The 68,542-nt window shown below is 38.4% G+C and overlaps 2 protein-coding genes across 3 annotated transcripts; one reads left to right on the forward strand and one right to left on the reverse strand.

Moving 5' to 3' along the window:
- Window positions 1-27,612: 27,612 nt before the first annotated feature.
- LOC108676913 (maltase-glucoamylase) lies at window positions 27,613-39,984 on the reverse strand. Its single transcript, XM_018165069.2, has 15 exons — window positions 39,720-39,984; window positions 38,601-38,757; window positions 36,889-37,833; window positions 36,105-36,330; window positions 35,578-35,776; window positions 34,427-34,632; window positions 33,306-33,434; window positions 32,492-32,561; window positions 31,934-32,075; window positions 31,612-31,730; window positions 31,141-31,264; window positions 30,343-30,475; window positions 29,943-30,024; window positions 29,366-29,574; window positions 27,613-28,404 (listed from the first exon to the last, which is right to left on the reverse strand). The coding sequence occupies exons 1-15, from the start codon at window positions 39,850-39,852 to the stop codon at window positions 28,276-28,278; spliced, it is 3,003 nt and encodes a 1,000-aa protein (XP_018020558.1). The 5' UTR covers window positions 39,853-39,984; the 3' UTR covers window positions 27,613-28,275.
- A 5,194-nt stretch (window positions 39,985-45,178) lies between these two features.
- LOC108676914 (vitelline membrane outer layer protein 1 homolog) lies at window positions 45,179-53,518 on the forward strand. Of its 2 annotated transcripts, XM_018165071.2 has the most exons (7): window positions 45,179-45,261; window positions 45,843-46,006; window positions 47,326-47,449; window positions 49,041-49,198; window positions 51,511-51,594; window positions 52,644-52,765; window positions 52,932-53,518. In XM_018165071.2, the coding sequence occupies exons 1-6, from the start codon at window positions 45,216-45,218 to the stop codon at window positions 52,752-52,754; spliced, it is 687 nt and encodes a 228-aa protein (XP_018020560.1). In that variant the 5' UTR covers window positions 45,179-45,215; the 3' UTR covers window positions 52,755-52,765; window positions 52,932-53,518. The 2 variants fall into 2 exon arrangements, with proteins under 2 accessions (XP_018020560.1, XP_018020559.1); XM_018165070.2 differs by lacking the exon at window positions 52,932-53,518 and having other exon boundaries at window positions 52,644-52,902.
- Window positions 53,519-68,542: the final 15,024 nt, after the last annotated feature.

The following is a 68,542-nucleotide window of genomic DNA, read 5'->3' on the forward strand; positions in this document are numbered from 1 at the left end:
CCAGGTTGCTAAGTCTGGAGTGACACACACACGCACACACCCAAACATTAGGGTGTCTGAGGGAAGAAGGTGCACTCGGTGTGCGTTTTAAATTGCACAGACCTAGACACTTCGTGTTTGGCTCAGGCTTATTTTTGTATCTCGAAGACAAAAACGACAAATGAAATTCTAACTGGAAAGATGGAACATTATACCGCTTTCATGGGAAAACTTGGAGTCCGTCCTTTTTGAGCATTCTTATTCTTATCAGAAGGATATTTTCAGAACGAAAGACGATTTTCTCAAATTTGTGCATTTATTTTTCCAAGTGAAATTTATCGTATCTTCAATCGTATTGCGTTCGAGGTGCCAAGTCGTTCATGCTTGAGTTTTTTTAGAATTTATTGAAGTATGTTCAATGCAAAATTCTCCTCCAAGCTTTTCAAGAACTATTCGTAAAATATATAAAAATATTCGTACTACTATATTTGAAATTGATGTGAACCTCCAAACTTTACTATCTTCCCGTTTGGACTTTGCATGCTAATAAACGTTCCACTATTCAGTCTAATTGTGTTGTGCACTGTACGTTATCTCCGCAGCATGAGGTTACGTTTCCACGTTCTTTGGAAGGGCTTTTCCTGCCCCCGACATACTGGTTCTTCCCCACGCCGTTTTTTCCCGCATGAGAGCCCTGGGGGAAGCGGGTAATTCGCAGCCACTGACCCACTGACTGATAGAGCGGCCAGGCCAGCAAAAAGAGGATGCGGGACCGGCCGGAGCCTGCACTCTGCACAGTTCCTGCTCTGTACCTGCACTGTGCCTGCTCTATGTCTGCTCCTAGCCCGCTATATGTGCCTACTCTGTGCCTGCTCTGTTTGCTCCTTGCCTGCTATGTGCCTGCTCTGTACCTGCACTGTGCCTGCTCTATGTCTGCTCCTAGCCCGCTATGTGCCTACTCTGTGCCTGCTCTGTTTGCTCCTTGCCTGCTATGTGCCTGCTCTGTGTCTGCTCTTCTCTGTCTGCTCCTTGCCTGCTATGTGCCTACTCTGTGCCTGCTCTGTGTCTGCTTCTGGCTCGTTATGTCCCTACTCTGTGTCTGCACTATGTCTGCTCTTTGCCTGCTCGGTGTCTGCCATATGTCAGCCCTGTGCCAGCTCTGTGTCTGCTCTGTATCTGCTCTGTCGATCCTCGTGTTGTGGATGCTGAGGACTGTAATAAAGATAATGGATGATAAGGTTAGAATCATATCATGATTGATTTAGAGAGAATAGTGTCAATAAATTCTGTTCACGGAATACTATGGTTTGCTTGCGTCTTGAAATAAAATTCAAATGAATGAATGGTGAAGATAATAAAATTACTAATGACCTAAAAACCTAAAAGTGCTTATTGCACCATTTGTTTTCTTTCATAGAATGAATTAGTTGGCGAACATGATGGCGTTTAGGAAGAAATTTTAATTATTGTCAGGTCTAAGCTACGTAAGAAATGAAGAACTAGGAAATTTAGTCCTTATATTGATGAAAGAAAAAGCTATAGGAAGTAAGCTCTTAGTAAGTGGGGTCCGGTTAAAATATTCTTATCTTCAGATAGAAGAATATTATAGCTGAAATTTACATAATATTTTTTATTAATGTTCGCTGTTGCATAGCTACACGATTGAAGAAAACGGGTTCTTGAAGATTATGAGCAGTTAGAAAACAGGTCGTAGATCTCTGCCGAGCTTACGGCTGAGTTTTGCTAGCGGCTTCTTCAACAGCACTGACAAATGAACTAAGCTGGAAGCTCTCTCTGTACACATCATGCGCAGAAAATTATTAAATGGCCGCTGCTTTACCCCCTCAGGAATTGCGTAAAAAACTGAATTGCCGCTATACACTCCGGGTCTCTATGAAGGAAGAAAAACATGAAAATTATAGCTGTTGGGGACTTGGATGTTAGCTGTTGCGGGGATATTGCGGATGATTATGTGTGAACCGTAATAATGCAGGATGCTGTTGCATTTTCTTACGATATAATTTTTTCAGTCTATCAGAAAAATTATTGCATTGTTTGGAATCAGATTGAAGCTTGAAGAGGTTACTCTTGCGATGCAAATGCCAAGGTTTAAACAAATTTGCGAGTAGAAAACATTCCCGTGAAGATAAATACTGTGGAACGAAAGCGCTGAGCTCGTCATTTTGATCCCCTGGAGTAATCTAGGTATTGGTTTTAATTTCAGGAAACCATTAAACCGACTCGAGTTCAGTGGAAAAAAGAAATGGCGAGCAACGGTGCTGTGGAAATGTGTTGAAATGATAAATTTCCGAAGTTGAGTTTTTCAACTGAAAAAGGCTGCCTAAATGAGACACGGGATTGCCAATTTGTGCATCCCTAATGACACTTTGCCGATTACACTTTAGGGAATACTTCTGGGCACGTTTTAGCACCAACTCGGCGGTATATTTTAATACATACCAAGCGTTGATGTATTATTAGATTCCAAGCGGCGATATTTTAATACATACCAAGCGGTGATGTATTATTAGATTATTCCAAGCGGCAATATTTTAATACATACCAAGCGGTGATGTATTATTAGATTATTCCAAGCGGCAATATTTTAATACATACCAAGATTGATAAATTAGGTAATTTGTATTATATTACTAAACGGGAACTAAATGGTGCTTTAAAAATGTTGAAAATTCTTAAATCTTTAATGAGAATATTCATGTTGAGCCGAGAGAATAATCTCATCACATAAATTCATTTGCGTATAGTTGATTTCTGAGATAAAGCTGCTGGAAAAGAGCACTCCAGGTAATGAAGGCTGATGCATTTTGATAATCGTATGTTGGATTGTGAAGCTACAATTTCCACTAGCTTTTGTTCTACAATTTTGAGATACGAGTATGATAACGTTTTTTAAATGCGAAAGTTTAACTCACAGAAATTAATTAATTAATGATTTAATATTTAGTATTCCTTCTTAAAGTGGAGTTTGACAAAAAAAAATATATATACACTCAGCGCGATGTTTTCAAAAGTTTTAATATATGTGGTTACTTGAAAAAGGTGCATGCAACATTATAATTCCCAAGAACAAATGAAAGGTAAAAAAACGACACATGCATTTTGAGGTTGTGTGGTCGTGCGCGGCATTCACGAATCAAAAAACGTCGGTCGTATTCCCGAAGCCCGTCCATCTGGAGATTGTTGCTCAAGGTCTTGAATTTTGGCAGGTTCTATCATCAGTCAAGCGTTGTTATGTACGGTGTCCTTTTGTGTAGTATTTATTACATATAAGATTATAGGGAACTAAATGTTTAAGTCATGCATGTTTTGAAATTACTCGATTACATTAAAAACCACATCCTCATGTTCCTGAGGATCACAAGGATCACAAAGTAGAATTTTGTTCTCTTTTTGCAAGGAAGTAGATAGGTGGGCTCATCAGATTCCTCCCTAACTATGTATATTCAAAATTTATCAATCAAGCTTCCATTAGTATTCAATTAAAAATTCAGTGTCACTGGACCACCCTTTCGATTAAAAATAATTCCGAGCATTTTTTAAGACTTTATCCTGGTCTGCATTTGTGTCAGTGTCGGTGCACATTTATCCTGGCCCCGACACATGCAGGCTTGCGATGTTATCCTCTCGAATATGAACCTCCGCAGCGCAGCGAATCGTTAATAATTCTGCAGCGGTGCTTCGATGTCTTTTTTTAGCCCTCGGGCTCGAATAAGACGTCAGTCATGATCTTCCAGGTGAAGACTGAATCTTGACGCTGATTTTCACGGCTTGATTAATGACTTTGCCCGAGCGCGCTCTTCCATCAGTAAGATTCAATTTATCGGAATAGTTGATTCTCCCTCAAGCAGCAAAATTCGTTCCATCTTCGTCACTTTTTAATCTTTTCTCCGCAATGGTCTTTTTCTTAACTCCAGCTTTAATATATGCTAACGACTTTCTCTTAAGACGACGTTCAGCATCCCGCAAGTTTAGACTCCGTACGTATTATTAAATGAAAATTTGACGAAATATTTATATGTTGTCGTTCGCTGCGATTGAGCTTTGTGGGCATCCATGACAATACATCTTGGGACGCTGTAAGTGGTGACAGTTTTTCTAGTTGATGATTTTATATTCTAATAAACTCAGAGGGAAAATTTCAGAATTCGACCGTGATCCTTTTTCCATCAAATGGGCGAGCGTCTGATCAGCCAAGAGGATTCAGATTAAAGAAAAATGGCTTGGTTCTAAGAATAAATCATTTATCTGTGAAAATAAATAAAATTTATCTTTTTTTTCTAATTTCCTGTCGAATTATTGAGCATTTATGTCTGAAATACTTAATTCAATTTTTTAAAATAAAAATTTGTTAACTAGCTTGTATATGCGAAGAGATACATTAATGTTTTAGAGAAACCCCAGTTGATTGCGCGAGCTTGTTGTCTCCCTGCTGCGATCGTCTTGCATTCACAGCTTAACTCACCATATCCAGAATTATTGTTAACAAAACTGAACAGTAATACACACGAGGTGTCGAAGCAACAGCTCGCTGCGGGTAGCCATTGCAAATAATTTGTCGAGCTGTGTCTGAAGTTAGATACTGTCGTGCCGATTCCGATTGCTGGAGGCATCTTAGCAGTTGTATTCAACAGTTCAGTAAACACATCTCATGTGTCAACATTTGCGTTTGTCGGTTACAGCCTACGGCGCTCTGCTGAGGCTAGGCGCCCACGCGGGATGATCTTGCATTTTCGTAACCTTTATTGAAAGGAGATGAGAGTGGTCGCTCTACTGGAGGGAAATGTGAGTGGTCGCTCTACTGGGGGGAAATGTGAGTGGTCGCTTTACTGGAGGGAAATGTGAGTGGTCGCTTTACTGGAGGGAAATGTGAGTGGCCGCTTTACTGGAGGAAAATTTGAGTGGTCGCTTTACTGAAATGAAATGTGAGTGGTTGCTTTATTGGAGGAAAATGTCAGTGGTCGCTTAATTTGATCAATACCCCGAAAGAATGAACAATCGCTTTTGGTTTCTAAATTTTCTTGCTTGTACAGCTCCTTTTGAACTATTACGATCAAATAGCTTCAATTTTGCAAGACTGTTATTTTGGATGTCGTTAACTCGTGGGAATTCTGCCAAATTGCTATCAAGATGCGGTCAACAGCAACAAATTTTTTTAGTTTAATTCGACTTCAGAGCATCAAATGGTTCAGTTTTCTGTCACTTTTGTATATTTTTAGTTTCCTAAATAATTTGGCTACTAAATCGTATTATATTACTATTAAAGTTACCAATACCGATAATAAGTATAATAACATTTCGGGGCGTAAAATTAAAAATGAGGCAAAATAATTCATTTACAATTCTATCAATTTAACAGCATTACTTGTGCCACTACCTTATTTGAATGTATGTTGTGTTTTAGATATTTATCTTTTACTGCTTGGAAAAACGTCTTGAAATTAGTATTTTCTGCCGGAGGAATTTTTGTATCCTGTAATTTATCTCCAGGCCAAGGACTCGTGATCGTAAAGTTACAAAAATATCATAAGAACAGAACTCTTCCATGAATAATGATCTCTAGGTCCTCAATTAGAAAGCTTATATGCTAATGTAGATATAATTTTCGTGCAGCTTAAGCGTTCAAATTTCTCACCTTTGTTATTGCATTAAACTCTTTTTAACTTCAGGCATGATTCCGGTGAAACTTTTAGTCGTAAATCCTCCTATTACTTCAACGGTTATTATTCCCCAATAAATTTTGCTATCGTGACCTCCGCTTGGCGATTATTTCGTGTCTAAACTAACGTTGATGACGACCCTGGATTGTGATGTTGTCGTGGTTAGTATATTTCTGAAGCTCAACATAAACATAATTTATGCTAATGTCGCTGTAAACATAATTTACATTATGTTGTTATGCTGTAAACTTAATTTAAATTTTGTTGTTATGCTGTAAACCTAATTTATGCTGTCATAATTTACGCTATTGATCATGTTTTCTAGCTTTGATTTGTTTAATATTCCATTGAATAAATAATATTCTATATTATTTCTAGAATATTAATTCCTTTGTCAAACATTTTCCTGTGCAAAGAAGTGATTTTATAAGTTTCTCTGAGAATTTGCACTGTCTAATATCGCTATAAGTTCGGCAGCAAAAGATATGGCAAACAATTTCTTTAATTGCTTCTCTTGCAAGGATAACAAAAATGCGACTTCGTTCCGGAACGCCTTTGTCTTTTTTCACTTTGAACAAAACCACGGATAAAAACCCGAGCAATGCCATCCTTATTCCTAATTTGGTGTTGATTTCAGTTCCGACATTAGCAAAATTGTCTGACGCTTGTACAGAAGGATTTCGCTACCGTGCAGTTTTGTCATGGTTCATAATCATGTCCTGACTCATTACGTGCATAGTCAGCATTCCTACCAGTCCTCACCTCTGCTATGGCCGCAGGAGCGACAAACTGACAAGTTGTGTGAGTCTCAACCGAAGTGACGCGCCCTTGAATGAAAAGAGACTGAGAAATATATTTGATTCAAAAATGTCCATGGTTTAAAGAAAATTGTTCGCATGGTTGCTTATAAGTGAAGGCCGCACTGAAACGACGTAATTTTTCGCCACTGAAACAGAAGTTCTTTCCGCCTCGCTCACACTTTATTCTCATACTAAACGTCAAAAGTTTGATGTTTGTGGAAAAACATTAGTTTTCCATAAATAGGGATTCACTAACTATAGGTTACAATAGGCTTCACCAACAAAAATATTAGTTTCCATCATAACTTTAAATGCATGTGTCACCTTCCATCAGATGATAGGAAGATAAATATTTTTCTTAATATGCGGGAAATACGAGATCACAAAAACAAGTGTCAACCAAACGTTCTAGTTTGTACTGGGACTTAATAATTGAGCCTGTCGATGTGCTCGAGATACGCCGGTCCTCCGTACTCTGTATTTTATTACACGAGACGGCAACCTGTCAAACATACTACAGAATGCAGTGCATTCCAATGATGTCATTTATTCACAGAGTAACTAGCTTAATGGCGCATCATTGGCGACTTGTAGAACTGGTTTGTGCGATTCGCTTCGCTTTATTTTTGTCATTGACAATATTTCGTTGAGCAAGATTTGGCTGCATTTTATAACTAGAAAATTCTTCGCTAGATTTGCCTGCAAAAAATTCGAGTTCTCATGTGAATGGTCAGTAGAGAGCAGGGTTGGCAATGATTAAATCAAAATGATTAAATCATGTGATTAAATCACTTGATTTTTTTATAAAAAAATCATGATTTTTTTGATTTTTTCGATTTTTTTATAGGACATAAAACTAGTGGATCTATTGATAGTGCTGTGCACTGTGCTATCAGCTACCTATCTGTTATGAGACTCTTCAATGTTTAGAAGATCTGCATTCCTGAAGTATTTTTGTATATTGAAGCCAGTTAAATGGTCAATATTTAGCTTATTACCTTGCTCCATACAAACTTTACAAAGCTAATGAATAGACTTGCCAATAATTGTTTACCCAAAAATCCTAAGTGGTAAACACAACCTTGGCCTGTTGGCCATTATTGAAGGCAATAAGTGCCATTTTTAGCCATCCATTATGATCAATATACTGCTATTGTTAGTAGGCTAATTGCAACATAAAAAATAACACATCAAAAAGACAAAAAAGTTGAAAAAATCAAAAAAATCAAATAAATCAAAAAAATCATGAAAAAATCAAAAAAATCATTGATTTTTGATTTTTTTGATTTTTTTAAAAAAATCAAAAAAATCGCCAACCCTGGTAGAGAGCCATTTTGTATTGTGCGTAGAGATTTTTTAGGGGGGTTTTTACTCCCAATTTCTCTATTTTTTACATTACGTGTAATCTAGTGATCATTACATTTTTATAGCACTCTGTAACGATAGATATCGAATCATAGGTTGAGCAATTCTGTAATTTCAAGCCTAATATAATTACTCTTAGAAGGAATTGTATTAGATGTATTTCTCATAGTATTAAAGACAAGGTCAGCTTCCAGTTAAACGCCACCGCTTGGCTTTTTATTCACATCTTCATTGATTTGTCAGAAGAAATAGCGGAGGCCTCGACAATCTTCCGACACTTGACCATGCGTGTCTTCGGACGATTCCTCTAAAAAAATAAGCTGAAATGACCAAGTTGAATCCTGTCCAGCTGCAATGAGTGCCATTAATCATGAGTTAATGGTACGTAGCTCGCAGTGATGCTTCAGCTGATTAAGGATGACCTTGAAAGCGATGTCCAGCCGTGCGCAGATAGATGGCCTGCGCTTGACTTCACTGAGATCGATTTTTAGGTTTTGCGTTAATCCTACTTTCCTGGAACCTGGCAACGCTAGTTCCGCTGATGCTCATTTTCTGCCCAAAATATTGTTCAATGCGAAATGCAAAGAAACCAAAGAAGTCATTGTAAAGACACAAAGTTGTTAACCGTCCTTATTTTAAGTTCAAAAATAACAAGTATTTATTGCGGATCGAATGATATGTGACATTTGTCATTCGCTGCTCGCGCTCCTCAAGATGACTTCAATTCGAGTTCTGAAGTTTCAAGTATTCTCCTGGAAATATTTGATATAATTGCATTCTGATCACACGTCTAGATTAATTTGCTTGTAGCTGTGCATCGATGATCATCGACAATTTTATTTTCACAGCAACGATTCTTAATTCAATTTACAAACTATTTACGACAATTTTTTATTCTCCCTAATTCCTGGCTATCGTCGAGGCTGAAGTCATTCTCTCGTTGGGCGTTCGCACGGATCTTTGGGTGCGCGTTGGTGGCGCTTTCTGATTTTGTACCCGCGGCTGTCGCTGTCTGATGAAGATGCACGACCCAAGACACTCGTCTTCCTTCTGCGTCAAGGGCACCAGCCTCACGGCTACAAGCTGCAGCAGCAGCAGCAGTAGTAGCAGCAACAGCAGTAGCAAGATGAGCAGCAACAGGATTGCAAACATGCCGAATATATCGCAACATGGCAGCAGCAATACCCACAATAGGTATCAAAACCCTCGTATGTGAGAGGAACGAAACGCAATAGCAGTTGTAGCAAAAGCCAAAACGTCCGAGGCAGCGTCAGTAACGAGTGGAATCAAAGGCAGATGACAGTCGTTGATCTTGAACTTACCTGGCCATGCAGGAATCTGCTGCAAGTTTGGCCAGGCTCTTGACGTTGACCCTCGCTCACCCCAACTGGAGTGCCGTGCGACCTAAGCGTCCCTTTGGATAGATCTCATGATATTTCTTCTTTTCCTATATTTAATGTTGACTGTCATCATACGTCTTTGTCACAAATTATGAGCACTGGCATGGTCGTATCACAAAAAATTAATGATGCTGATGGAGGAGGAAATGTTCAGCGATGGAAGATGACGAGATGTTGATGGGGAATGCTTGACGTTTAGCAACTAAAATACTCATGATAAACCACTTGAACTAATGAATCTTTGTTTAAAAATACGGAAAAGAAATTGTTCTTTGTATACTTGATTTGATGACTTTGTTTCTTTGGCTTCTCTGGTCTCAACGTGAGGACTTCTTTTGCAGTAGCGTGTAATTAATGAAGCTGCTGCAGCATCAGCTTTCTTGCAGCAAGGGAGTTTTTTTCCCTGTGTTTTCATGGCTCTCTTGATAGAGCCTCTGAGCACCTGCTTGTCTTTATAAGCCGATTATCTTAACAAGGCAGCGTTGCTCTCGACTAGCAGCTCCTGATCTTTCTAATCCAGTATCAGGAAGAAGATTGCTTCAGGTCCCTGCCTTGTGTATCAGGCACTTGTGTACCTTTTTATAGTATGTACATTTGCTCATCTAAAGAACCTAATTTATTTTTAGAGGATTAATGCTCGGAGTTTTAAATCAGATGGAAAGAAAGCATAAAACATGCATGCTTCATGTGCTTAAAATTGTAGTCGATTCCAATATAGCCTTAATTAACCGAGCGTGTTGTTTTCACAGACAATTTCACAAGAAGAAATCGTTTCTCATTAAATTTGTTATACGGTAAATTATTTTGTTCAGACCTGTTGATATTGCTGAGAAGATCCATTACATGTTGTGAAGTTCTTTACTTTGCTTCACAATTCCTGTTTCAGGATTGATCTCCGATAATTTTTCCAAAAACCATTTCGATGAGGTCATTAAACGTCCATCTGTCTGGAGTTTAAGTTGTTGCTCTAAAGATGTAACTAATTGTTGCTTCTCGAATGTATTTACGAACTTGAGGTGTGCAATGATTGGTGTCAATGATAAAGATACTGAATTTAACAGCAAAATTGCTTGAGCATTTTTCATGTACTTAATTTATTCTATCAAAGATCGTCAAAATTTGAAAATTTGAAAAGTTGTTTCGAATTAAAAGCAAGTAATTTTTTACCTTAGTATAAGAGCCATTTTCTGGTCGCACCCAACAGAGGTAAAACTTGAGCAAAATGTTGAATTAGGAAAAGTAAATTGAGAGAAACAATTAGCGGGCAAATAACTCCATTTGCGGGCTACTCTCCGCAACATCCATCAGCATTTTATCAAATGAGCGGATTAGATTGCAACTCTTTAGAACAACATTTAATAAAATTAGCGGATTAGATCGCTACTCTTTAGAACAACATTTTATTAAGTTGGCGGATTAGATAGCTACTCTTTAGAACAACATTTTATTAAGTTGGCGGATTAGATAGCTACTCTTTAGAACAACATTTATTAAGTTAGCGGATTAGATCGCTACTCTCCAAAACATTGCGTCGGTGGAATTTTGCACGTTCAGTGTCAACGACTGGCCTAAATCGTGCATGTCATCTTCGTCACGATTGCTTCCGTTAGACAAGTCGATCGTCTCAATTACCTTGCCGAGAAGGCAGAAGAATTTCTCTGCAGTTGATGAAGAACCTGGGAAAAATGGGAAAAAGTGGTAGCAAATCGTCCGGGCGACTCAACTTGGATGTTTCTTTAGTTCGTCCCGTATATTTGGCGTTCTTTTTCAAAGCTAGATTCATCGCACTTCTTTCTCTCGCGCGTCTTGACCTACGAACGCCTTAGCATGTTGGAAAATCTTGGACTACTGGCGACTCAACTTTTCACCATATACATTGGAAAAAGTCATGTCTTTTTTCATCATCAAAAAAGTCACTGAAATGGCAAAAAGCATCGACTTTTTCCCTAAGTCATGGCACCTGTGTCATTCATTTCATAACAACCGTCAGTTCTTCCTTGAGGATAATTCCTAAAAACAAGTCGAGAATAATTTTTTATCAACGCATTATTTGGCATTGAATAATCGATCACTTTATGTGAAGACTGAAGCACTTTGGTTCGATATTACCCACACAATAAAGCTCAATGTTCAGGCTGAACACAGAACAGTTCATTAGACTCGGTGGTTTACTACACTGATTGATAACTGAACGTCTAACTTAACAACAGACTAAACTCGAATGGAACGCTTACCGTGTAATGCAGTTGGGTAGTTCGCAATATGCGCGTCTGTCTATTATATGAGCGGACATATCAACGAAGAAAGCAATATTTCAGCGATATTCCTGTGGCTGATCACGACGTCAAAGATCTCTCTAAGTAGTTGCCTAACAGCCTCCATTGTTCAATTCCTAAGGTCTGTAATAACTCAAATCACAAGGCCCGTATTAACTTAAGTCAGTCACAAGGCTCGTATTAACTCAAGTCACAAGGCCCGTATTAACTCAATTCATAAGGCCCGTATTAACTCAATTCATAAGGCCCGTATTAACTCAATTCATAAGGCCAGTATTGACTTAAGAGTATTTCATAAGGCGGTGATCCGTTGCTCCAGCTCCTCGACTTTATTTCCTAGCGGCTGCGTTTACGATCCCGTCGCTATCGCGCTTCACAGGCCGCACGGCTTGTGCAATGTCGTTCTTTATCTCTATTTGCACGACCCCGCTTTGATCCTTCGAATAAGTGGCGTTGGATCACGGGTTGCATAACAAGAGAAAATCACCTGATCCTTTATTCATACTCTCATCTGTTTCCTTCAACTAGTCAAGTTTCATCATGGAAGGCAAACTCGTTAATATTAATAATAATATTTTGCTTTGCCTGACCTAAACACTTCATTATCGGCTTCTCGTCAACATGTTGTGACGGTCGTGTTGTCTCCTTCTCTGGAGTGTTTGGAATTAATTTGAATTTTCGGCCATATCTACGTTTGTATCAAGTTTTCGGCCATATCTACGTTTGTATCAAGTACGTTTGTATCTACGTACATTGTATCAAGTTTTGAGGTAAAGTAATACTAGTTGTTACTGCGTTGAATAGGCTAAATCCGGCCTGTCGCCGATTTTTGATTTGGCAGACAGCTTGCTGGTATTTCTAACCTCAACTCAAGGGATGTTGATGCAGTAATTCTAATATTTAATTAAAAAATGCTCATCGATCTCTTCATAATTTTTTTGCGTAGGCATCGGCTCAACACGTGCGTCAGGCTCATGCATACGTCAAACGTACATCAATCATGCTCTCTGGCCACAGAGATCACCCTAAACGCAACATACCTGGCCTCAACGCAACATACCTGGCCTCAACGCAGTATACCTGGCCTCAACGCAAACATACCTGGCCTCAACGCAACATACCTGGCCTCAACGCAGTATACCTGGCCTCAACGCAACATACCTGGCCTCAACGCAACATACTTGGCCTCAACGCAACATACCTGGCCTCAACGCAACATACCTGGCCTCAACGCAACATACCTGGCCTCAACGCAACATACCTGGCCTCAACGCAACATACCTGGCCTCAACGCAACATACCTGGCCTCAACGCAGCATACCTGGCCCCAACGCAGCATACCTGGCCTCAACGCAACATACCTGGCCTCAACGCAACATACCTGGCCTCAACGCAGCATACCTGGCCTCAACACAGCATACCTGCATCATCATCAACATCTCGCAGGTCACGTAGCTCGGCTACATCGTCACGCCCCTCCCTCTGAACTCAAGTCAATCGTAACGAGAATTTTTGCCGCTTCTCTTGCACTGGCGCGCTTTGTTTGCAGAATTTCGATGACTTGCGTGTAAACCGACACACGTACGCCTCTGTGCTTCGGTGACTCCGCTGCGCACGGTTTCGGGCCGTGATGTGTCGTGTGAAAATTATGAAAGTTGTGTAATTGTTCTGCTCAATTCACGAGGTTTCTTTCTAAAAAACCTGTCGCATTGGATACAGGCAAGTAAAATTGACGAGAACCAAGACCAGAGAAATCGTGTCATTAAGCAAATTATTGTACTTGATGCAGTATTTTAGTGGATTTGTAACTGTTGCTTGCTCATGCAAACGATGATTGCTAATAGTCAGAGTTGAATACATTCATTGAATTTGTTCGTCACACAGTTAAATACCAGGTCCATGCACTGTGATACTATTATATGGTTGCCATTCGAGTGACAAGAAATTTCTTCTAAGTGAATCCTAGACAATATTTTACACATTGCACCCTTTTGTCTGATATTTTTCTAGGCTGGTATATTTGTTCGAATATGACGTCTAACATGTATTGTAACTCGTTAAGCTTTGTTATTTTGGTATTATCAGTAGTCCTTACTAAAGTCAATAACAAAATTTTTCATTCAATCCCATAACTCCAATAAGCCAACTTACTAAAAGGTACGATTTTCCCCACCCCATTTCTAGTGGTCTATGATGAATGCTAAACTTTCATATTATGAAGCCTTTCCTAACAATATAGTCCTGACGACGATTAACCACGTCTTTGCAAAACTATTTTCTCTCGTTGGCCATTGAATCACATTTTTGCTCATTATCTAAAGTGGCGAGAGCCGATGCAAGATTCGTTGTGTTCTGGATGTGACCCGTTACCTCAATGGCCCAATTCCAATTATCTTGCACCCAAGGGACGTGTTCGCATGTTAGCTCTACAACGCAAATGAAATCGAATCCTCGTACCTTCCCGTTCGACCATTTCCGCTCCATTTCAGTCGGGCGCTATTTACTTTAATTGGGCGTTTTCAGCTCTCGCAATTCCTCATTCTACTCAACTGAAAATCTTGGGTTCTTTATTATGGAACTCAAACAACTTTTTTGCCGTGCAGTTTTTCATGTGGATAAATTGATCGCTTTATTACTTAACGTGCTTGGAAACCGTAAAGGAAATAATCTACTGCGTTTCAGTGTCTTGTATTCTGATGCTTACCCGAATTTTAATGAAAAAAACACACAAAATTGTTCACGATTGCTACTGCCTTGAGTGTTCAGCGGGAAATCGGATTCTCTTACAGATTTATCCAGAGGCTCTGAAATCCAATGAATTATCGGTAATTCTGAAATTCCCAGCTGACTTCATTGCGCGCGTTAGAGACCTGCTAACTAAATTTGTTGCTCTGCTGTGATTGTGTCGCCGATTTCGATTTGATTTAAGTTGGTGTGAAGCTTACATTGCAGTTAGTCTCCTCGTTGAATGAAATGTCAGCTTTGTGATTGTATCCTAAATATTTTGAATAGTTTTAAAATAGGATGTAATTCAACATTAAAAGCTATTTCATGTTGATATGTATCTTCCTTGTGCTTAAATATCGGACTTTTATTTTGTAATTTCCCCGCTGCTATAGTCCCAAGCAGGCGAGTATTATCATTTATTAACTCGACGTTAATCTTTCCTTAAGAGGATCCTATTGTCGCAGAGAGAATGCAGATGCGGGCCTGCCTTTTGTCCTCGTGTCAAGGCCAATTTTTTCTTGATTGTGGTCTTAAAATAAGGAATTTAAAAGCAAAGAAAACGCCAAGAAAATTCACCATATCGATTTTGATGGTGAATCGATCGATTTTTTCAAAATCGATATGGTGAATTTTCTTGGCGTTTTCTTTGCTTTTAAATTCCTTGTGAACTTGCGATATAAGCAGACTAATGATATAAGTACTTATATATGGTCTTAAAATTTGTCGCAATTTTTTCTTCATTGCGTTCCAAAATTTTTTTCCAATAAAAAGTTTTAAGGAATTGCAAGGATCCCATCGTCGAACACTGCATCGGTATTAATGCAAGTAAATTTCTTTAAACTTGTATCATAAAATTTAAATTAAAACTCGTTACTTTCCCCACAATTTTTACGTCATTCTGTTCCTTAGCTCATGTCCGACTTTAAAATAATTCACAATTATTCCATTTCACTCTCAATGAAATTCCTGACGATTGAGTGTTATCACTAAATTCCTCTTGACTGGCTGGCTCACTCATTCACATCCGCGGCCATAAAATAATCCTGCACGTGGGTATAATATTTCTCACGGCCGTGTGGTGCGGGCAGGCGTCTGTGCTCCTAAGGATGGGTCAAGGTTCCGACTTGCAAATTGATAAGAAGACGACACGAGACGTGAGACTAGTCACTGCGTGCCGGACTAGCACGAGACTACCTGCCGTGGATGACTGGAGTGGCGCTACGCGAGACTACTTGCCGTGGATGACTGGAGTGGCGCAGCGGAAGTGATTAAATAGGGACTTTAGAGAGAGATATATTTTATCTATATATAGAGAGAGACGTTGTTATCATCTCATATCTTTTAAAGTTGGGTGAATCGGAGTGATCTACTCCACCAAATTTACGTTACGTTCAGGTTCAAGATACCGGTATTCATTACTTATCGTTTTGTCAGGTAGGCTGCCGAGTGGCATTTGATTTGGCACGTGAATAAGGTTCTCTTTTTTGGAAGCGTTACGGCAAAGAAAATACAAAGAGAGGGTTGTAATGAAACACTGATACATTTCATATTAAATTGAGAAATTCAAGTTCACATCCTACTTTAACAAATATCTCTAGTGTGAAAAAGGGTGAGCTGAACATAATCAAAGTCCGAAATCTAACAGTTAAATCATCATCATCATCTAAACTCATCTAATTTTACCGGGGAAAAGCGTGTGATCCGTTGCAGTTCCGTTGAGCTGTACGACTGTTGAAAACGACCGTAAACTTGCGCACATATTTACGGCTGTACGTTCCGCGACCCTACCGCGGCTGTCACCGTGCGTTGCAGCCGTTTTTCAAGTGGCCGTACTGCAGCTGTATCGCGCTTCTCTCTTCACAGTTGCTCTTTCTTCATGGCCGTATTTCTCGCGCTATAGGGATGTCTCGCGGCCGGTCTAACCGTGGAGTTTATGATGACCGTACTTTGGAATAGTAGTGCTCGTCTTCATAGCCGATGAAAATACCCCAACTCCGTTGTCGTATTGCCGTCGAGGTGACTGTGACCGTACCACTTCTTCTTGATGGAAATCGTGACCGTATCGTACTGATGATCTTGGTGTGGAGCTCGAAACTTAGATCTTCTGATGACGTGCGATATAATTGTTGTACAAATCGTGGCTCTCACGCATTAATTGTCTCACGGCTGAGTCGCAGCCGTAGTGTTGATGTTGATTTTCTTGACGTGCTCACCGGACTCGTAGCTGCCTCGATAGTCTAGGTTTCTCGCGAGTCGCGACCGTCAATGTTCGAAAACGACAAACCGCCGGCCTCACGGCCGCGGCCATTGTGTCCGCTGACTGCAGACCGTACGTGCGTGACGGCCACCTCCGTATAACCAACCACTGGCGCGAAATCTGCGGTCCTTATATAGGCTAGAGTCGCGCACACTTAAGCCTACCCTCGAAGTAACGCCACATTCCTATAATGGAATTTCCCTCGCCAACGTTCGATGCTTCCCACGGTCTCGCAATAACGGCCCGCATTCCTAGCATTCTTAACATCTACGCATAATACATGTTCAATATTACCTATGTTCAATATTACCTACTTTATTCAAGTAGTGATTCAGCGCGGCGTGCTATTGGACAACAGACTTCGCTGTGTACGCTCTTTCCAGACCTTAATTGGCCATCTAATATGCAAGTGTCAACTGTCAAACCTATGACAGTGTTTGTCTGTGCCTTTCTTGCTGTTTGGCTATGCTTTTCGTGGTGGGTACACGTCAGTTTTCGACGAGTTATTACGCATAACGATTTTATGATGTGTTGTTTTTTTTCACAATATTTGTCATCATGACGCGTTTCTGGGCTAACTACACATGTCAATGCCTCCCTGACTTAACCCTGAGACACCTGCTTTGATGAGTGATAACGTACGATGTGAGCGAGGTTTACGTTCATGTCAGGCTTAGTGTTATCTTGAGACGGACATTGTTTGGCTCTTGCACGCATCAAATCATCTGCTTTGGTGTGTAGACGATACATTTGTCTTGTCCTCAGGATCGACCAGCGGAGGCGAGTCCCTCAAGAAGGATCCTAATGATCCTAACGATGACTGGTGCGCCGTCTGCTGGGATGGTGGAGATCTCATCTGCTGTGACAACTGCCCAAAGGTAACACCCACAAATGAGTCTTGTACATCTCGATAAACTTGAAAGTTTATAGAATTTTTCATTAATCAAGCAGTCTTTATTGGTAACAATCTTATTCATCAAGGTTCTATTCAATGCAGAGCCTGCGATTTTTCTCTCAGATTGACCTCATTCGCTGAAAATCAAAGATGTTGAAATTCTGATTGTTGGTATATGCCGTGAAAAGTCAAGGATTTTCGCTAATCTTGTATCTCTCGGGAGTCGCATTTCGAGATAGTTGTTGTATGCCTCAGTGAGCAATTCCTGTTGTCTCATTCTCCCCTTGTCGTATCGCCGTAAATCATGTCTTGTGTTACAAACCAGGTATTCCACACGCACTGCCACATCCCGATGCTCACGACGATCCCGAAGGAGAACGAGAAGTGGCAGTGCATGATGTGCACGGACGTGGACAGCGCGGCGGTGGCAGAGTCGCGCGTCACGCTCGGTGAGGACGGCAGCAAGAAGCGCAAGCTCGGTCTCAGTGACCAGGAGCTGCAGATCGCACAGCGCATCCTTATGGAGCTCTACTGCAATTACGAGGCGTCCCAGCCATTCAGGGAGCTCGTCGACAGGGAGGCGAGTTGCGGCACAATTATAGTTGTATGATATAATATAGCGGTCTCAGCGTTTATTAAGCCGTAGGCCTATCGCCGATTCTTAACATTGCAGAACATTCACAGCTTGTCGCGGGCTTGAACTGGCAACTCACTGCTCCAAATTTTCTATGCTTAACCGCCCGGCCTTCTTGCCGATTCTGACCAGAAACTGGCGCACAGAGCTGGGATCGAACCCGCACTTCTCTTCTCCAATCTTGGTTCTCTGAACTTTAACCACTGAGCCACCTATATTCGCGTTAGTCTTATTGGATGCAGTCAGTCCGTTTTTTACCGTTTCGGTTCTTGAGTCCAGTTGCATCAGCAGAAAAGTTATTAAGTTCACATTATCACAATTGACGACTGGTTCTCTTAGTTTGTTTCGGACTGATTTTATTTATTTTATTCAGTATACGTGTTGCCTGTATCGTCATTTTCACAATTTCTGTTTTTCGGTTAAGCTATAATCCTAATTATAGCATTTAATTAAATCACAAGCGATTTCATAAAAGTTGTAACTGATCAAAAGCTGAGTATTAATTCTATTAATAATGTTTTATCTCACAGCTAACTGAATATTACGAGGTGATACAACATCCCATGGCCCTGGAGGTGTTGAAAGCCAAACTACAGCCTGGTGCGAGCGAGCCGTACGAGTGTCTCGACGACGTCGTGGCCGACATCAGACTTATATTTAAGAACTGCTACGAGTTCAACCCAGTAAGTGCTCCTGTTAATCAAGGGCTTCTGCAGCATTGAAATCGGATCGGTAATTCAACTTTTATTTGAATATTGCCCAAGATTGATCCCGACTACTACATATTTACATATGCTACGAGTTCAACCCAGTAAGTGCTGCTTTAATCAAGGGATTCTTCAGCATTGAAATCGGATCGGTAATTCAACTTTTATTTGAATATTGCCCAAGATTGATCCCGACTACTACATATTTACATTTACTACGGAGTTCAACCCAGTAAGTGCTCCTGTTAATCAAGGGCTTCTGCAGCATTGATAACTGCTGCGAATTTCCCATTACCTTATTAAATAAGTATAAAATATCTAACACTGGTATAAGTTTACTAAATCTTCACACTAACAAACGAAGAATTTTTATACAATTTCGCGCTAAACCTCCTATTTATTTCTGTGATTTTTCACATTTTTCTAATTGATGTGACTTTTGATGATGCAGAAAGACACGGAGATCTACCAGAATGCCAAGCTGCTGGAGGACCTGTTTGATCAGCTGCTGGAAAAATGGCTGCCGCAGTTTGCCTTCGACTCGATGTCGAGCGGCGAGCCTCCTTACACGCCTGAGATCAAGAAGAGAAAGAAACACAAGGACGGGAAAAAAGATGACACCTCACCTCGCCTGCACATTTGTTAGCCTCACTACTTATGTACTCACATATGATGTGTTCATATCATATGTCCGTCTAACTCATTAATGAACCAATGATCCGTTGTCTTGTGTACTGATATATGATGTGTTCATATCATATGTCTGTCTAACTTATTAGTGAACCAATGAACCGTTGTCTTGTGTACTGATATATGATGTGTTCATATCATATGTCCGTCTAACTCATTAATGAACCAATGAACCGTTGTCTTGTGTACTGATATATGATGTGTTCATATCATATGTCCGTCTAACTCATTAATGAACCGTCATCAATGTTACTCAAAGCGGCACTTCAATTAAAGTTTCCGTTAATAGACTGAAGTGTTAGATAATTTCGTTTCGGATTTGGAATTGTTCTGAACGTCCATGAAGTTCATTTTGTGAGCTACGTGGTGATTTCAGTAATTGATTCGTATTCGATCTGGTGTTGATAAGACTGTTTTGATGAGGATTTAATGTTTGTTTCACGTGTTAACCAAGTATTAATGTTACCTAGTGTTCTTTGCGAAAAAAATGTTGAAACTTGGTCACTGAATTCATTTGTATTTTTATGAGTCTATTTGTAGTTCGCAGTTTCGTTGAAGTAATTCCAGATCTATGTGAAGTCGCTCATTAGAAGTCATTTCAACGTATACGAACAAACTTAAAAGTGACCATGTCCCAGGTTTGGTCTTGGTTTGATATTATGTCACATTGTCCATAATGAATTGTATTTATGATACTCCGCGGATTTATGCTTCAGAGAGCAATCTGAGTGTAGATTTTATCGGTGCGAGTCAGTAATCTCTCTGTCTGACTTCGATGTAGCTAGTATAGAGTCTTATATGAAAATAAATAAATTATGTGTGGCGTGTGCGATCGCTTGTAAATTTTCAGCGGCACCCGTAAACCCGTATGAATATCCTATGAATGCAATGGAGAACCTGTGATTTGTAGATGAGTGAATAATACAGTGGTGAACCCACCTTTTTCTTGTTGTACTGTGGGGAGCGAATGATGGGTAAAAAGAATGTTAGTAATTGTTAAGGTCTGTTTTGGGATTCTTGGGGAGAGTTACTCCTTGGCGTAAAGTATCTACGTTCAGTCTACGAGAAACACAAAGGAGTGCTTTGATGAGCAAGAGTTTATGCAAACCAAAGACGTGTCAATATGTTGTATGCGTGTCATTTTGTTGTGTAATTCTGGCATTAGGAAGACCGATGGCAGTAAATGAAGGAGTTGGTGCTTCGTGTTTCTTGAGGAAGAATTTTATTAATTTTCCTAGAAGTGTTCTTGCCTAGCTTACGCGTGCTCCTAATTTGTTGTGTGCCGATTGTGTACTTTTTCTGTGTTATTTCAATTTTTGCCGTTACTATCTGATCTTTACTTAATTTTGCTGACAATTCTGTAGTACAGCAAATAAACTTCGATCTGGAAGCATATTCATTGTTTTGCCTGGACTCGAATGTTTGTACTAGTGGTTGTTCAGTATTTTATGGATGATCTAATGTAATTTAACCTTGAAGAACCTGTAATAGTCCATCTTTTTGGATGGACTTATTTAGCACATACTTTTTGAAAATTTGCTTACAATTCTAATCGACATTTTTCTCATGACTTGAAAGCTTTGTTTAAATTAAGTTTAAGAAGTATGCTGTTGCGTGTTGCTCTTGGCGATATGTACATATTGTATATCTGATATGTTCTACAGTTTAGGGTTGACTTGAGCTTGTGTACTGTAAGTCACTTACTCTCGTCTCGCTCGTTGTTGATAAATAGTTTGGCGGTGTCGTGGATCTTTTGTAATTAGGACGAAATTACTACCCTGCAATTTAATTCTAATGTCCATAACATCATCTTGAGATGTGGCGCGCTTGTGTTTCAAAGTTATAAAAAATTATGCGATCACAAGCTATGCTGGAATTTACCTTGTCTACTTTCCTAAATTTGGCACCATCCTTTTTTTCTCGCGTGATATTTCATTAATTAAGTAATCTAAGTTTGTAACGTGTTTGCCAACACGTCACGCAAAGCGGTGTTTAGCAAGTGAAGGTCTTTATGTAAATATTTGCGTATAAGAAACTCTGGGTGCGACGTCGTTTTTAAGCTATTGATTACTGCCGAGCTGGCTGCGGCAGCTAATCTCTTATATTTATTCTCCTCGTTTTGTTCTTGATGCTCCTGCTATTGCTCTCTGGTAACATGTACATAATACAACAGCAGGTACATTGAAACTTCTTGTATATTTTTCATTGCTTATGTAAAAACATTAAGCTCAACATTTGATCTGTAGTTGCATTAAATATCGAGCATTGTAGCTTGTCGCTCTCATGGCTCATTGATGGTAAAATCGTTGGATTTGCAATCTGTGTGTTAATCACAAGTTTTTACGCTAGCAAAACAGTTCATTGATAGTAGAATTTCGCGACTATTGTTATCTCTTAGTTATTTTCTGAAACAAAGGCCGCCAGGTTTGGATTTTATTTTCATTACCAGATATATTGACGATGTTTCAAGTTGAATTTGGCAAAGTTATAATTAGTCCAAATTTTCTTTACGTCTGCAAGCGCTGGTTAAGATTGGCTTAATTGATCATGAGAATTTTGCTGTAAGAAAGTGTGGAAGTTTAATCCCCTAATACTAGAAAAGTATAATAATATTTTTCACACTGAATATGCATTTATTATGGAAATCACTTTTCCCGAGTTAGTCGTGGCCGCAAGGAGTGTTCCATCTTAAAAGTTGATGACATTTATGATATTGAGGGGTGACTTCCAGCGAATCTTTTTATTATTGAAGTTACGCCTTTCGCTGAAATCTTCGGTAATGAATGTCTGCAGTCAATTTTATGAAATCTTAAACATACTTTGGGAATATTTATTGCGGGCATTTTTTTGAAGAAATTAAATTTTCACAACTAAGTTCTCTATATCTAGCAGAAATTTTTGTATATATGTATTATAAACACGTGATAATTTATTATTGCTTGCTTTCATTACTAAATACCTTGACAATTTGGCAGTGTCTTCGAAATGCTGTTTCATAAATGTCTCTATATATGTTCTTTGAGTTCAAGTTTGTTTTCAAACTTGACATTTTTTTACCTAACCAACTTATTAAACACAAAGTTTCCGCTGTGTGTCTTTATGGAGAAAAGTCGTTACTCTTGTTTAGAGATGACGCGGTCGCAAATATCCTGCATTATTCAAGAACAAGTATGTGGTTTTGCTCTTGAATTGGTTTAGGACACGGTTTTTTAGAGCACGGACTGAGCGATCATCAATGAAGGGATAATTTAAATATGAGCGAGAATATCATAGGACCCGCTGTTTTGTATCTTTGTGTGTTTTAATTTATCATGACGCGTGCTGTTTCTAGTGTATAATTCAGAAGTAGGAGCTGGTCAACTATCATGCGTTGAAAATCCGCGGACGAAATAACGAATTTCTACTTAAAGTCAGCCCGTCTTTCCCCGTCTTTCCCCGTCTTTCCCCGTCTCGATTCCATCAGATAATTTTTCTTGTAAATGTCATCGTAGGTGTCGACTGCAATTCTTGGGCTCGACTAAAATTTTTGCTGTTATTACTAATACGTCTAATATTGCTTTATTATTACTTCTTTTTTAACAATGTCTCTCTTCATTCTATTTGGGCCAAAGGTTGCCGATGGTTTTTTTTTTTCGGACAAATTCAGCGATTTAATTTTTTTCAGTAACGTTGGCCGGCTAAAATTTGGGATGGTGGTTACTTCAATTCAACTGAAAGTGCAGTAATTGTTGAGTTCAACTAAACAAAGAGCTCGATCGCCTCATGCTGCCGCCTAACGTAATAAAATTCAAAGGTGTTGCGTCCAGATGAATACACAAGATCAATGTCTTTACGGCAATCATAGGCCTGCATAGTTTTCTTTTAAATTCAAATTAAATTCAAAACCTAACAATTATTTCCAAAATCCTCTTATTCTCTTCCAATTTCGGTTAGGCAACCTATTCTTTTGTAGTGGTGGCACATCGGCGATTTATAACTGATGAAAAATTATTAACTGATGAAAAATTATGCCGACGCTGTATGATGATTGATTTCATTCTAAATAATTCATATTATATTAATCGCATTTTTGTCTTCTAAACTTACTCTCAAATTGTGTGATTAGGTAAGTACGCATAAAGAAACAATCATGATTTGAATCCATGTTCTGAGATCTACTCGAGCTGAAGTGAAGGATCTTATGTCATGATGATGGTGAGGTGTGGGGGTGTCTCCTTGTACATTTAACACTTGACTATGTATAGTACGATTGCTATTTGAACCTTGCATATAGCGAACACTAGATATGTTCAGCATAGGAACGATAAGCGTTATTTAATTTAACAATAATTATTGACATAGGAGACTGCGCTGTTACTTCATAACAAACACAAGTTATTGCGGTAGAAAATAACTCGCTATTTGCCTCGATCACTGAAGTTTTTAGGTCAGAATTGTGCTTTATGCGCCGCGAATCGTTTAGTCTGATGTATGAAATAAGTTATGATTTTCTTCATTAAGAGTGAACGGCGTTGTTGAGGTCTAACGACGCATAGCATAATATTAATTAAACGTATTGTATCATATCGGAGTGCAGTGAAACTGATGTCGCCTGTAGCTGTGTAAGATATGCTAGGTAGTACCTTCCACCTCTTTGGTGATGTTCAACATGACTTTCGGTGCGAGATAGCTAAATAGCTGAAGCGCTAGTAAACATGTGGCCACTAAACTAACTAACTAACTAGGTAGTCCATAGACGGCAGTTGTGTGTGTGTGTGTGTGTGTGTGTGTGTGTGTGAGAGAGCTCAAGTGTCTTGCTGTTAGAAAAGCTACTCATCAAAAGTGAAGTTTACATAAGTTTACGACTTTCTTGTTACTATCACACCTCTTGAACGATCCACACTAAGTTAGAAGTGCGTGACTGCGTGTTTCAGGTTCGCCTCTAATCTTTCTCTAGTGCGGGTATATGCCATCTCATGTTAGTGAAAATTTTTCCTCTTATCTGTCTCTAGTGCATCTCATGTCGGCAACCTCTTTTGTGGCTGCCTTCATTTGTGTCCTGTAGATTCGTCTTTTGTGTTTCGTTTTATTTTCTATGTTGCTAACTCTGTTTACTTCGAACTAATTCGGCGCTACCATGTCGAGACTTCTTACCACACGTCTGCAATGATTTAATGTTCGTTAAATTATTAAATCTTGCGTTTGAATTACATGCGTTTTATTAGAAATTATTAAATCTTGCGTTTAATCATTAAATGTTTGTTAAACTATTAAATCTGGCGCTCCGAAGCGGTGTAAATTGTCTTGCTTACTTTCATTTTACTTCCTTGGCTCGAGTTAACCCATCTTACGTATTCTTTGGGGCGGCGGTAAAAACAGTCGATCTTTCTCAGAATTAATGACCCCATACAGAGACCATCTAATTAAAATTACTTTTAACACGGGCATCCATTCTAATAATAATTCAAATTCCAGCCTTTTTTGTGTAACGTATATATTTTGAAATGTTGCCCGATATGAAACCAGAAGCCATGATATAACAGGGTGCTGGTGCTGGCTGAGCTGATTCATTTGCATGCATAATTTTGGTGAAATTTGTTTCACTCTCAAATTTTGTTCGAGCGATTTAGTCGTTTCTATCAAATTTCTACTTAGCTGAATGTGACACGGAATTTTCGCGGCAACTGATAGATTTGACTTCGATCCTCTCAAAATGGTTTATGCGCTATAATTCTTCCTGAAATTATTATAGGTTTCCTTTGAAATTTTTTGAAAATCATTCAAATTTCTAGAATTTTCCTGTTTTCCCGAAGGTCGAACGTCGGAAGTTCGTTGATATAAATCGAATGACATTATTTATGCAGGCTTTTTTCATTTGAAGTTAAGCTTTTTACTGACAGTATGGGAACACTCGGCAATTAACGAAGAATCCGTTATAGTGTAAAGAAGTTTGTGTCCCCGGGATACCAGAACAATGATATCCAACCTATTTTTTCATTATAATAACAAATCTATTCATTATTTCCTCCAATCATAACAGTGTGCCACTTGGGCCCAGGGTTGCCAGATGGTCTTTTTGTGCTGACAAATTAGGCGATTTCATTTTTTTCAATTGAGTTGGCCGGCTAAAATTTGTGATGGCGGTACATCCTTAGTCAAAGAATCGACTCGCGCCCGCGCTGTGTATCAAGGTCTGCATGTTGTTATGTATCTTTATTACTTTTTAAGTTGTAAAAATTCACTGCCTTTAGATTACTACAGTATTTTTAAAGCTTCTCGATAACGTTTCCTTTGTACATTATTTGTCCTGAGTCTCATTGAATTTGTTCATGCTTTGTTAGGCTTCGTGTCAGACGAACCAGATTTGGTCGCTATTTAATGTTCATTTGTTCCGTGGTGACGCTGGCTTCAGGGTACAACAAAATCATTCAGATTTTTTCTCCACCTGGTCCAAGAATTTATTTCGGTAATTAATTTTGGTGATCGATTGTTATCCCCTGGATAATTTTTGTCTCGTTAATTTTGTTTTTGTCGGCTGGTCTTCTTTTTTCGTCTAGATTTTATAGGTAGAGAGAAGAACCGTAATGTAACGAGGACAGTTACGATGAGCTTCACACTTTCCTGGATACGTGGCGTGTAATAAGTGAACGGATGCGTCACTTAAACCCTCCGCCTCCCGTAAATTGAAAATAAAGCAAACCTCGTAAACAATGTCAGCCGTGAGGAATGTCGTGCGTTTTATTGTTTCTTAAAAGGTTTGTATTAACTTAACTCTAGTATTTTGTGTTTATAATCAATGAACTTCACTGAAATATCTTGTAAATTATAATGTGAGATACGACCGTTGTTCTTTTCACCATTTCCTTATTATATCTTGTAGAAAGGGTCAAAAAGTATCTTATGTTATGTTTACTTCATTTATTTTATATTGGTATTACTACGCTCATACGAGCGTGTTGCCCGCCTCAGCTTCACTTCAGTCAGACAATACATTTAACCCTCTACCGCCGTATGTCACTCTCCGGAACATAACTTTCAACTTAAATTATACATAAACTATTGAGTGTAGCAACCTGAGGACGTTTATACGCAACAGAGAAAATTTTAAAGTTGTCGTACGTGGCGGCAACCATCAGTGCAAGTCATTTTGCGCTCACTAGAAGTATCCTTTCTGGGAAGTAGGCGCGTGACAATATTGCTCCGGTTACTCGTGTCAGGCGGTACAGGGTTAAGTTTAGACCCTCGACCCACGTGCTATCTAATCAACTAAACGCGTCTGCATTAATAGGCTATGTTACTATACCTGGCGATGAGGATATTGCAGAATTATTCGATTTAATCTGTGGTCCAAACTTTAATCAAATAATTTTTACGTTTTCTGTCGTCAAACACTTTATTATACCAAGGAATTTTTATGTATTCTTAGAGAGTGCAGCGCTCGTCAAGATAATCATTTTGAGTTTGCATGTTTTTTTTTATAAATTGCAGCGCATCTCCTGCATCAAGTAGGCACTTGAATGTTATTGCTATTGTACTACTGAGACTTCAAACAAATTAATATTTTTTTTATGTGAAAACTGAAAACTTGACTCTGGTAAAAAGAAAACATACTAGCTGGCATTTATTAGGTGACGTGTTGCGTTTAGTGTTCTGGTTACATCTCGACCCTAGTTTTTTTCTCAAGCATATAAGGTAGAATAACGTGCTAATGAGGTTGAAAAAAGTCAATGATGAGAGAAAAAGATACTAATGATAAAGAAGACAAAAATCAATTACCGAGAAGAAAGTTCGAATGACGATGCTTAATCCATTACTCCATGAAATAGGAATTTTTTTCAATATAGCTTATGTAATGTTGACTCTAGACTCTGTCACAAGATGGAATATTTACATTGATCAGTCCAATATAAATTTGTATGATGGCTAGCCAGTCGAAACCAAAATTAAAAAAATTCTTACCTTACTAGTACACCGGACTAGGTAAAAAAATTAGAACACAAGGAGTACTAAGAACGTGGCGCTTGACCAGGATTCTTCACACGTCATACGATAAGGAACTGCCGGATCAAATGACCCGCTGTTAACTAAAAAAATATACCTCAGTACTCACTGCAGTGAGTGACAGAGAGCGCATTTTCTCGTCGACGAAAACATGAGTCACAGACAGACGGACATGACGATCGCAATCGCGCTTTTTTCATAAATCATAAAAGAGAAAATGCCCTAAAAATAACTTTGCTCATGAATTTTTTAATTAAACGGTTAGGTAAATTAGCGCTACGCCGCTGGACTGGGTTGGTCCTTAGACAGGCATGACGAATTAGCTTGTGCGTTACATGTTGCTCCAATGTTCACTGAAATCGATTTATTAGCTGCGAAGAGAAGAAACGTAAATTTCAATGCTGAATGCTACGCATGAAATCAAACGCTAAAACAGTTGAATGAACTTATTATATTATTTATTATTATTATTTATTAATCTGAATATAGATACTTACCTACAGATACATACAGAAGTAAGGAACTTAAAAAACTATACGAGGGTCAAATATTAACATATGAAATAAAAAAATATTAGAACAAAATCACAGGTGAAATAGCAAATTGTTTTTACGTGTATTTCACGCGCACCTACACAGCCGTGAGCGAAATGCCCGGCTTGCTTGGCGAGCAATAAGTCAATAACTAACACGTAACTCTTTCGTTACGTGAAAAGTTAACAACCTAGAATTTTTTCTGACAGCAATAATTGGAAAAGAATGGACAACAAGAATCCAAAGTTTTTCACTCATGGTGCGATAACAAAACTCTTGAAACCTCATTTTGAGTATAGAATTGCTTTTGAGTAAACACGTACACTTCTTGTATCAATCCGCGCATTAAGAAGTTCATTGTTTCAGTTCCCAAGAGATTGTGAGCTCTCCTTGAGTCCAGTCAAAATCAATGCCTTTTATGTGAAGCGCTCCCGTCGATGAATCTTGCGAGAAACTGCTCATTTCTTGGTCGTTGCTGTAGACCTGGGATACAAATTTTATCTTTAACTAAACTTCTAACAAAATAATAGAATTAATCTGATCAAGTTCGTAGAACTTCGAATGTCTTCAATGAATGAGAATCCTAAAATTATTTATACTTAAGATAAGGCGCCAGGACGAAATCCAGCTCATATCATTCTTTATATTTTGATACTAGAACACAGGTTATGCAAGACCAATGCGTCACTGATGCAATGAGTAGGTTATTCGCCCCTGAGTCTTATTGAGTTCGTGTTCCTCATTGCAGTTCGATAACTTCTCGATCAGATCGTGTATGGCTAATTAGAGAAACTATTACTAAGAATTTAGCAGTAAAGAAAACGCCTCGTAAATTTACCATTCACCCACGTTACGTTTTATTTTCTCTTAAATTCTTGGTGAACCTATGATTTAAGCAGAGGAATAATGCAAGACTTAGATTCCCGGATGGTCGAAAACTCCATTCTATATACCGGTACTTACTTTCTGATAAGGTCTTGACTCTCCGAAGTTGGTAATCTTCACTCTTTCATTTTGCCGGGGGTAAATGTGAATTGCAGCTCTAGCATTATAATCGCACACTACATGGATGAGTGTCAATCTTATTTATCAGTAAAATTTGGCAGTTGTGCTATGGCTTTAGTGAATTATTGAATGATTTGATCAGGATCTGTCTGCAAGGATCCATGGACCATTGCACTCGTATTGATCAACCTTGAGTTTTGGGTAAACATTCAAAATGCCAGTCCTAAAATTAAGTCATGAAATTTTTTCAGCAATAAGCTTCATTAAAAAAATTGACTCCGGTTACTTATTTTATCCTATAAAAACAATGAATCGGAATTTGAGGACAATTGGCTAGATTTCTCTCAGTTCCATACCATCTTTATTCATGATGAATTTCCTGATTCTTCAATACATATACAGAATATCACTATGCTGATAGAATCACCCATACACTTACCTTGCTAACTTCGGGTAAGCCAAATATGTCGACGGTGTCAATTTTAGAGCTGTGGCGCTGAGCGTCGCTGTACTGGCCACTCGTGTCTGGCACGTCGGAAGGTGTTACCCTGAGCTTCTGTTCGGCGGCGCTAAGGGAGGCTTGCAGCAACGTTGCTTTGTAGTTCTTGTCGGTGCGCAATGTCTCACCGTCGTCGTAATACATCGTGCCTGTCAACAGCACAAGGAAAATATGAAAATTTTACAAAAATTAGGAATGATTTTCATACACGTTCAATCTATTTTATCTGGAATACTGGAAAGCTCATCGATCGAGAGCTTCAGTGTAAATTAAATCATTTCATAACAGCAAGCAAAGGCGCCGTTTTCATTGAATGCTTTGCTCTTGGATCTACTATATTCAGCCTTCACTGCTTCAGGAGTCTACATTAGCCTCATTAGAGGCCTTTGGGTTGGAGGACAAATACGGTTGAATGCTCCCTTATCGTGATCACCAACTTGATTGCTAATAAGTTAGTGTCACAATCACAATTTGGGGACAATGAATTAATTTTAAAACGACCAGCAGGACAGCTTACCGCTTGCTTCGCCGTCTGACGATACAGCGGCGCGAATGTGGTAGTCAAGTTTTCGCATTTGTTCGGCAGTCGCAATCGGCTCCTGCCGAAGAAAAGGTACAGTGATATGATAGCATGCAGAGATATTTGATGGCAGTGATTTGATTGTGTGATTGCATGCAATAATCTAACCGTCTGATAGTCTATTTCTATTGATTGAATTCCACTTGCATAAATGCAACTGATAAATTTTAATAGCGATTGGGAAATTAGACATAACTGTCGATGAAAACTCTCCTTCGCTACGATTAATCCTTCTACAAGTAATTGTCTGTTACCGGATGAAAAGCTGCAATACGCTTGTGAGTTTTATCTAGTGTGTAGACTCATGGATCAAAATTCCTCGCAATACACTACTGACGGAGAGACTTCCTTGCAAGAAGACAATTTTTCCTCCTCGGATGAAGACGTTGATGTCAGTTGACGTCGTAGCAAGAGTTGTTTCGGTGCCGTTGGAGCTGTTGGACATCAAGCGGCCTATGAAGAAGTCGTACCTGAAAACCAGAACATAGAATTAATTTCTGTTTTCAAATTAAAAAACATCGATTTATGCTTTGGTCTGCCGTTCAAGTACAGGATATATCAAGTTAACATTAAGATCGAAAGCTACGTGATCACATTTTATCGTCAAATTTTGATGCTGTTGGTCATTTGACTTCACGAGTTTATGACAGTTTGTTTTTGGTGATCTTGAAATTTTCGAGAACTAGCAGGTTAGCTCTTCATGGCACTGGCTTGATCTATTCTAAACATATAAAGCCACCGTCAAACCACATTTCACATCGAAAATAAGACACTCATTCTACTTTCGTTAGAAATATAAAAAATATAACCGTTTAAATCAAATTTTTATTCGTCAATACAAATCAAATTTCAGTTTTCGTTCTAATCCCTTCCTCACATTCGTCAAATCTTTTCTTTTTTACTCTATGAAAGAAATTTCAATTCCTGTAATATGCCGACACGATAAATATTGTGGACAAGCACATGCAGCCCCTAAACATTTATTGTGCCAGTCTTCTATAACACACAAGCCTACACACACACTCACACAAACTGTGACACATATATGTAAGATTCGACGTTCGAATTATACTAATTAACACAAATATCTAATTTTCCATTGAAATTTTCTCGAGTCCACATAAAAAGATCTCACCAAGCGCCCGGCGGGAAGTATGCGGGGACATGAGTTGTAGAACCGAAGTTGCTTTCGTTGACGAAGTTTGGCACCACCAACAACGATGAGCCCAGCATGTATTCGTCACCAATGCTCTGCGCCACTGTAAAACAAATCATTTTCTTGCAAGTCATTTAAATCGTTTTTTAAAGTCTTTTATAAGACGCTACCTAACTGTCCTAAACGAATGTTCAATTCCGCCTGGCTAGATGGGTTATTATCAGACTTTATTGCCAACGAAAGATTTTTCAATAGACAAGTTAGACCTTAAAGATACAGGGGAAATACAGGCATAAACCTACTCACTAACAAAATAAATACTATGAATAAGTGCAAATTTAGCTCCAAGAATGAATTTGTATAAAGTCGTATGAACTACGCCTCAGTTATATCAAACTTGCACTGTTTCATTCATGAATATGATTCATCATTTTTGAGGCAAGTGCTCACTGGTGTCATTGGGGAATTCGTAGAAGAGATGCCGCAGAACAGGCGCGCCGGTATCGCTGGCCTCCACAAAGTATGTGTAAAGAGTCGGCATGAACATGTATCTCAGCATCATCAACGGCCTGTCGGAAGTATAGGTCAAGAAATAAGCTTAATTTAATTTTAGGAACCACTTTTAAGTTACGTTTTTTAATTCTTAAAATTTTGGATTTTTTAAACATTCAAAATTTCATACACGTCAATGTGTATTTAATGTAGCTTTTCAATACAAATAAAGAATTTTACATGAAAAGTCGTCCAAAAATATTCATTTCATAGAACTCACTTTATTTGATTCCCAAAAACATCGGTTGGATTCGTTGAACGCTGATTGATTTCGTAATGGCTGAGCAGGAACGGAGAGAAAAGCGAGTTTTGGTAGCTCCGTAAACACAAGTTTTTCCATTCCTTCTCGTGAGCAGTCGTGTCTGCATCATTAAACGAGTAGTTAAAAGCAAGCAGTTTGTTAGAAATTACTTTGCTGCGTATTTTGATGGAAAAAATTCATGCTAAAAGGTATTCTTCGTAAGTTAAGTTCATCACCGACATGTGGAACAGCCTCCCTGATCGCATCTTTGACGCTCCGAGTATGAACATCTTCAAGAACAGACTAGACGAAGCTATGCAGGAGCCTATGTTCAGTCTTAAAATGCCTAGCAGCTTACGAGCCTTGCAGTAAGTCCAGCAGCTATCTCAATCAATTATCAGTTATGGAAAGATCGGGTTCCAAAGGCCGGATCCCTTGTGAATCAAGTCACGAAAAATTCAAGAATTGGTAACAGGTCATGGGCCTACTTCTTCAGTGCCGACACTTCTATTCTAATCTATTCTAATTTTGACTTACTGAAAACATCTCTGGAGCCGCATGGAGGAGTGCCAGTGAGAGCCACACCCGCCAGCCCCATATCTAATACCTTTATAGGAATTATATTATAGGATTACAATTACTATCTTATTAAGGTGAGCGATCGCTAATCGCTTATCAGACGCTAACTACGAGTACAACTCGCAGGGTCAATATTTTTTAACGTGCTGAATTTGTATCTAACATGTAATTGATAGACAATCTCTATCACCTCGATCATAAATGTTATTGTATCTGAGTTGGTTTCATATACTAGATAAATCCAACATTGTTTTAAAAATGAATTACACTTGAGTAAATAAGAATTACCGCAAACCCATCATAAATTCAATGAAACGAGTGTACCCAACATTTTAATTAAGCTGTAACGTTGCCTATGGGCAATCTGAGAGTAAACAATACAGGATGCCATATTCTACCAAGAAGTATAAAGATGTTGAGAACAATAGATCAATGTATCAATGGCTTTTGATTGTCAATCTGAATAACAAATCGTGTATTCATTTGTTAATAAATCATGTATTCAATAAGTGTTGCTACGATTTCAATTCTGTTTGGATGGGAGGTAACTTCTTTTGGGCAAGATGGCCGAACTATGGGGCAGATTGATATTGAGATTGTGGTACCACAATCATAGGCAGGAAAGATCAATTCGTGTGTAAGATTTAAAGGCTACAGGAATTGTTACTTATTTTAATTAATTAACAGTCAGATGATGTCATTAGTGTTTATTATATGACATATCATGGCGTAATTCATGTTGTCTCTGGTAGGATACGACGAGTTACATTACCTGTAACAGCGCCCTTTTCTGGTCGTCCAACGTGGTGCTGAAGCCCTCACTGAAGTGGCCGCTCACATTCCCGCTCCCTGGATGCGTCGAGGAACTCATCAGCAAAGGCCGAGATGTCGGCCGTAGCGTCTGAACGCAGGAAAAGATTGAACTTGGACTGACGCTTCTTAACAAACTCCTAGCTTTACATATAGTACAGACTCCTTAAAGCCCCCACGAGCTCCTTCACTTATCCTCCCCTACTGACTTGAACTCAACCCGTGGGCACCCAATCAAAAGCTACTAAGTTGAATGTCAAACGCCTATGAATTAATCTTGTGTTTTCGATTTTTCCCTAATTGTTATGGACAATATGTGCCGCCTCTTACATTCATTTACTAGGGTAACCTTGTGGATATGTACACACTCACCGACACAGGCTAACCACAGACACCCAAAACCCATTAGAATTTTGTTTCTATGCTCGTTGAGAAGAGCCCCTTCAGCATTCTTGCAAAGTCACAAGCAACAAACTCTTCCTATGCACTAATAGCATCATTTTCCGAATTCGTACTCATGTCTTCGTGGTTATCATTTACGGTATATAAACCAATCATTTTTTCTTTGAGTCAGCACAGTGGCAATGCAAAAATTTTCTTCGCCATTGATTGTTCTAACCATGAACTCGTCAATCAACGCAGAGGAGACTCAAATTCTCAATGATGGGCTTCGCCAATTGTGACTGAGAGGCCTCACCATTCACCACTGAGAAGCCTCACCATTCACCATTGAGAAGCCTCACCATTCACTAGAGTAAAGCCTCACCATTTACCACTGAGAGGCCTCGCCTTTTACCTCACCAATGACCGTGTATAGCCTCACCAATGACCGTGTATAGCCTCACCAATGACCGTGTATATAGCCTCACCAATAACCGTGTATGATGCTCCCTTATCGTGTATGATGCTCCCATCACCTTATTGGTGATGCTCTCCTCACCAATGACCGTATATAGCCTCACCAATGACCGTGTATGACCTCATAACCCACCTGAAGCACACTTCTGACCCGGCGGCTGTGGATCCTCATAACCCACCTGAAGCACACTTCTGACCCGGCGGCTGTGGATCCTCAGAACCCACCTGAAGCACACTTCTGACCCGGCGGCTGTGGTGCAGGCCGTACGCGTTGCGGTGCGCTAGGTGCAGCGAGTCGGCCAGGGAAGGATGTATCGTGGCCCAGCACACCGAGGCTTCGGTGGGCTCCGTCACCTCCGCGTCCACTTGGAAGCCCAAGCCGCTCCTCCAGCAACACAAGTCTGGCGTCTCTGGGACGCAGTTCTTCCCATCTGCAACAGCAAATAAAAGTTAGATTTTGAGTGCAGTGGCTTCTGCGCAACTACGATGACATTGGTCAGAGGAAGATTGGATTAGCTTATGGGCCACTATACGATGACAATGGAGAAGGGATGAGTGAATTGGCTTTAACGTAGTTATGATGGCATTGTTAATAGTATGAGTGCAATGGCTGTTCTGCAGTTACGATGGCGATTGTCATGGAATGAGTACATTGGTTCCCTCTGATGTGGGGCCCATCTTATCAAGCCTGTGGTCCCTAACTGTGGTACGCGCAGCATTATTAGAGCGTGAGGGCCTTCCAAGTTTTACGCAAATGCTTTCAAAGCTACGAAAATTTTTGAGTTGACTATCATTTACTTTAATAAAATGTGAACTAGTCAACCCAGCAACTATTTTCAACTGTTGCCGCACGATACCAACCTGGACACAGAGGCCTACTCTAAATGTTAAGCAAAAAATGTAACTAATCCAATTATTACTTTCACATCAAGTAATATGAAATGTCACTAATTCTAAAAATATGCAACAAATATTTAGCACTTTACCCAACACACCACCAGCAACCACATCACTCAACACCACATCAACTTTATGCCCTTATGTTGAGATTAGGACTTCCTACTCCACTGCCATGCTGGTGCGCCGCCTTTGTCGTCCTCTGTCCCAATCCGTCAATGGGCAGGTCGTCCGCCCCCAGGGCCCGGTGGTAACGTTGAAGGTGACAACTTTGCATCTGCTCTCATTTGAGCCAGCTGATGCAAAATGCTGTTGCTGGTTACTTGTCGAGGGTAGTGGAGCATAGACGGTCAATCCGGAATCTATCTTAAAAACAAACCCAGTCGTCTCTTAAGTGCCTCATGGGTGAACTCCTCTCCTCTCAGCTCACCATGATCGACTTTGTTAACCCAACACTCACCACAGCACCCAACACTCACTGCCTGACAGGGTGTATCGCACCGCAGCCTCGTTAAGGGGCGAGTTTTGCAGCAGCAGGACGCCGTCTGACGTGCTGAACTTGGAGGTGACGCTAGCGCTCGAGTTCATCCAGCTCGTGAAGGAATTCTCATTCATATAATCCGGGTATCCAACGGCAGCCTTTGATACGGATCCGAAGTAATCGTACGACGAATTCAACTGAAAAATTTATATAAATTACGTTCTCTCCTATATTGAATAATTTGCTTCAAGTGAGCATCGGAAATGCTTCAATAGAATCATTTTCACTTCATTTAAGAACTCGAGAAAATCATGTTGAAACAATTCGGCGTTTTCGTTAATTTCAGTCTAACACTCTTTAAATATTGTTATTACGTAGATTATATTTTTACGCCTTGAAATTTGTAAACATTTGTGAAGGACTTGAGTATCGAGTCCCTCGGAATTGGCCAACACGCGCAACAAAATATGTATTGTCACATACGATTAAGTAGTTTATTTCATTTTCATTATCGCTTCCCATCACCTTCAGTAAAATATCAAGACCGGCTGCTTCGTTATAAGTGGTCGACCCATGGACCACGAAGGGGTACGCTGTACCCAAAAATTTCCGCTCCGCTTTTCTTAATCTCGCTACGGCGTCGTCCACCCAAGCGGGGGGTGCAGCGTATGTGTCAGGGTATGCGAGTCTGGCGTCAAGACAGTCGCTCTCGTACGGCAAGCCTATGGCCTCCATGGCATCTGTAACGTTGCTGGAACAATAAAATTACGTCACGCATTACAGGTTCTTTTCCGGATTGTGTTCAATTCATGTTTAAGTACTTTAAAGTTTCAAATAAACGTCTCTTAATTTAAACATTATTCTGATTAGCTGTATAATGTTCAACTGCTTTAGACCAAGCATTATCAAGTCAAATAAATGTATGATTCTTGTATAAATTTATTATTACTAGGTAACAATTTGAGCGTGGTTACATTTTAACCACCGTCTGGGCCTATGCACACCGCCTGAATGCATTATATGTTATCGACTGCAACAGTGCACAATAAAAAGTGTTATGAGGCTGCATGTAATTTCTTGTGATGAAGGCTGTAAACGTAGCTATATCAGCCTAAGACTGAATGATAGCCTATGATTTTAATCCGCATGAATAGTGAAAGCAAAAAAGAAAGCAAACAAATTTGAGTTTTCTCAAATTTGTTTGTTTGTTTTGTCAAAGAAAGCAAACAAATTTGAAATTTGATTTTCTCTATTTAATTACCATTATCAATTTTTAAAGTGAATTATCATTAGCGTCGAAAATATTTACCTGAATGTTGCATTTTGCAGTGAAGACTGTACGGTGCGACATAAGTGGAGACCAAGGGCCCAGTAAGGTGGCAGATGCGGCCGTCTCACCATATCAGTGTATTGCTTTGACACTTCAAGCGGAGTGGGGCCAGCCATGATCAGGATTTTGAAGGTCCCAATAACAGAACGAAATGAAAGTCCCGGTGCAGGAACGGCTCCTATCTGCAAGGGTGCTGAAGTACGTACGTGGATTCCATAAGCTTGACCATAAGAGTCGATCCCCATGAAGAATGGATGAGTTCCTGGTAAAGATTTATTCGAGAAGGAGGTATCTCTAGAATTCAGAGTCCAGGTCTCAAACTCTTCGAATGAAGGAGACACTTTTGTTGAGTAACGAGAACCAAGGCCGTATATTTTTGCCGTGGGTAGAGTTGTGGTCAATTCTATGTATCCATCTCCAACAATCATGGGCCCGTAAAGAGTATTGAACAAGACTTCATGTGTGTCTGTGCGATACACGGAAATGTTAAATGTTTCACCCTGTGCGCTGACTTGAACGTCAAGATTTGGGTTCATACTAGCGGAGGGACTGAAACTATCATCTACTACAAATGTTCCTTGCTCGTGTCCTGGACTTGACAGAGTCAGTCTGATTATATCGTCTCCTTGTCTTTCGATCTTCACTTGGGCCGGCCACGCCGGGTCGCCAAAAGTAGTCGATTCTCGCAAGCTGCTGAGATCGAAATTTAAACTTTGACTCTTCCCTAGCTCTAACGCCGAACCGATAAACCTCAGAGGAGTCTTTCTTGTTTCGCCGGCAAAACTTTTCAACACAGTGTATCCGTATTCCGATGGGGCCGAGTGATAGCAGGAGGGTAAATATGGAGCGTTTTCAGGATCGTTGAAACAACATCCAATTGCCTGGCATTCGTTTTCCGTTTGGTTCAAGTCACCGCACGAGTACCTGCTCAGTGATTACAAAGTTTATCAAAGAACTAGTTGTACCAACTCTCTAGCATATTATCAAAAAAGTACCTAATAGGAATGAAACATAAGCATGCGCTATTGACGTGTTTTCTTAGCCCAAAAATAGCGTAGAAATATTGATTATAGTGATTTTAAAGGTTATCAAATAATATACATCGTTTATTAATTTAAGAATAGATATTCTCCGTTATTACATCGAATGTGATGTTTAGAAGTGTTAATTAAAATGAATTATTTATAAAATGTGACTGGATACTTTGCGGAAACTGCACTCTTCAAGCATATTTTAATGGTAAGCAAGACACTGATCTTGACATCACAGTTCACATAGATTTTGATGAAATAAATAAATTCAATGAACAACTTTCAAAACATTTCTGAACATTTCATGATTCTCGCAAGTTACTTGAAATGCTAATGTACAAATTTCCTTTAACACCTTATCTACTACCGTCAGGCCGTTTAATAATTACATTACCCATGGTAAATATTTTTTCAAGGTGAGAGGTGAAAAATGGCAGATGATAAATTTAATTCCTACAAATTTAAATCTTATTGTGTAAGTGTGTTACACAGAAATTCTATTTTCGATACCTCTCTACCTGCCACATAAATTTAGCTTTCAATGACCATAAGTGCACAATTGAGGTGAGTTAAAATGTGTACAGCGTTCGTGAAGTTAAAAATTTGATCTATAGGCTCGCTGGTATGAATTTGCGAATCAATATCAATCCCAAAACTGACTGTATTGTTTTGTTGATGAGGCAGTAGCCTCTGGAGCCCAGTACTTTGTCCTCAGGAGCGTAGACCGTAGCCATGAAGATTATTGGGATCAGCAGACCGAGTATGAGGCAGAGGAACAGCACGCCGATGACCCGGGAGTATTTATCGCAGCAGTTCTCTGATGATTAAAACGATTGGAATGTTAGAGCCACCCATGTGTGCCGAGAATATAACTTGATATTTTAAATGCTTCGAAACTCTTCACGTTAAACGATGCGTGCTTATCTTGAGAGATATTATTACAGCTATGCGTACACACTGACCTATAATGTATTCAAGAGTTGTTCTTGGAATGTTAGAGCCACCCATGTGTGCCGAGAATATAACTTGATATTTTAAATGCTTCGAAACTTTGGTCGACTGCGAAATTTTCTAATACACGGGCAAGCGTCAACATCATTATGAATAATGACATCATTATTAAAAGTTTTTAGTATCAGTTTTAAATTAGTGGGGTAAGTTAGGTATGAACGAATAAAGTGTATTGTATGGGCAAGAATAATGTTGCATAAGCATGGGAAAAATTCATAAATGTATTTTTTAAATATTATCATCGGATCGTGGCAATAAAGATACAAAGTTTCAAGAAACTGTGCGAGTGAAATAAAGATAACGGTATTGTTGGATCGAGTGTCATGCATTCCCGAGAGCTCTTAATATCACATGGATCGTATGACGACCAACCACCGGAACGTTGGTTATCGCTAAAATAAGTAATGCACGCAAAATTTTGAAATTGTGATTTCAAATTGAACCATTCTTTCGTTTCTATTATCGTTCGCATATACGTATAATGTTGGGCCTGCCGACAATAGTTTGTAATTTAGAAATTGAGTTATTTGATTCGACGTCAAATCATATTGACTATTCATTCGTAGTTATATCATCACAATTATTTTGCGTACTAAGTTTTCACAACCTAAACCAGCGGAAATCAGGTAGAATTGGAAGAAAACAATTACATCACGCAGAAAATCCGGTAAAAAATTCGTTCAAATTTATTTGTCTCTGAACATTTATTAACTTACACATTAATAATTCATAATTTTTGGGCTGGCAAATACAAAATTAAGATCTTACTTTTCCTTGGCGTTTTATAGACGACCTCTTTTTTGTCCTGTTCAGGCGGCTGAGCCTCAACCACGGGCTCGACAGTGTCATCCTGCACGTCATTGATGACGACCAGCCCACGGAGCTTCTTTAACAGCCCCATCACACCCTTGCTTTACCACCGACGATTGTAACACACTTTATGCACAACTCGATTTCCTTTTCAGTATTTAGGTATTTCAGTATTTCAAATCTAGAACCGATTTTAAATCTACTGTCCGTTGAAAAGATTTGATCAAAAGGCCAGTCTAGTCAAGAAAAGTACAAGAATCGGCGACAGGCCTATCCAGGCCTATTCTTCAATGCCGAAGATACTATACTATACTATACTAATTTAGTGTTGTTAATGCCGAAGATACTGTACTATACTATACTATTTACACCATGAAATGAACTTGCAGCGTAATGAACCACCTGTAGTTTAGACCGCAAACTCGATCTCTCAACGTAAATGAAAGACTGCAGCTCGAGGCTTCATGTCTCGCAAGACTCGTTATCTTTCTGCTATCAGATAACAGTAAACGTGACGCGCTTGCGGCTGCAATGAAACTTCTGATAACTTCAGTTTAATCGAATTATCTGTTTCGAATTATTTAAATATTTTAATTGAGGTAAACCGTTCTAACGAATATAATATTATTGATTGCAGTTGAAGAATTTTGGAGAATTTTATGAAATTAGTTGGCACTAATGAGAATAAGAATAAGAGTTAAAAATATAATTTCCATATTTTACCCCGTAATTGGCGGGCGAAGTGACTGGCAGATTTCCAAAGTAGCTCATGCGTGAAAATTTTGAAAAACTGTTGTGAATTTTATTTAACATTATTAGAAATGTATATTAAATTGCCATTGATTTAAATGATTGTAGGAATTGTATAATTAATCTTTTTCAAAAATTTAAATATTTGAAATTAAAAATTTAATGTTCTTTCTGACTTTCTTCAAAAGTAGAAATAAGTAACTTAATGCGATCTGGAATTTTCATATTAGGAGCACATAGACCGCCGCTGGTTATGCTAGCGTGTCTTAATTCTCTATTTCCTTTTTTCAACATTTCATTATCTTGTCCATCCGCATGCCTATATGCTTACTTTTATAAGATTAGCTCAGTTAAATTAAAGTCCAAACTTCTAACAGCATGCGATTAATAACCATTGCTATACGAGCTGATCTTACTTTACTAACCATTAACTTTCAACATTATTTGGCTCCTCGCCTCTTAAGTGGATCTATCATTTAAGGTAATGCATATATGTGATTTGTCTTTATATTTGTTCATTCTTTATATGAAAATTCATACTTCTTTACCGATAGTTATTCAAAACTTTTCTCTTTATCTGCTTCAGAACAACCCGGGGGCGATGTCGCGCATTTACGTGCTACCAACACGTATTCGTCCGCTGCTTCCATTGATTTTCTAAGCAACGAAAATTTGAACCTGGCCGAAACATTAATCCACGCCTTGTCAACTGGTTTCCAAGCTGAACTTTTGATTGTATTCAAATTTGAATAAACAGTGGAGCATCCGTTGAGCTTGAAATTAGTTTTAATATTATGAAAGCTTTGAAATTTGTTTAGCCTTTTTTGATGGAATATGAATATTTTACATTAGCCTTTTTTGATGGAATACTTTATTTTACATGAAAGCTTTAAATTTTTTTAGCCATTTTTGACGGAATATGCATTTAAGCTATCAAATGGATTTTATTTTTAATCGCAATGTGAGAATACGCAAATAAATCCAGTTAAAATGGATATCGAAGTTTATAGCGTGTGCATATCCTCGTATGCATTCTTTACCGTTACGGTGAAGGAGAGAGATCCTGAGCAGTCGTGTAGTTCGCTCAATTAAGACTTCTTTCTCAGCGACACTTCCGGGCAATATGAAGTGTTGCTGCTGCTTGTACGGTGTGTTGTAGTCACTTATGTCAAGACTTCTTTCTCAGCGACACTTCCGGGCAATATGAAGTGTTGCTGCTGCTTGTACGGTGTGTTGTAGTCACTTATGTCAAGACTTCTTTCTCAGCTACACTTCCGGGCAATATGAAGTGTTGCTGCTGCTTGTGCGGTGTGTTGTAGTCACTTATGTCAAACTACGTAAATAATCGTGCAGTATGACGGACATTCACCAGATGCAGAATCAAAATAATACTAAGGACGAAGAACTATATAATTGTGATCGAACCTTTTCTAAAATTCACTTATTTCAATATAGAAAGCGCTTAGCAAGCGAACGAAACTGTGTTTTGTTTTGCCGTTATCTCTTCGGAGCGTTGATTTATTTTAGAGCCACAAAAATATTTATTATAGTTGAGTTGTGTTAGATTCAGATATGAGACCAAAGTCAGCACATATAAAACATTATGTTTCAGGCACAATAAAATTAATCATCGGTTTGATAGAGTCAAAATTTTGGTTAGCCATCTTCAAGATTAAGTGAATAGCTATGCAATTTTAAATTATTGCTGTCATTTATTACCGACCCGAACTTCGAGAGAACAGTTTGTTAGTTGTTTAAGAAGTAGCTTCTCAAACTTGATTCTAGAGGTTTCAGATCTAGGCCGAAGAAGATAGCTCTAATGAAAGTACAGGAAGAGCAGAAGAACTACAAAAAAATGAGCTTAATATAAGACAATCGACCAATAAAAGGCGGCATATGAGAAAAAACCTATAAAATCTGGGCCAAGCTCACGAGACGTCATGTGGCACCCAAGCTTGCATGCACTAGCATCGATCGTTGACGGATGACACGACGCCATTATAGATTGAGTATAGCTGAAGCCCAAGTTATTCCAGCTCGGACTTATGCAGTTGCCATCTTTAAACCCTCCGGATTCGTCTGAACTTTCAAATTATTTTCGGGGGAATTTCCGAGTACTATCCCTAGCTTTTACGTGTTTTGTGTACTTATGTTAATAAACATTAACATTGATGAAATTGGTGATACCTTCACTTTATTTGTATTAATTTATAATGAATACTTTCTATAGGTACTTTTTTATTATTACTAACTCGGAGATACTGGGGAAACTCTACAGAACTTCGCCCATTCACTACATGCCAAGTTTCCTCAGTGAGTCTGTGAGGACATAACAACGCTTGCCACATTACATGCCAAGTTTCCTCAGTGAGTCTGTGAGGACATAACAACGCTTGCCACATTACATGCCAAGTTTACTAGTTCAAATTAATTGATCTGAAGTCTTAGTATTCTGAATCTACATATTTGAACAAGTCATCTTTTGTTTCAGACAACATGCGTACATCTCTCAGTTACATACGTCTCAATAATTATAATTTATTTGCAGTCAAATACTATATATGGTCATAAACTCCCCTCATCTTTTAATTGTTTTGGCAGGCATATGCACGCTCTTATTTATATGCTTCATTTTTAAGCCTGCATACGTCCAGAAATTACGTCACTAACTTCCTAATTGTAAAAACAAATTAGACACTTCCTGTTCTCTGTATGCTCCCTATATTAGACAATTCCTGTACCACAAGAATAACTTCTATAAATATTTATTATTACTTTATTTTTAGCCTATGACATATACCAATATTGTGGATGATTTGAAAGGGAATCACGGAATTTAAATAAAGAAAAATATTTTTTATGACAGCAATCGTGATTTTTTTCGGTTAGCTGCACTGCGAACTATGAAGTTTCGCCTGTGCCATTGACTTAAGAAATTCGTTTTACAGGACCCTAATAGCTTTAAAAATCACGAGTGGAGAAAAATATTGTTGAATAAAAAATTCAGACATCTCATTAGGAACAACATAATTGTTAATTATGAAGAGAAATTAGAAAGAAACGAAGTCAAGGAAATCATAAATAGTTTCCTCCTCGCCTCAAGAATTAAATTTCAGAAGTTAAAATGAAGACTAACGCACCCAACAAAATTTGTTGTATTACTGATGAAGTGCGTTCATCTCCATCAGTTAGTTATGAATTAGCTCAGCTTCATCAGTATTCATGGGCAGGCCTCATCGAGCAATTGATTTTACATGTGTTATCCTCTAGCTAGAGAATAAAATTATTATTGAGACTGTGAAGTCATGCTCTGATATAGTCGTTTGAAAACTTACATGCGATCCCTATCAGTGTGAAGGGTTTTCTCGTGTGCACTTGATATACAATTTTAGATTCGTCCTATTCTCTTGCACGCGTAAGTTACTAGGTCGTTGCGGTTAGCATAGGCGAGGAGGAGTTATTGTACGATGAAAGCTTTTACTTTTAAGACAAACCAAGCTTTACCTCAATAATTTGGTAAGTCTAGCCACTATATCCGAGGCTGTTTTACGTGACTTATGCTTGTACAATTAGTGTGTATATATGTATGTTTTGCATTTCATCATAAGGGGTTTAGTTTTAATAGATGTTTAGACTTCGCCAGAAACCGTTGGCAAGTAACTCCACGCGTGTCAAATTATTCCACCCGAAAAAAGAAGATTTTCGTTACGAAATTCTCAACAATCGGTATTATTTACGGTCCAGCCACTTTCTTGCCATATCGATCATATACATGCATGCACTACTGTTTCCGATTTCTACTGTTTCCGATACTGTATTAAGCATTTAATTCAAATTATTCCACCCGAAAAAAGAAGATTTTCGTTACGAAATTCTCAACAATCAGTATTAATCACGGTCCAGCCACTTTCTTGCCATATCGATCATATACATGCATGCACTACTGTTTCACCACCCATGAAACTGTAAAACAGTAGCAGGGAGAAATAACTCGTCGCAAACTGCGAAAGCGACAAACCTTCCATCATTCCACATGAGGCTGAAGATGTAAAGTGTGGTGAACGGAGATGCACGAAGAAAAAGAAAGAAAGTGAATGGAATTTTTATAGTGGAACCTACAAATAAACTAGTATATTTTGAGTTATCGGCCTTTTTTTTTTTTAGTGAATACGTGTACATATGAAACAATTTCTTACGTAATCGCTTGAAAGTTTCGAACGTCAATTATATCCCCTGAAATCATCCTTTATTGATATTCGGAGCAAATGTACTATATATGTATATATTACTCTCTCAACCCTCATATATACAAATGTTTCGTCTTTTATTGCGTGAATTTTTTTAGCTTTCCTCTTAATTACTACTTCGCAATAATTTAGTCTACTCATCATATCTTTAGCAATTGCTTTAGCAATAAAGAGCACCTTAAACATTCATATAATAATTTGGACAATTTTTCTGGCCTAATTCCTTAACTATATTCCACAAATTAATGATTTAAATAAGTTTTCTTGATGTAACAGTCACGTTCACATGGCATCACGTAGTTGCGCGTGCACCTGCGGTGACATCAGCTCTGGGGAATCTCATGGCACCTGTACAACTTCCCATATGCGTCTTAATATATAAAGTCTATCGATAAGCTCAATGTATTATTGACTGTGACAGTCACAAGTTTGCATCTTTGCACCGTCTTAACTCATTATGAACATGGGTAGATTTATTTGCGCTGTACTTCTTTCAGTTCTGGGTCAGTGGAGTCACGAACCAATAAGATATAAGTATTTAAGGTTAAGAAAGTCTGCTGTCGTTCTTTTCATGATTCGATCTAAACACATTAGAATATGACATCAATTCGGCTGTAATATTCTGGCTCTGTCTATTGATTTGGAATTCAAGAATATGACCTAATTAGAATGAAATAGCACGGAATGGGATCATATTCGTACTCACATATGTTAATTTCTATCAACCTTGGTAGTTTTTTATGTTTAAACATACACAATATCTGAGAACTTACGCTTCGTGTAATATTGATCCTTGTACGCCAGCTAGCGCAGTTATAACAAAATTATCTGCATTGAAGCTTATACACTGTTAGAAAAATTACCGTTAACAGTATTACCGGCGTTTCAGTGGCCGGTTGGCACGTGAAAAGAAACACCGTGTCGCCGTTTTTATTTTAATTTAACACTAGAAATCCGTAAAACATCTGATAAAAACGGCGAAACAGTTTATTTTCACGGGGCGACCGGCCACTAGAACGCCAATGGGACCGTTTTTTCGCCGTTTTTTCTAACAGTGATTAACCTTGTCATGATATCCCCCCAGCTCTGACTGCATCAGCTATTGAACAAGTCGGTACCCGCGTGGATCTGATCGAGACTCGCGGCGTGACCTCAACGCTGTTCCTGAACAATCCTTACGACGCCGGGGACTGGGGCTTCATTGGTCTCTGCCCGGAGTACAGCTTCGTGCACGCCTTCGAGATCCTTGTGAGTGTTGCCTACGTGCATGCCTTCGAGATCCTTGTGAGTGTTGCCTACGTGCACGCCTTTGAGATCCTTGTGAGTGTTGCCTACGTGCATGCCTTTGAGATCATTGTGAGTGTTGCCTACTCTGAACAGCCTGCCTCGCCACTTATATGAAAAATAATCGTTTCCATTCAACCTGCCTCGCCACTTATATGAAAAATAATCGTTTCCATTCAAGTACTACTAATTGTAGTACGTATAACCATCATGGAATCTTGCCATCTTGAGAGTGAAAGAAGAATTTTACAATCAATCAAATGTAAATATTTTTGTTTCGAATGTTATGTTCGAACGTCACGTTTTTAAAACGCATTTCAAACTTGCAATTATTTCATTCGTCCGGAGCTGTTAATTGAGGCACTGCAAACTGATTTTTAGCTGAACGAACAAGAGGACATCAAATTATTTAACTGTGTATCGCCAACAGTTAAAAATTCATAACGATCGAGCTCTTCTGTGCAGATTTGCATTACGAGCTCTCATGCTTTTCTTGGTAACAGAACATTGAATGGAAAACAAATGGTTAATTAGCATCACATCTGTCGACACTTTTGTGGCCAGAAAGGGACTTTTTATTATATTATTTTTAATTAATATCACATTTGCATATTTCTTCATTAATTTAACAGAAAAAATCATAACGCCTTTCAATAAAATTCAAGACAAATGCATTAAAATCAGGATCAGATTTTTGACCGAGTTTCGTGTTTATTAAATTGAAAGTAATTTTTGTTGAGGTGAATTGTTATTTTCGGACGCTCTATCAATAATTTATTCTTCATTTCTCGTTTAGTTTTATTTACAGGAATATTGTATTTGCTTGGAAGTGTGGCAAACAAGATTACGATAAGCGAACAATCCAACCATTGAGGAAGATAGTATAGTATAGTATAGTATAGTATAGTATAGTATAGTATAGTATAGTATAGTATAGTAATAGTATAGTATAGTATAGTATAGTATAGTATAGTATAGTATAGTATAGTATCTTCGGCATTGAAGAATAGGCCTGGATAGGCCTGTTGCCGATTCTTGTACTTTTTTTGACTAGACTGGTCTCTTGTTCAAATTTTTTCAACAGACGGTACTCATGGTAGGTTTAAATCGCTTCTAGATTTCAGTTGTTCCGTAGGATCCCAGGCATTTCAAGACCAAACATGTGCTCCTGCATGGCCTAGCATGAAAAGAAAACACTAAAGGCAATTTTTGTTTGTACGTGTATGAAGTTCTTTAAATCGAGAAATAATATGTTTGTGTTATAATAATTCTTTATTTCTCAGTTCGTCCCGCCTGGTAATGTGGACGAGACTGCCATTAACGCAGTGAAGCTGTACTGCAGCACAGAGCAGCACTTCGATGTCGGCTATGTGGAGAGTGCCGCTGGTCCTGATGGTCTCTGGTATGGTGAGTACCATTCTATAACTAGATTAACTATAACAACTATAATTTCTATATTAACTATAATTAAAATATAATTATTAGATATTATATACATTATCACAACAATGACTGGTGGGGGCGAATTCACCATAAAATGGTGTACGGATAATTTGCCGAATCTTGACCATCTCATGGTGATGACGAGCAAAAACTATGGTTAAAAAATAATTATTAGATATTATTATACATTATCGTAACAACGACTGGTGGGGGCGAATTCACCATAAAATGGTGTACGGATAATTTGCCTATCTTTTAAATCTTGTGAACATATTAATTGCAAGGCAAGGTTTGTCAAATTTCAATACATATATGTAAAGCTTCTATTTCTATTAATGCAAACAATATATCCCTACATTATATTGACAAGCTGAACCATAAAATATTTACGTGTCAGTACGCTCGCACTCTCCTATCTATAATCATCGATAACTGAAGTAACCGTGGCAACACATATGTTAATTTCCCTAACTCAAGGAGATTGCCGTACAATGGTAGTTTTCCTGCTTTCACCACAATAAGCGAAACTATAAATCATGATTATACACAGTGCTTATATGCAAGACGGGGAACATTAGTTAGTCTCATACGCGTAATAATCGAAGGCTGCAATAACAATTAAGGCACAACGAAATCTACAATAGTTTATTTATGTAACTATTAGGCATGCTTACTGTACTATATCTGGATGAACCATTCAGAAGAATTAGAGCATTTTATCGTTTCGCGATTTAACCAAATTGTGACTCATGAAAGAAATTAATTTTATTAAACAAAGCCCATTTAATGTTAGTGCTCCAGATGAAAAGATGAACGTATTTGCAATTGTTATAAACTGAACAGACTGCCATGAGAGTCAAAGAAGCGATTAACATATTGATAAGAACATGATTTTGAAGAAATTTTTATTAACAGGGAAATTTCTTGAACTTGGTACTACTAGGTAGAAGCAATAAATTTTTTGGCTATAATAAAATGTATTTAACCCTCTACCGCCTGACATGAGTAACCGGAGCAATATTGTCACGCGCCTACTTCCCAAAAAGGATACGTTCTAGTGAGCGCAAAATGACTTGCACTGATGGTTGCCGCCACGTACAAATTTAAAATGTTCTCTGTTGCGTACAAACTTCCTCAGGTTATTACACGCAATAGTTTACATATAATTTAAGTTGAAAGTTATGTTCCCGGAGAGTAACATACGGCGGTAGAGGGTTAAGGCAAAGTCCACGTCGTGCCCAACGCTTTCCAAAATTTCTTATTTTTTTAACTGAACTTTGAATATGAATAAATTGAAAATGTTATACATTTTTATAAATTGCATTGTTTCAAATATAGAATGAGAAAATTCAAGAGAATTCGGATCATTATTTCAACACGCCCGAGAAAAAGGGCTGAGTTAGCCTACAATTGAGAAAACATATCAAGCAGTGATTGATTTTCGATGCTTCTGTTCCGAGACGATTTATTAAAAATTCCTCATAAGAGTCGCCGTCAATAGAATGAAGTACATGGTGAATATTTTTCAAACTTTGACTATAATTATGCGTTGCAGGCATGAAGGTTTGTCACGGCACCTTCATCACGGGCTTCAGGGCAAAGGTTCTGGAGTATCAAGGTGTGTTCACGGACGACGTCGCAGTGCAGGATTTCCAGGCGGAATGTAACTACGGAGAAGAAATTTTGTCCGGAATTTCGCTTCTTGACGAAGAGGTGAGAATTTTTCCATACAATGTAATGAAGTACTGTGTAAATTTCCCACCACTAACTATCAGTCCCGCAAGCATGACCAGCTCTGACGTGGGCGTTAAATTTGTTGTATCCGTCAGATAAGCTGCCGACCCCGACTTGCGTACTGGTTCCTCTCTCGTAGGATTTTGACTCCGACGCGGGGCGCATGCCGGAGACAAGCTTTGCCAAACTTCACGTTCAGTTCATATTTCTTTCCGTAGTTGAGAACGCTAGAGGGTATAACAGCCTATGAAGTCAAGTGCTCAAAGCCATAGCGCCGGATGTCCACTGCCACAAAATAAGCTTGCTAAAGGTAAGTATAGCCACACTGCATCTGGCCAAACCTCTTCCGGCCTGACTTTTTCAGGTCTAACCTACACAAATTGCAACATTTCCCCACTCAAAACGAACCTGAGCGGACCTAACCTAACCTCATTGGCTGGAAGTTTGAAAGGCGGTCCAAGTGTGCTGGTAGAGCCAGTCATTTGTTGCGAGAAGGTTGTGAGCCGGGACAGCGTGAATAGGTTAGGCCAGAAGAGGTTAGGCCGGAGTAGGTACAGCCGGATGAGGAACAGCCTGTTTATGAGCGAGCATGTTAAGCATTGGCTGAAGACTTGCGGCACTATTGTCTTTCGGCAGTGTGTCTCTTGTCTGGATTACGGAGTTCAAGCGTAGTCTACGGCTTCTAGCACTGAGGTTGAGTGAATTGAATGCATGGTGAGGCTGGGCGTTAGATACAGGGCTTATTTAAGAGTAAAATTTGTGGCCTACGGCTGCGCTCCCTCCGAAGCCAGCGATCGTACGTTTATTCTAAAACCCTCCGCGCTCAAGCTCTCTCCCCGCATCCGATTTGTTATAGCTCCTGTGTGCGATTTGTCCGTTCGCTTAATTAGTACTTATTTTCGCATCCCTGTGAGATCGTTCGTCTTGATTTGTTTTGCCTCAATTTGCTGTTTATCTATAAATACATTAATTAAGCTTGTCTTTGAGTTATCAATCCGGCCAGTACAAGCCTTGCTTAATTAAGCCAATAAGGAAGCATCTTTCAATTTCCGGTCATTGGTGGGCGTGACAATTAAGACCATCCGAATTTTCAATGTGGCGAGATTGGTAATTAGGAAAGTTAAAGCAAGTTCGTCACATTTTGGCCTAATTTAAATATAATAACTGGATGAATATGTACGGAATAGTAAATAACTCTGCCTTGCCTGGGATTTACGTTGCCTATTAAACCCCATTCGTGTGGGGTTAAGTAGCACATTAACCCGACAGGTAAACCCGGCCTGTAAAATTGACTAGGTTTACCCAGAATGCCTATCATTCTAATGTACGTCCACGAAAATAATTGAGGTAATACCCTATCCTTAGATGAGTGCGGCTGAGTTACTGAGAAAGTTGATATGTTGGATTTAGCTTATTTATACTGAATGTTACCTAATTTTACACTAATAATATAAAATATAATGGTATCCCAGAATGCAAGGATTAAAAAACGGCCTTCAAAGTTTCGAAACGTTTTATGGTTCGATTAAATTCATTTTAGCGTTGTAAGCTCCCAATAAATGATATTTGAAGCTAATGATAACGAAGTCAGTCATAAGGCAAGACAAAATTCCCTGTTACCCTAGTAATCGAACGCGTGTCAAGCCCTACGGAAAATTGCTGCTCTAGGCACGCATGGCTGAGCAAAGAAATATATTCGATTAATGAACCTTCATTATTCGAATGCATAAATATATTCGAATGCATAAATATATTCGAATGCATAACTCTAGCATGCACTCTGAAAGATGGACGGCTCATATAGTTTAAATAGCGACGTATTTTAATACAAACCGAACAAACGACCCCTGACGTTACACTGATGCTCCCCTCATACCGGGCCAAAAGAGTAGAAACCGCATCGCTATATGGACGAACGTCTACGTTTCTCTAAATTAGTATAAGAAAGCAGAGTTTGTTCCTTAAATCAGGTTTAGACCAGAGAGTTTGCTTTATTGATAATTTCTCTTATTGTATCTACGTATCTCTAAATTAGTCATGGAAGGCAGAGTTTGTTCCTTAAATCAGGTTTAGACCAGAGAGTTTGCTTTATTAACAATTTCTCTCATTGTAGCTGAATTAAAGAGTGTCTTACTCACCTCTCTTGGGACACGGGAAGCATGAGTTTGACCAGGCCAAAGTCGTCGCCAGCTACGATGACTCCGTAGTAGATCCTTAAAAACAGGTTTCATTGTAAACCGGAGAATTTGTTTTATTGGCAATTTCCCTTATTGTATCTGAATTACTCGCAGGATGCGACCCCAGTGGAATTCAACGACGGGGAATGGAGTGTCTGGGCGCAGTGTCCTCCCGGCAACGCTGTCTGCGGACTCCAGGTTTGTTTTTCCACATTTTTTTCATATTATTTTTGATGAAGATTAGTTTACTAATTTGTGTTCCACATTTTTCATATTATTTTTGATCAGGATTAGTTTACTAATTTGTGTCAAAGGAATGCAGCAGGTAGTGCAAAACTCTTGATTCTCTTATGGCTTCTTGCAACGTTGTTCAGCAAGCAGCAAGTATATATAGTATATTTAATGCGGAAGGAACCGATTTTTAAATATGTTTGATGTATAGTCAATTTAGCAGCGCCTGGCCTACATTAATTTTATCAGCCTATTCTGCCAAATCGGTACAGTTTGTCATTTTAAATTCTGGTTTATAAGGGAACATTAAGGAACATTTTAGCTTTTGGTGGTTGCGTGTTGATCAAAGAGAGGGAAAATTTGTAATTTCATCATTTGAACTCAACCGCTAGGGCAAATATTGCTCAATTTTCAATAATAATAAAACATAATAATCGAGATGTTTACACGGCATGCATGCTTCTGAAATTTGCACTTTTCTGTTTTTTTTTAATTTTGTACAGAAAAAACGGACAGGAAAAGTGAAATGTGTGGCTGCCTAGGTTAAAATTAAGAAACTACAAGACGATTAATTTTTGAGTAAAAATAAGCTCTCGAGGGACTCGACTTCGCGCCGACAAAACCTGATAACCATGCAAATGAAGCACTCGCAGCACGGATATAACAAATCAACTCCATTAGTTTGATATGAGCTTCATGTGGCAAAATAAGTAAATTTTAAAAAGATCGAGGAGTGAAGTATTGCCTAGAGGCACCATAGAGTCACTGCAGCGGCTTTAAAAATATTTCATTGGCCAGAATCATGACGTAAAATATGCCACTCCCTCATGTAAAAAAATATAACTCAGTACTCACTGCAGTTAGTGACAGAGAGCGCATTTTCTCGTCGACGAAAACTTGAGGTCACGGACGGACGGACGGACGGACAGACAGACGGACATGGCGAGCACAATAGTGCATTTTTTCCATAAATGAGAAAATGCGCTAAAAATATAAAAATTACAACCTTTTTCCAGACGCGAGTGGAAGCCCCACAGCTGGCCGACGATGACACGGCGGTGACAGACATCAACCTCTTCTGTTGCCCGCGCAGCCCAGCCAACAGCACCATGTACAACCGTTACTAATGTTGTCCAACATCGATCAGCACGCAATGTTATCCACCAACAACACGCAACAGCAACATCGATCAGCACGCAATGTTGGCCAGCAACATCGATCAGCACGCAATGTTGGCCAGCAACATCGATCAGCACGCAATGTTATCCACCAACATCGATCAGCACGCAATTTTATCCACCAACATCGATCAGCACGCAATGTTATCCACCAACAACACGCAACAGCAACATCGATCAGCACGCAATGTTGGCCACCAACATCAAACATAATCCTCGCCAAGGAGCTTGTTAAAAATTTTCTTTGCCAAAACACACGCTTGTCGCGAAAAAAAAAAGAATATTGATGATAGTTGAATTTGTAGGAATAAACAAACATGGTATTTTAGGGGAGCGTCTACCTTAGAAATCGAAGAACTTTCGTTTCCTATATTTTTCATTTCATTTAATAGAGAGAACTATTACAAATCGAATAAAAAATATCCCAGGGTTCCATCAGTCATGGTTTCATTATGAGGCCGATTTGAACATTTATAAAATGAACATTTTATAACGATTGTTTTTAATGATTTTTTTCAATTAAATCTGTACTTATAGATCATTATTCGCATTAATTGCAATGTGTTTGAACTCATTTCAAAGCTACAAACAATAAGAATACGCGTTCAATAAAGCAAATACCATGGATGTACATGCAATATATACTTTTTGGCGTAAGGCGTTTGTGAAATTTTATAAAATGACTGTAATATATAAATATATCACAAAAGTCCTATTTATAGCTTATTATTCGCGTTAAACTGGAAAAGAAGAAACTAAGAAAAACGTGGTAATAAGCCAATAATGACACTTGATGGGGCTCTTAACCCGAGTAGCTGGGGCTAGAGTAATAAGATTTTTTTAGCATTTTCTTCTTTTTTCGATAAATTTTAATTATTTGGCTCCCCCGAACAATTCAAATTTCGAAAATGCACTTTTTTAAAAATCTATCTCCTCCTATAATTTGCCAGGTATATCATTGAGAGACTGGAGAACAATATCATATAGGCCAAATATCTGGCAAATATCAGGCCATATCTAACGACTCTATAAACATTTTTTCTGATTTATACATGGTTTTGAACTTTAGATTATACATTGACTAAAATTAGGTTGGGGTAATGGAAAGAAAATGGAAAAGGTCGTATAAAAAATTCAAAAAAGGTCTTCAAGAGTCGATAGCTATTCTCTTTACGAATCGAATGACATGTCTTTGTTGTAGCACGTAGATTGGAGAAGGAGTTTTTACGGACCCCCCTTTTTTTCTTTTTCTATATACTTCACGTTTTCATTCAATTTTTATAAAAAATTCATGGAAGCAAAATGTTCTTTTTAGATGGTTCGCATATGTGTACAAAGTTTCAGAAAGATCGGTCATTTAGTTCAGGAGATAATTTTTAGGGCAGACGTTCACCTCAAACACATCGCGACTCTCATTGCATTGCAGCATGTATACCATTGATTTTACGCTCAATATACCTTCCTGTATGGCGTGCTTTATAAACACCATTACTGATGTGTATACAAATATATTTATTATATACACTTATTAAATTTCAATGCATATGACTGGGGTTTACATCTCATCTCAATGTATTTCTCAGACTGAATAAAAAATTTGTTCCAGTTTCAAAAAACAAATTAATTTAGTTAGTTATTCATGAAACTAAATACTCTGAAAATAATTTTGAATTGTTTTAGTTAAAATTGTTTTTTTGAACAAATATGGGTATAGAACTGCTGCTAGATCATTGTAAACTTTTTATCTACCTTTTAAATCTTAATTGCTGCACCGGCCTACTTCAGTATTTGAGTAGTTTTATTAATGCATCTAGCTTTTTCGAAACTAAATGTATTTGGAATTATTCAAGTGTTGTTAGATTAATATAGACTCCCATAAAGAAAGTTAAATATTAGTATGCATTCAATTTGCAGTTAATCAATGCATCACGGCAACATTATACGAGTATTTATAGCTGAAGTAATTTAAGGCAGTATTTTCATGGACAAATCATGGAGTGGATTTTTTAATTAGAAAATTGGAATGAAAAAATGTCAGATGCCCAAAAATTCATGACAAGTCCATGGTCTATGGTTAGAGAGGGGCAATTATGATTAAAACATGACAATAAATACGAACTTAAACATTGCAATGCATTCTCTGTTATAAAGAACTTGGCAGCGATATCCGACCGTCGCAGCTTTAGACAGACTTTTAACAAGAACATTTGGGAGTCGTGGTGCTGTTTTCACCAGGAGAAGTCGGCGGCATCAAAACGATATCATGAAGATGTAATGAAGAAAAAATCATCTTAGAAGGGTCTTCTTTGATTTGCCTCGTACACTACGAGCCGAAGTGAATCCTGGCATGGGATTATTATTTCAGCGGGAAAATAACGTACGTACATCGATTTCGTTGCACTCAATCTCACATGAGTCGTCACTTAACAGGCTGGCAAATTAACTCGCTGATCATCAGTAAAAACTGCATAATATTGGTCAGAACTATAATCGACTTCACGAATTCAAATGCCACATAATAACTAAAAATCTGATCCAATCTCATGCGTTAGAAAGTTATGGTTCAGTTTTGTTTATAAAATTGATCGTTTCTATATAACTGTCCGGCGACATACCTATATGTGCTCTGGTGAATTAAGTTCCATTTACATTTTTAGAAAGTAGGTGAAATTAACATGCACAATTCTTCAATAGTAATACAAAAAGACTAATATGTTATTCTTGTTAGTAATTTAGCGGTTTCAGCGTTTATTAGGCCCGATTCTTAAGATTGCAGAACTTCCACTGCATTCTTCGGGTTTGAACTCGCAACTCACTGCTTCAAATTTCCTTTGCTTAACCGCCCGGCCTACTTGCCGATCTGTGACCAGAAACTGGCGCACAGAGCTGGTGGGATCGAACCCGCACCTCTCTGCTCCAATCCTGGTGCTCTGAACTTTAACCACTTTATACCTTTTTGAATGTTATCGATAATATTATAAATAACTATTCCCTTTTCATCCATTTTAATCAATACATTGCACTTGAAGAAAATGCGATGATGGATGGCATCAGAGGACAGAAAACACATATGTGGACAGTCATAATAATCCTTTAAGTTTAAAAAATTGATTATTAATCATTAGTGTTTTTCAGTGATATTGGGAGCAAATTATTCATTTATTTGCAGTCAACTGATGTATACGAACCATTCGTCAGGGTGACGTAAATGCATAACATCATAAGTCGCACGAATTCAACTCGTGTTAATTGGAATCACTTATACACTTCAAAAGTAAGCCATCTTTGTTACTTCACAATGTCTGTGTATCTAGCGCAGCCGTGCTGGCTTATTTTCAATGCTGTCACTTTTACAAAAATTTGTTGATTTATTAAGACGTGAACTTGTCCGGTGCACAAACGATCAATTTAGTATATTTTATGCAGCCAAGCATCAGCTAAAACGTTCATCATCGATAAAACTGAATTCAATTTAACTGCGAGCTCTAACAATCTACTTAACCGATGTTGGAACACATAAATTTTTCACATAGTAAAGTTAACACAAGACACACATTTAAAATGCCGTTCACAATATAAATTTTTCACATAGTAAAGTTAACACAAGACACACATTTAAAATGCTGTTCACAATGTTGACATGCTCAGTAATTATGTTTGCTGATATCGATCAACAACCCGGGACGTCGCCCCAACACAACGGGGCCTGACTGCTGCGCTACGGCCACCATGGCTGCATGTTGTCTACTTGTTCTCTTGCTTGTGCCTGCTCTCGAATGTGGGAAAAGTGAGTTTTTTATTTCGTTCTAATTTAATTTAGACTATTTAATTCATCCCGTTATTGCGTCAGAAGTTTAGTATAAGGTTAAACAATTATGCTTGCAACGCGTTCTTTATACTTGAGTTTCAAGGGCAACAGGGTTTTGTTCGACATCAAGTAGGGTGATTATTTCTCCAGTTGTAATGTGTTCTTAATTTACCCGTCGTTACAATTGTGTTATAAAGAAATAAATGTGAAACGTCTCAAAATATCAAGAGAATAGAATGAAGGGGGGACTAAAAAACTTACTAAGGAGTCACAAATGTCATCCTGAGCATCATGCACATCGGTCCATAAGACAGTTTGCAGCCTTAGAATTATTTATAGAACGCATTTCAAAACTTGAGTGTTTAACTTGAATAATAAGACATTAAATAATAAAAAACTCGATATTTATTCAGCGAGGCTTCTTGAAGACGTGACTCGTGTGGTGCGTTTCGGCGACGAGCAGCAAGAGGCCTTCCTGGACGCCGGCAGGCAGGCTCTGCCATCTACGAACGAGGTTAGAACCATCTACGAACGAGGTTAGAACCATCTACGAACGAGGTTAGAACATCTACGAACGAGGTTAGAACCATACCAGCACTCAAAGAATTGTGTGAGTATTGTCCAAATGATACAACACTTTTTGCTTGTGTGGATTCTCTAGAGCCAGATGGTTCAGCAAAAGATATCACCAGCGTAACGTGCAGACAGTGAGGCACTATTTTAGTTTTGATTATCATACAGCAGTTACTAATTTGCTGGTGCAATCATGTAATACCATTTTTTCACTAGAATTTACTCTCGATCTTATCTGCTTGCCTTATTTACGATAATTAAATAACAGCTCCCAATAAAAGACGCGTTACATTTCCTTGACAAACATGTCTCTGTTGGACACGGCAGCTCTCGGTTTGCTGTCGCGTGCATGCAGCGATGCTCGCGTCAGGTGCCACGCCGCTCTTCAGCTACAACAAGAATAACTTGGACGCTGTACTTGGTGCATGGGTGGACTGGGGCCACGTCATTATCTTGTATATGTATATCATTATCTATTATATATATCGTTATATTTAAATCATTATCTTATCATAATAAGGAATCAGAATCGTAAGCCGAATAATAAGTTCAATGCAAATTACCTTTATGTAGAGCTATAAAATAATCTATTTCCATGTTTTTTTTTACTACTTTTATTGGTTGAATGGTTAACTTTTATTGCTTTTAATGTAATGAAGAAAATAGGATTGGGATCATTCGCATTTTTTTTTCTTCAACCACTATCCGATACATCTGTGTTTTTAGTCGAAAGTTTCTATAGGAAGGAATTTGTGAAAAGTCGCTTTGCGGACCCCACCTTTATAAACAAAAAACTTTTGGGGATAGGAAAGCTGTGCTAATAACGACAGAAACAATTGGGACTAAGTTGATCCTCATAATAAGCAAGGTGTAATGCATTGATTTCAACTATTTATTTTAACGAAATGTTGGTTCATGGTTTTCGCATATGATCTTTGGACATGGTTGCCTATTCTTATCATACGTGTTACAGCCAGATTCAGATATAGGTGAATTCATGCAAATACAGCATAATTTCACGGTAAATATTTGAACGCATAGGCCGAAAAGACTTGAACATTCACATATTTTTTTAAACATTAAAATCAGCAAATTGAATTTATCCGTTTGTATAGTGCGATCTGCTAATTAAACTTTCCGATAATTCGAAGTCTCTTTCCGCATTAAAATAAACAAAAAATATTCATCATTTGGAAATAAATGCTGAAAGTGACATCGAAAATGAAATATAACGTGGACGTTCCGTAGAGTACTCGGGGCTCTCCCACGAATTTAGCTGAAATATGACGTGGACGTTCCGTAGAGTCCTCGGGGCGCTCCCACGAATTTAAAACTAAATGTGACGTGGATTTTCCGTAGAGTACTCGGGGCGCCCCCACGAATTTAGCTGAAATATAACGTGGACGTTCCGTAGAGTACTCGGGGCCCTCCCACGAATTTAAAACTAAATAGGACGTTCCGTAGAGTACTCGGGGCGCTCCCACGAATTTAGCTGAAATATGACGTGGACGTTCCGTAGAGTACTCGGGGCGCTCCCACGAATTTAAAACTAAATGTGACGTGGATTTTCCGTAGAGTACTCGGGGCGCTCCCACGAATTTATCTTCCGACTTGAGGACCTGCAGTTAACGGCTGCCTTCCCTACACGTCTGCCACGCCTGGAGTGGTTCAGCTACTGCGTGTTGTTGCACACACGCGAGCACAGCACTGCGCTCGTACTGGTCACTACGAGTGAAGTAAGTGGAAGTTGTGAGTGTTAAGTAATTAACGGTGAACCTTTGAACTAGTAACACGAGTATTAAGTAATTAACAGTGAATCTCTGAACTAGTAACACCCTGTACTATTATTAAAGAAAAAAATATAACTCAGTACTCACTGCAGTGAGTGACAGAGAGCCCATTTTCTCGTCGACGAAAACGTGAAGTCACGGACGGACGGATAGACGGACGGACGGATAGACGGACGGACGGACAGACGGACATGGCGAGCACAATAGTGCATTTTTTCCATAAAGAGAAAATGCGCTAAAAACAATTTGCCGGTGAAAACTTTAGATGATATTTAGTAAAAACAATTAACTAAAAGTGAAAAACTTTTGTCAAGAGATAGTTAATCATCTGATTATGTTCGCGCTCTCAAGTCAAATATTTTTATTGATCGCATTGTAGCGATTCACCTGCCATACTAATTTTATTACTCACTAAGTTTTCCGAGATTGCTTCTCGTTTTTATTGATTGTTAGAATAACGATTAATTTTGTTTATGGCACGAGCGGCTTTGGAATAGTTTTGTTCTATATAGCTTCCGAATGATTCTGTCAGGGAGAAAAATAACTTGAGAATATCAGGCCGGTCCAATTGGTTGTAATTTCTCAATAGAGTTCTCGCATAAAATAAGTAAATAAGCTATGAGATAGCGATTCAGACAGCAGGCAACTGTTATGCAATTATTATTTTGTTAATGAAGGCAGTGCACTATGGAAGACAGGAAGAAACACATTTTTTATCGCTCCTTTACAATGAAATGTTGCGCTATACTATATCTTTAAATTCAATATATCTTTCTAAATCTCATATCTCTGTATACTTTAAATTCAACAACATACTGATTCTTTATGGGAAACTAGATTCTCCGTAATTTGAAGGCTTTCAACGTCACTAGCCGTGATGGAACAGGGTGAAAGAAAGTGCCAAAGTTATTGAATAAAAGCCAAGTTAAAAGCAAATTCAATTGCTGCTAGTATAAGAATATTCACGTTCGTAAGAATATTCGTGTCATTTCAAAGATATTATTTTTTATAAATTTTCCTGTTTTTAAAGATTACAAGAACCAAAATTTCTCAAGAAAGTTTGAAAGTTCGAGCGCATACGAAATTATTTTCACATATTCTCTTGTTCTTTCTCTAGGTTATAAATAAAACAATAACAACAAATGGAACTCAAATTATAGGAGGAGGGCGCTTGGTGATTGGAGAAGAGCTAGACGGAGAGGAGGATTCATTCAACAGGTGGCAAAAATTTATCGGTAAAATGACAGAACTCACAATTTCTTCTGGAACATTTGCGTTAGAAGATGCTATTTCATACGTTCGAAACTGTTCGAAGATTCCAAAAAAGTATAAGATTCTGTACGACTTCGAAGACCATTTCAAGAAAATGCGCTTGATGGGAGATGCCACGTCGAACTTTGAGTCCAGACAGCGCATTTGTGGACACTTTGCAGAGTTCAGCCTTGTGATGCCAAAACTTGTGACTTTCAACGAGGGTCGAGAGATTTGCTCGAAGATGAAGGGGCATGTGTACCTGCCTTCATCCACGCAAGCTAATAAGTTTGCATTGGAAGACGTGAAGGCGTTTGGAAGCACGTGTCTTGGATCGCATTCCAGCACTTTCTGGATCGGAGCGAAAGGAGACCTCGACCTGATGATGTGGGTAAAATTTAGTGACGGAAATCACTTGCAATATGAAAACTTCCACCCAGACTGGATGGAAATTACAGCTCAGGCATTGTGCGTGTCAGCAGGAGTACCAACTTACGAGGACAAATGGGTTAGGTCGCTGTGTGACGCTAAAGCTTGCGTCATTTGTGCTTTCAATAATCGTCCGTCGATTAAAATTTACGGCTTGTGCTCCGAGACCTTAATTGAAAACGAACTCTCACTCGAGGCTACCCACAACGGGAAATGGTCTTACATTGGCAAACATAGAACGCGACTCTCATGGAGACAGCTGAAGAGCGGAATTTTCTCTTGGGTTATTGCAAATAATTTGCAGGATGTATCCCTGGTATTACAAGAAGATAACGCATCAGACACTTTCCCTCTCGGGCGTCATCATTTCGAAGTGAGGAACGATGAATGCCATGCTAACAAGGTGAGAAAACTAAACCTATCATAAAAGTATTTTTGAATAGATCATTTCAACTTGATATTATCTTTCTATTTGTAGTGAATGGTTGAGCTCCATTCACTACCATTCACGATGTCACTAAAGGGCTGACGGAATGCGTTCACTCAAATTTGAAAATTTTGACTAAAAATCAAAATAATTCCGATGAATCCCAATACATTTTATATTGCTTTACTTTAGGTTGAGCTCCTGATCACGAACTGCAATGAGGACAGTGAGTGGGCTTGTTCCAACGGCGACTGCATAGCGCGCATCAAGCGGTGCAATGTTGTTGCCGACTGCAAGGACTACAGCGATGAAATGAACTGCGAATTGTTCGTTATCACTGACGGTTACGATCGCACTAGACCTCCAATTGCTGAAAACGGTAAATGGTTTTCCATATCCGTGGCCTTGAATGCCACTGTCATATCCGAAGTGTCACTGTCATCCTTCACAGTCAATCTTGACTTGATTGAAGTTCTAAAGTGGAAGGATTCTCGAATACTCTTTCGCTTCTCGAACGAGAACGAAGTCAGAGTGAAGAACTTTACTGATAACATATTTATCCCGAAATGCTTCATCTCGGATGCCTCGACAAGCCCCGCAGACGTGCACGTAGGTTTGACCAGCCTACACGCCACCAAATCCTCTTACGCACGAGTCAAGACCAACGACCCCGTCCTGAGAGGTAAGCAAACCATGCAATGTTATTTCCTTGACAAGGAACATTCTACATTAAAGGGGACGTTCAGGAACGTTCTACATTAAATCACAACATTTATTAGGGTTAGTGGTATATCTTATACATACTTTGTTGTAGCAAAAATTTCATCAAATGGTGCATGGTCTTCAATATTGATGAGAACATTTCGGTTTACTTTTGATAATATAAATTATGAGGTGGCCAGAATATTCATTATAAGATTGTGGTTTGGATTATTTTCAAAGAAAAATTCCATACGAGTTAAATACGACTGAGTAGAAGAAACTTTTATTTACACGATAGGAAACGTATACTGTATCTTCGAATACACTATTAAGAAGAGACTCCTTGATACTTTCAGTCGCTTAGTAAATTGAATTTTCCAGTCACCTCCGCATGTTCAAACATGAGTTATTTTCCAGACCCTCTTCACTCTGGCTTCGACGTCACTCTGACGCTCAACAGGAAGCTATCGGTCAAATTCAGCTGCCAGTTCGACCTGGGATTCTATCCTTTCGACGTGCAGACATGCGCGTTCCTGTACAGCGTGCAGGGCCAGGAAATAGAACTTCGCGTGGACGAGCTGCAAGCCATCAACAACAGTATAGTTAAGGTAAAATATTTATCTTCAATTTACTGAAAGACATTCAGGTAACATAGCTTTGTTTATTATTTTAATTAAATACTTGTGTTGTAGAGGGAAATGACGTGCAGTTGATCATTAATGCAATAAAAAGTTATGTACCAAATGTATCCTTATTGATCATTAATCCATGAATTACATTTGCAAACTAGGAAGCACAGAGCATGATTAGCGTAGGTATAGAGAGAACAACGCACGAATCTTCGCCCTGTATAGCGAAGCGTCAATATTATAATATTTACTAATATTGCAATATATATCCAATAAAAGAAAGTATGATGTTGAATTAGCAGTGTTTTGAATTGTTTTACTAATGAACAACGACTGTTAACTACGTAAATGAATTTATAGTCTTGCGCACCAGTTAATTTTACCTTTACGTTGTCAATGACAATCGTAGCAAATTTATATGGTTTTATTTATTATCCTAGGATTTTGCACTACTCATTGAGCTCCGTCAATATAACTTCTGAAAACAATTTCATTTTGTCTGCACTAGATTCACGAACATAATGATTCCTTTATATCTCCAAGATAATGGAAATATTACGTTTCATTATACGCTAACCACTTTTAAAAATTGTTATTCAATTGGAATTTGCTTCAATTTGAATCAAAGGAATAAAACTATCAAGTCATACTACCATTTGTTATTATTTCATATCAGTGAGTAAAATCGTTCATAGTGTTCGTCTACATCTGAGTTATTCAGTCAAACAATTAAACTTAGCGCTCGGTCAGCGCATCTTTACTTAACGTCACTCTGGCTTTAGCGTTAATAATGTGATGTGGCTATCATTTAATTTGTCCATTTATGGATGCTTTCAAACAAACTGGGCCGATTCTTATTAGGAGTCACAACTCACAACAAACAACTTATTTTTGTTGCGTACTCTATTTAATGTGTACATAACTTTCTCCACAAGTAAAGCTTTCACATTATTTGGCGCTGATCGATGCAGTTTTCTCTGTAATATTCACTGAACGTTTTTTAGCGCATTTTCACATTTATGGAAAAAAGGCGCTATTGTGCTCGTTATGTCCGTCCGTCCGTGACGTCTGTCCGTGACGTCCGTCCGTGACTTCACGGACGCTCTCTGAGAAAATGCGCTCTCTGTCACTCACTGCAGCGAGTACTGATCTAATTTTTTAATTCTTCAGAACATTGGACGCAATGCTGTCGTGTTCTCCGGGGAGAGCAAGTTGCTGGAGTACGAAGTCATCGGAATGAATTACCATCTACAGCGTCAGGAATTTGGTTCCCAGGCCGTTAAAGTAAGTGTCAGTAATAGTTATGCAATAATGTTATTTTTATGAGGATAGAACTCGTTGGATATTCCCAGGCACATCTTTCTCAGTGACGTGTCATTAACCCGTACTAGTCCTATATATATTCTTATATTGACGGTTACATCGATCAAAATAAATGCGCATAATGCCTAAGTCGAAGTTTCGTGTTTTTTTTAGCGTCTTTATAGAATAGAATAGAATAGAAGTGTCGGCATTGAAGAAATAGGCCCATGGCCTGTTGCCGATTCTTGAACTTTTCGTGACTTGATTCACAAGGGATCCCGCATTTGGAATAACTTGCTAGCGAAAAATTGTCAACTGTAAACAACAATGTTTGGTGTTTTCTAAATGATTGATTTTGTATATGACTTAATGACGCTCATGTCTAAGTGTACTTAGACTGCATTGACAATTTATTCAGGACAAGGGACCAGTAGCTTCGGAATAACGAGTGTTGACTAACGCTGATCCTCGAAAGACGTTTTTCAAGCAATAATTCGGACCCCATTTTTAATTTTATTTTATATTCGTCAATATGGAATGTTCCTGTCAGTGAAATTTGGTGTTTGCAACACAACTATATCTGAGAAGTTTCACGGAAATTTTGTGATGAATGTAATTTTTCCTGCGTACAAAATGCAAATGAAATTTTTAGCTTATTAACTATGCAGATGATTGTCATAAACACTATAAAATTTGCGTTGAATATCGAATATAATTTTAATAGTAACGATCGAATCGCCCTCTCTAAAACTGGTTCAACTTAATCATTATTGCTTTTGACTCTATTTATTTGTATTGAATCCAATTGCTGTTAGAAAATATCAATTCAGCGTTGAGGAATGCACACAAGTAATCTCTTTTCAACAGACTAATCAATGCTAAATGGTGTATAAAAAATGTAGTTCTTGAATATAACCTTTTTTCGATTCAATTTAATCCTTATTGATGTTGGTTTTATTTATTTGTATTGACTTCAATTATTGTCAGAAAATTTAACTTCAATGTTGAGGATACACGCAAGTAATCTCTTTTTTTAACAGACTAATTAATGCTTAATTAAGAAGTTGTCCTTGAATATAACTTATAGAATAGAATAGAAGTGTCGGCGCTGAAGAAATAGTCCCATGGCCTGTTGCCGATTCTTGAACTTTTCGTGACTTGATTCACAAGGGGTCCGGCCTTCGGAACCCGATCTTTCCATAGCTGACGATTGATTGAGATAGCTGCTGGACTTATTGCCTGCTCCGTAATTTGCTGGGCATTTTAAGACTGAACATATGCTCCTGCATAGCTTCGTCTAGTCTGTTTTTGAAGATGTTCATACTCGAAGCTCGGACCGAACTTATTTTCGGTCAGGTAAGCATCTTCTTACGCAACCAATACATCTACTACATCGGCAACACATTCGTGCCCAGCTCGCTGCTCGCCGTCATCTGCTATTTCGTCTTCTTCTTCAACGTCGAGGATTTTCAGGTCAGTTCTTCATATATAGTACGCATTCAATGATATTTAGTACTACATAAATATCCGCAATAGGAAATTCCCAATATTTAATTTTAAAAATTCATTGAATAAAATAAATCCCAATAATCGTAAAAATTCATTGAATAAAATAATTCTATATCTATACATCGAAAATCAAACTTACTTTTAAGGAGCGGGGATAAATTTTCGAAAATGAAATGAGTATAATTTCCTTTGTGAAACATCAACTCGAACGTGAAGGACAGCAAAACATAAGAAAATTTCAGTCATGTGCATCCAACCTTAAATCTAAAATGGATACAGTATATTTTAATTGGACTAGAACCGCTTTAAAATAGAATGATATTATCAGGTTAGTCAACCCAAATTCGCCCTCCAGAACAGACATGTATCATGTATCATATCAATGTTATCAAAATCATTTAATATATATTAATATAATGAATTCGAATACAATAAATTTTTACATAATTAAATGGAATCTTTTAATTATATAACTCATTTTATATATCCTAATATAATGAACTCAAAAACAATACATTTTTAAATAATTAAATCGGATCATTCAAGTAAATAATTGCGAAACGTTCAAGGAATAGTTTTTTGCTTGTATTATGAATTTATCATCACTAAATTCATTCTCCTTAAACACAAGCAAACTCGTTGGGAGAAGCAATATCTTTTCGTCTTACAGATCGCTTTAATTATGCAGTTTCCTCGTTTAAAAAAAAATAAATACCTATTGTAACATGTCGCAGGGCCTATTGTAACTTGTCGCAGGACCTATTGTATTGTTTCAAATACCTATTGTAACTTGTCGCAGGACCTATTGTAACTTGTCGCAGGACCTATTGTATTGTCGCAGATACCTATTGTAACTTGTCTCAGGACCTATTGTATTGTCGCAGATACCTATTGTAACTTGTCGCAGGGCCTATGGTATTGTCGCAGATACCTATTGTAACTTGTCGCAGGGCCTACTGTATTGTCGCAGATACCTATTGTAACTTGTCGCAGGACCTATTGTATTGTCGCAGATACCTATTGTATTGTCGCAGATACCTATTGTAACTTGTCGCAGGGCCTATTGTATTGTCGCAAATACCTATTGTAACATGTCGCTTTGGCAGGACCGAGTGATGGTCTCTCTCACGTCCCTGCTGGTGCTGGTGTCGCTCTTCACGCAGACCAGTAGCAGCATCCCCAAAACATCCTACATGAAGCTCATCGACGTCTGGTTCACGGCTCTCATAGTTTTTGATTTCCTAGTTATTTCCGTGGTTGTGGCCGTGGAATACGTTAGACTCAAGGCGAAAAACACAAGCTCCCCAGTGGATCCGAAGCTTACCGAGGAGCCTAGGAAACGTTTATGGCATCCGAGACGATGGCTCGAAACTGATTCGAAGGCTCTCAGCAGGCTGGTGCAACGAACCAATCATTTTTTCACAATCGTACTACCGGTTTTATATTTGATATTTCTCTGCTTCTTCGGATATTTTGCGATTCATAATTTGAACAGTTGTGTTGTCGCATAACTATTTTATTGTAAACTGCATAGAGACACGCGTAGACATTATTGAATTGAAATAATTTATAAGTGAGACTGGGATGTCATCTAGAGACGCGCGCCGTGACTGCCGGACAAAGCTTTGGACATTCTGATTTTTATTATTAACTTGATTACGTAGATTCAATGTTTTGTTTCAAGTTTGGCTAGTTTATCTAGGTCTCCTATAGTTAGCGTTCTGGGTTTTGATTTGATGTAGTAAGATTTGAGCGTGAATGTTATTGATCAGTCCATCGCGATTTAATTGTTCCTTTGGATTTAAAAGAGGTAGAGTGGTCTAAAGTTCCTGATCGTGTGTTGGGAATATTTGTTAATTCACAACGGAATACTTCACAATTTAAGGGAGTTTTCGGCAGCTGCTGAGAATGAAAATATGCACGTAAATGAATCTGAAAAATATCGTAAATGAATGAAAATATGCACGTGTGTCCGTAACTGTTTCAGTAGCAACTTGTGCCGTCTGTACGACCTGTAACTGTGATCAGAATTAATGACGTAGTCATGCGCTGGAGTTCTTGTGTGTTAATGTTGATGTAGAAAGGCACGTATATAGATAGATAGCATTAAAGTATTTATAAACAAAAAATTGTAACAATTTTTATTGCGTGCAGGGTTAAATTTGTCGTATTTCCTGCCTGCACAGAAAGATCGCAATAATCACCGAGAGTATATGTATGTGTGGCACACAAAATACTTGCAGGAAGACATTGTTAGACTATTTGCGGTGGGAGGTTATACATTTATGTTCGTATCATATTGCAATGATGCTTTATTAAGCCTAAAAACTTGGTAAATTGAATGAGGTACTAAAGTAATTGGACGTAAATAAATACCTTTACCGTGACAATCGTGATGCACAATACGATTGTCCTAAATTGTACACTGTGTTTTAAAATTATTTAGAAGGTTATAATTTAAGATTATTACTTAATTATGATTTTATAATTAATGATCATATAATAATTAAAATTAATATGTCATGAATGGATAAAAAATAATAAGTGTTTTAATGTTTGAAAACATTTTTATGCATCAAAAAATTACACTGCTTGGGTAACGGAAAATATTCACAGAACACTGCCGCATATTGTGCAATGCTACCATTAGCAAACTTATGTAATTTTAATGGCGATTAAACACATGTGCTTCGCAGCTGATGATGAGAAATCCCGAACTCGTGCACCTCTGGACGTGTTTTCAACGAGCAGGTGAGCTTATTAGGTCAGACGCTTGTATCGGTCAGCCTCGATTTTCTCGTACATTCAATTAGTAAATTGGAGGCTTGCTCGTACATTCACTTAATTAAAATCCAGAAAGCCTCCATGTAAGGCTAAAATATGAGAAATCGGGCTCGGAAGCACAAATAGTTGGACTGGCTAGTGTTTACTTTGTTTTATTATTTATTTATACTCATTTTTAATTCAAATTTTGTTCATGCCATCCTCCTCCTCTCTCTCAGCCTTCACTCGCTCTCCACATATCTCAGCGCCAGCTATCATGGTCCAACCAAGCCCGCAATCACAACTGCTGTCACCGATAAGACCGCATCATTGCAACCCAGCCTCGTCATTCTCCAACATCCGTGTCATTACGCCGACCTCTTCATTCATAATCATCATCGTAAACCGTTTTTTTTTCTCATACGCCTTACATTCTACCACCAGAACCGCCAAAGTTACCTTCACACCCCAATCCCTCATAAGTTATGTCTATTTCTTCAGTGCCGACACTTCTATTCTATTCTATTAGACTCTCAGCACTTCACTCCTAAATC

Source organism: Hyalella azteca, unplaced genomic scaffold (genome assembly GCF_000764305.2).
Source record: "Hyalella azteca isolate HAZT.00-mixed unplaced genomic scaffold, Hazt_2.0.2 contig895, whole genome shotgun sequence".
NCBI lineage: Eukaryota > Metazoa > Arthropoda > Malacostraca > Amphipoda > Hyalellidae > Hyalella > Hyalella azteca.

Excerpts from the sequence above, each read along its gene's own strand:
- LOC108676913 (XM_018165069.2), bottom strand. The coding sequence starts at position 39,852 with ATGGGGCTGTTAAAGAAGCTCCGTGGGCTGGTCGTCATCAATGACGTG. Across the intron at positions 35,777-36,104 it reads GTCTTGATATTTTACTGAAG|TTGAATTCGTCGTACGATTA; the intron begins GTGATGGGAAGC and ends TAAATTTTTCAG. Across the intron at positions 33,435-34,426 it reads GGGTCAGAAGTGTGCTTCAG|ACGCTACGGCCGACATCTCG; the intron begins GTGGGTTCTGAG and ends TCCTGCGTTCAG.
- LOC108676914 (XM_018165071.2), top strand. The coding sequence starts at position 45,216 with ATGAACATGGGTAGATTTATTTGCGCTGTACTTCTTTCAGTTCTGG. Across the intron at positions 45,262-45,842 it reads TGTACTTCTTTCAGTTCTGG|CTCTGACTGCATCAGCTATT; the intron begins GTCAGTGGAGTC and ends ATATCCCCCCAG. Across the intron at positions 49,199-51,510 it reads TTTCGCTTCTTGACGAAGAG|GATGCGACCCCAGTGGAATT; the intron begins GTGAGAATTTTT and ends AATTACTCGCAG.